The following is a 72089-nucleotide window of genomic DNA, read 5'->3' on the forward strand; positions in this document are numbered from 1 at the left end:
GTACAAGTGATCTCTCATAAGATTATAAGCAGACTTCTCAGCAGAAACATTAAAGCCAAAAGGGATTGGATGATATATTCAAAGTGTTGAAAGAAAAAAAAAACTGACAACCAAGAACACTGTATCTGACAAAACTGTCTTACAAAAATAAAGGAGAAATAAGGATCTTCCCAGATAAACAAAACTAGGAAAAGTTTATTACTACTAGTCTATCTAAAGAACTGCTAAAGAGAGTCCTTCAAATTGAAATAAAAAGCAGCTAGAAAGCAACATGAAAACATATGAAAATATAAAGATATCTGGTAAAGGAAAATATATAACTTTAGACAAATACATATGCAGAACTCTGTAATACTGTAATGGTTGTGCATAAATCACCTTTAATTCTGGCATAGAATTTAAAGATAAAAGCACAAAATAACTAAAACAATAAAACTATGTTAGTGGATACAAATTATTAAAAAAATGTAGTTTGCGACATCAATAACATAAGGTGAGGGCAGAGAGATGTAAAGGAGTAGAGTTTATGTCTGTGATTGAAGTTAAGTTGCTATCAGTTTAAAACAATTTACAAAATAACAATAGTAAGTCCTTTCCTAACAGTAATTACTATAAGTGAGAATGGATTAAATTTCACAATCAAGAGACACAGAGTAACTGACTGGATGAAAAACAAGACCCAACTAAATGATATCTACAAGACACTCACTTTAGATATAGGGAAATATATAGACTGAAAGTAAAAGGATTATAAAAGATATTCCATGCAAATGGTAACCAAAAGACAGCAGGGGTGGCCACACTTATATCAGACAAAATAGACTTGAAGTCAAAAACTGTTTTAAGAGAAAAAGAAGGAGATTATGTAACAAATAAAGAATCAATTCTCTGAGAAATATAGCAATTATAAATAAATATACACCTAACAAAAAAGAATCCATATATCTGAAGAAAATATTGAGAGCATTAAAGGGAGAAATAGACAGTAATATAATTATAGTAGGAGATTTAAATACCCCACTTTCAATAAAGGATATATCAACAGACAGAAGATCAATAAGAAAACAGAGGACTTGAACAACTCTATAGACCAATTGAGCTTAACAGATATATAGATATTATACATTCTTCTCTGGTGTGCATGGGACATTCTCCAGGATAGATCACATATTAGGCCGCAAAAAGTCTTTTTTTAAAATTTTTATTTATTTATTTTTTTAATTGAAATACAGTTGATTTACAATGCTGTGTTGGTTTCAGGTGTACAGCAAACTGATTATATTGATATATACATATTCTTTTTCAAATTATTTTCCCTTATAGGTTATTACAAAATATTGCACATAGTTCCCTCTACTATACAATAGGTCCTTGTTGGTTATCCATTTTATATATAATAGTGTGTATCTGTTAATTCCAAAGTCCTAACTTATCCTTCTCCACCTTTTCCCCTTGGTAACCATAAGTTTGTTTCCTATGTCTGTGGGTCTATTTCTGTTTTGTAAATAAGTTTATTTATATCATTTTTTTTCAGATTCCACATATAAGCAATATCATATGATATTCGTCTTTCTCTGTCTGGCTTACTTTACCTAGTATGATAATATCTAGGTCCATCCATGTTGCTGCAAATGACATTATTTCATTCTTTTTTATGACTGAGAAATATTCCATTGCATATATATACCACATCTTCTTTATCCATTGATCTGTTGATGGATATTTATGTTGCTTCCATGTCTTGGCTATATAAATAGTGCTGTTATGAACATTGGGGTGCATGTATCTTTTTGTATTATAGTTTTCCCCAGATATATGCCCACAAATAGGATTGAAAGATCATCTGGTAACTCCATTTGTATTTTTTTAAAAATTTTATTTATTTATTTATTTATTTAGTTTTGGCTGTGTTGGGTCTTTGTTTCTCTGCAAGGGCTTTCTCTAGTTGCGGAGAGTGGGGGCCACTCTTCATCGCAGTGCACGGGCCTCTCACTGTCACGGCCTCTCTTGTTGCGGAGCACAGTCTCCAGAGGCGCAGGCTCAGTAGCTGTGGCTCACGGACCTAGTTGCTCCGCGGCATGTGGGATCTTCCCAGACCAGGGCTCGAACCCGTGTCCCCTGCATTGGCAGGCAGACTCCCAATCACTGTGCCACCAGGGAAGCCTTATTTGTATTTTTTTAAGGAACATCCATACTGTTCTCCATAGCAGCTATACCGATTTACATTCCCACCAACAGTGTAGGAGGGTTCCTTTTTCTACACACCCTCTCCAGCATTTATAATTTGTAGACATTTTGATGATGGCCATTCTGACCAGCGTGAAATTTAGAAGACTAAAATCACATCAAGTATCTTTTCCAATCACAATGGAATTAAACTAGCAAAAGAAAAACTGGAAAATTCACAAGTGTGAGGAAATTGAGCAACACACTCTTGAAAAACTAATGAGTTAAAGCAATTACAGGGTAAATAGAAAATGTATTTAGACAAATGAAAATACAACATACTAAAACATATGAGGTGTAGTAAAAGCAGTAGCAGTACAGAGAGGAAGTTTATAGTGATAAATTTCTACATTTAAGTAGAAGAAAGATCTCAAATCAACAACCTGAATTTACACCACCAGAACCAGAAAAAGAATAACAAACTAAACCTAAAGTTAGCATAAGGAAGGAAGTAATAAAGATTAGGAAAAAAATAAACAAAATAGAGAATAGAAAAACAAAAGAAAAAAAATGAAATGAAAAGATCAACAAAATTAATAAACTCTTAACTACACCAAGAAAAACAGAGAAGTTTAAAATAAAAAAAGTCAGAAATGAAAGAGGAGACATTACAGTTGATGGTACACAACTAAAAAGATCAAAAGAGACTACCACGAACAGGTATATTCCAACAAAATAGATAACCTAGGAGAAATGGATAAATTTCTAGAAACATACAATTTACCAAGACAACATCATGAAGAGACAAAAAATTTGAATAGATCTATAACCAATAACGAGATTGAATCAGTAATCAAAAACCTCCCTATAGAGAAAAGCCCAGGACCCAATGGCTTTTTGGTGAAGAGACAATACTTTCTCCATTATGTAGCTTTGGAAGCCTTTTTGAAGATGATGAACATGACCAAGTATACTGCACACTTAAAAATGGGTATGCTTGTACATTTTATGTTATGTGTTCACCACAATTTTAAAAAAGAGAAAAAAATGATTGAAGACATAATTTAAAGAATAAAAAAGAAAAGAATGAGAATCTAAAAGAATAATATATGTAGAATGATAAGTAAAAGGACCACATAGAACTTTTAAAACTAAAGAATATTGTTACTGAAATTGAAAACACAAGGATTGGTTGAGCTGAAGTGTCAATTAGTAAAGCAGAAAACAGATTGTAAAAATTACACAGAATGCAGCAGAGTGAGATGCAGAGATGGAAAATATGAAGAGTTCAGAGACATGGGGGAGATAATGAAATGTCTAGCAAATGCCAAAAATAAGTTCCTGAAGAAGCAAGAGGGAATGAGAGAGGCGCAAGGTTTAAGAGAGAACTTTGAAGAGAATTGCTGAAAGAACTGATTACTCAGATTTAGGAAATACAAAGAATTCCTAGTGGATTAAATACAAGGAAATTCACACCCTGACACCAGTTATTTAAACTATTTGACTCTAGACTCAAAATAAAGATCTTCTGAGCAAAGAAAAAAAGAGATTGTAAAAGCAAACAGAGATCCGCAAAGAAATAATAAAGAAACTTACAGCAGATATATCAAAAGCAAAATTAGAAACCATAAGAGATACAGTAAGATCTTCAAAGGGCTAAAATAAAAACAAATGAACCTAAAACAAGTTATAAAATCCAAGAATATAATTAAACAAGGAATATTTTAATGTAATTCCTTCTATTCATTTAAAGATGCCATTAAGTGAAAAGGCAAACCGCAGATGAATACTCATACGTGTACTGACATAGGACTTGGATTGAAAATACGTAAAAGAATTCCTACAAATACACAAGTAAAAAACAGTCAACCCACTACAATAAAAGGACAAATTTCTTCAATAGAACTTTAACCCCAAAAGATGGCTAATGGGCCAATTAAAATATGAAAATATTTTCATGGTTGTAAGATTATCAGTGAAAATCCAAATTAAAGCCACAGTGCACAGCCATCAAAATGGTTAAAATTTGTATAAAGTGACAAGTGTTGGAGAGTCTATGGGTCAATTAGAACGCTCTGTAGAAGAAAAGTAAATGTGTTTCACTGAAAAACGATGTGTTACCTAGAGCACACTCTTGTAAGTAATTTGATTCTAGCTTTTCTTTGTCTTCAAACTATTTTACAACAATGCATTGTCTGTATAGGACAAACTCTTCCCAGTAATCTGATTCTATCTCTGTTTATTATCTTTCAGCCATTTTCAACTCTATATAAATATGTTTTTTCTTTGGATTCTCTTTTAAACTGATGATAACCTTAGCCTGCTTCTCTCATTGAATGTGTTAAATAAAATGTTTAAGGTGTTCATTTTTATATCTGTATGATATATTATGAGAGCCATAATTCTACCCATTTACGAGAATTATTTTTACTCTCTTACACTGCTGGTGGAAGTATAAAATGGTAGCACTCCTTTAGAAAACTCTACTTAAGGTGTACATATTCATATACTATGTATGTATCTTTGCAAAATGTGTGTATATGTTCACTAAAGACAGGTGCAAGAGTGCTCATATTAAGACTTATTTGTAGTAGCCTATGACTGGAAGCAATCCAGATGTCCACAACAGCACACTGGTGAAATAAATTGTGTTATAATCAAACTATGAAATGTATCCATCAATGATATTTGAAACAAACAACAAAAAGAGAAACCCTCTATAAAATATGAATGGATATTACCATCATAATGTAGAATGAAAGAAGCCCAAACAAAACACTACATGTATAATTCCATTTATATAAAGTTAAAAAAAGGAAGATCTAATCTAGAAGTAGTTAACAACTGAGGACTATTGTTATGTTGAGGCAGGGGAATAAGAACTGAATGGGACATGAGGAAAGACTCTGGGGTGAGAGTAACATTCTATTTCTTGTCCTGGTTTGGGTTTATTGATATGTTCACTGAACAAAAATTTATCAGACTCTATGTCAGTTTCATGAGCATTTCTCAATGTATGTTACACTGTATGTTAACATACAATGTATGTTACCAACAAAAATATATACATATTTGTATGTATAATGCATATGTCTGTCAAAAAAGAGGATAAAATAAAAACATTTTCAGACAAAGAAAATTATCTGACCCACAGACTCCAGCTAAAAAAGTATAAAATATATCTCATTAAGAACATCATACTTAGAAGGAAGGCATGAGATGCAAGAAACAATAGTGAGCAATCTTTTTTAACACGATTGTTAAAGCTATAAAAGCATTGACCAATTATGTGCAGATTATGGAGTGTACAAACAAGGTAGGACCAAAATACAGAGTAATAATAGCATGTAGGACGGAAGGAAGTTAGGAGAATTAAATTTGTCCTTAGGTTAAGCCACAGGCTCCACCCTGCTGCATCTGTTCCTTGCTCCTGACCGTGTATGTAGAATCCCACTTGAGTTCTCTGCTCCATTGAACTTTTGCTTGCCAGGTTGCCCTCACAGAGGCCATCTCAGTTTACTCCCACCCACTGTCAACTCTCAGGGTGCGAGGCAGTGACAAGTCCCAGATTCCTATTCTTTGCTCAAAGAGGTGTGTCAGAAATAGGATCCTTATGGACACCAACTTCTGTGACAGCCCAGAAACCCCACCATGCTCTCAGCAGTTTTCCACTTGAGCACTGGCACTGGTTTCAAGTTCCTCTAAGCGTGCCGGGAAACACTGTAGGGTTCCATCTAAGCAGCTGCTTCTTCAGGATGTTTTACTTTGTTGTTTTCTTCGTTCCTGTTGTTACCCACATCTCGTAGCTTCTATCACTTAAGGTATTTATGACAATGATTTAGTCCAGGCCAGGGAAGATTTTCTTTTTTCTTAGAATGAGACTTACTCTGCTCAAGTTTGCTCTGCATAAACCCTAATTGGCATGAGAGAATCAATGAAATAATCTCTGTAGGAGTTGAGGACCCTCCATCCTGTACACCCTGCTTTTGAGTTACTGATATGGTTTCACAGAACAGGTGGTTGAGCTTTTTGTTGATATCATTCACTAAGGAGATCCTTGTACTTTCCAGGCAATATTTGAAAGCCATATGTGAATAATTTTTGGACTTTCAGTCAATTTGACTTACATGTGTTGGCTGCTCCCATCCATCCATGCAGATATCAAAAACTGTTTAGAAATTTATACTAAGAATTCTTAGCTGCACTCAAGTCAGGTTTAAAAAATTAGAAATGCATTTATTTTGTGGGGCAATATTGTCCCACAATATTGTCTTAAAACTATCTTGATAGTAAACACTAAGAGAAAACCTGTGTAATTACTATTACACATGCAAGTCTGGATGCAATATTGTCTTAAAACTATCTTGATAGTAAACACTAAGGGAAAACATTTATAATTACTATTTGACAATTTTGACCTATGAAAACAGAAATTACATATACATTTAGTTCAAGTGAATGAGTGATTATTTAGGTTTTACTCTTGACAAAATGATATCATAGTATCATGACAATTTCTATTTTGGTTACATATTCCTGAAATATTTTTCTAACTTTATTTCTCAGAGGGTAGTGGCCAATTTTCAGGTGGGGAGACTCTCTGTGATACGAACTTGAGAGAGACTCAGATTGAGAGAAAGCTTTTACAATTTTTTCTTACAGGGACTTTTGAAAGGTTTATTACTTGTCTCTATGCCTTGACAGATAAGAAAGACCAAGACTTGTCTATTTTATTCTATTTTGAACCCTCAGAATCGAGAAGCACTCAGAATGAGTAGGTAGACATTAAATATTAGCATAAATGCACAAATGAATACTTCTATTTTTATAGCTTGTGTATCAGGAAGACAAATAGAAACATATTAATTGAACACTTACTGTATTCTAGGTACTTTTAAATTTTTAATATTTATTAGAATTTCTTATAACAAAAGTTATATGTGCTTATTATTAACAACTACAAACATTCTAGAAATATGCTACAGAAAATGAAAATCCACCTAACCCAGTTCCCAAGGTTACAACCATTTATCTGTTGTGGATATTCCCCTAGATTTTTTTCTATCATACATATTTACATACTATACATTTAAAGCCATCTTGAAAGCTAAAATCCAAGCCATTGATTTGGGCTTAGTATTTCTTTACTCTTTCATCACTGGAGTTCTTTTCTCTTTGCTCGATAGTGAAGTACGACCCTTTCTTCTCAGAAATGATATGAAGGATTGAGGACATGCCTTATGAATAAGATCTAGAGAGTTGATTCTCTCATCCTATCCTCACAATATCCCTATGAGTAGACATCATTAACCCCATTCTTAGTAAGAAACTCAGAGGTATTAAGGAGCTTGTCAGAGGTTCACACAGCTAGTTGAACACTTAGTTTTGCTTCACTAAAGTATCTGTGCCCCATGTATCTTGGCTTGTCTTTTCTGTACAATAGCCAAACTCAACATGAAAAGACATCAGTTGCTCTAGACATCCAGAGTTAGTATTACATTGTTCAGTTACATGGAATGGTAAAGTAAAGCTTGTTTTCACACTTGTCATCAACTAAGAATAGTGTTTGAGTTTAAATTCAAATGTCAACACTTTAGTTTCATTTAAAATAATCAAACAAGGGGAAAACAAAAATGGACCAGTTTGATGGGATAAATGCAGCACCTGGCACCAGTAGAGTAGAGATGTGTGGAGTTGAAAATGTATGTCACACTAGCATAAGGTAAAATATTAAGAATTATCTTCAGAGGAGAAAAAACTTAAATTATATGCACTAAGAAAAGATACATTATAAAATCAGTAATAAACTGAATTAAAAGGTTAAAGGATGCAAAGAGATTTATCTAGAGACCCAGAGTTTTGCAATATCCCCTCTAACAGGTTAAGATTTTATTTCTGTCTTCTTAAAGGATCATGCAAATTCCCTATTAACAATCTGAGTGTAAAAAATGTGAAAACACTTATTTGTAAATAAAAATTACTTCATTTGCTCCCTTCGGTATAGCAATGCCGCTTATGCTTAAGTATTTGTATGTTAACGTGAGAGCTAGTTTGATAAAAGAAAGTATGCCCGAGGCCATTACAGAAGAAAAATGGTGACATGTTCTAAACCTTTAGAAACAGAAAGCTGTAAGAGGCTGTCTAATCATTTGTCTTACAAACAGAGCATACGTTCACATACTGGTGTCTGAGAAACCTGAAGGCATCAACTGCATTTGTCACTAACTCCAACCTAATATTTGTTTTCAATCATTTCTAACCTGAGAGGCCTGGACGATACAAACCCAATTTAAAGGCTAACAAAACTGTCTTACCCTCCATGTATTGCAACAAGTTATATACCTCATATAAAGGGGGACTTTACTGTCTCTCTGTTCTGGCAGTTCTTATTTTGTTCAGCTTTTCAATAATGGTCTAAAAACAGCTGTTCCAAAGATTTAGATGTGTTCACAACATCCAGGTGATGGAATAGGTTTACGTTTCCCCCTGTCTAACTTGGACTGTAGTCATTTTTATTTTCTTTGGTGCAAAAAAGAAACCACAAGTGTTTTGCCAGGCATAAAATTAATACATCTGAATTGGTAGTGGGATCCAAGCAGTAGCCCTTTCTGGAAGGTGGCATGGCAGGAGATCCTGGACATGGGTTTTGCAGATTGAAAGGCCTCCCAAAGGTCCAGACTTGGGCAGGTTATCCAGCCTCTCAGTATCTCATTTATTTTATTTTTTTTCCATGAGATGAGGATACAACTACCTCTTCCTTGGTGCTGTTGTGAGGATTAAATCGAGGAATATCACACATGTGAATGAAAAAATTGCCTGCCAAAGCAGTAAACAAAGGATGTTGTAGCCATCAAGCCATCACATTACAGCTGCCCAATGGTGAGCCCTGAAGGAACTCGGGATAGAAACAGGATGCCCACCATCAAGCCATCAGCCACTGCAGCCACCCCACAATAATGCACCATGAGGAGACTCAGGATGAGAAAGCACAAGATACTGGCCCCAGATAGCTGAAATGCATATCAAAGGAACGATTTCAGTGATCCCAGACTCTTGCATCTTCCCATAAATAGAAAAGTGCTAAATTCCTTAATTTGAGATATCTGGTTTTCTTTAATTAACAGTAATCTTTTGATGTGCTGCCTAGCCGGTCTTTGTTGCAAAAACTCCTATATATCCTGGCTCGCCTTCTTCCTCTTTGGAACAGTTTCTCAGTGTTATCTGAGATGTTGTGTCTCAGGCTTAGTCCTCAGTTTCATCCACCGAGTAAAACATAACTCTCAACATTTAGGCTGTGCAATTTTTTCAGTCGACACACACAAAATAATTTCATCATACATGTAAACTCCTTTCCCCTCCATGGATGTCGATTTGATTAGCTTCCGCTTGACAAAAATATAATGTTGACCTTTTCCTTACCAAGTAGGATATGGAGTAGAATCTCCTGGAGTTCAGCCTACCAGGTTTTTATGCTTGCCAAAATGACGTATAGAGATGGTTTGGCTCTATGTTGAAGATAGAGCACTAAGAAATTGGGTCCATTGCTGTCATTTTCCTCTCAGATTCCTCTCACCTGTCACAACACAGTAGTCATGAAAAATGAAACCATAAATTCAATTTAGAGGGCAATTTGCAGCTAATCTTTGTAGTAATTCCAGTGTGAATAATGCAACAATTTGGATGTATGGTCAGTCAATTCAGCCCTGATTTATTAGTATTTAAGAAAGCTTTCTTTCATTAGTGATAATTACTAAGCAAGAGAAAATAATTTCTCCAAAAGTATCTACCTTCATATCAGTGCTTTCAGTTTTGAAAAAAAAATGGCTACATTTTTTCTTAAAATTATGACAACTACAAGCTTGTGTATTGCTATTTAAAGACACAAGAAGATGTGTTTAGATTTTGAGCAATAATTCTTTCCAGTTCTTGTGTGAACTGCTCAGTCCTAGGTTATATCAGCCTTTTTTTTTTTTTTCTGATATGACTCAGGTATTTTGAATACCTCAACAGCAGGACCCTGGGATTTGCTCTTGATTTCCCACACTCCTTACACCTTGAAGGATGTATTAAAATCTAGCTGCAAAAAGAATGACATTTCTGTTCATATCTTAGAGTCAAGTTTATCTGAGATTTTTTCCCTAGTTATTAAAACTCTACATTCTGACATGTTCAATATACCCTGAGCCAGTGAACTTACAAGAGCATGTTTAAATAGAGGGTAACATCACATTAAAATCTGTAAAGAGTAACTCTCAGAAAAGGTTTACATTTATTTCCTTTTCTGTATTTTATTGCACGGGCTTTAACTGTTATGTGCTTAACTATGGAAACAGATATTTCAAAACAAAGCAAAACAAAACAGAAAGACAAAATGCCTTCTCTTAAAATTTGTTTTGCTTCATTCCAAGAAAAACAAACATTATTTTCTATTTATTCTCCCCTCTCCATTTAGTCTACCTAAAAGTCAGGGTCATGAACTGTCCAGATTTTGTATTATTCCATTAAACAAGGACAGTACTTGCAGTCCTAGGTGTATAAAATCCCCTTCAGTTTTGGCATTCATTAAAATGAAGTAAATAAACAAAAGGTGAGTGATAGCCCCAAGGTCGTAGTGGTGACACATGTCATTGCAGGTGTTCTATAACGCAAGGATGGGAAGGCATATACTTGAAAGATGCCATTGTGGTGTCGAACCAATTGCTTTGTGGATATGATGGTCTTCCATTCCATGCAATGTAATCTAAATTGCAAACTGATCAACATTACCATGGAGTTGCCCAGAGGTTTTATATTTGTAAACTTTAATGTATAGTAGGTATTCAGTCAGCACTGAACAGAATTGAAAGTGAATGGACACATCAACATGCTGTTTATGGTTTGACTTCAAGTGACAGGGGTTGACAGTGCTAAGTCTCAGTGATTCCTGTAAAAAAGTGAATTAGTTCTAGGGTGCTTGTGACACTTAAACTCATGGGCAGAGGGTGGGTGTACTTCTCTCTGTGTGGGAACCATGCTCTTGAATGTACATTCAAAATTCTCCATCTAAAGAGATAGAAGACCCTTAAACCTGAACTCTCCACACATTTTGCTATGTTGCTTCAATCCTTTTTAGGTTGTTGTCTCCTGACTTTCTAAAATGAGGTCTGGGGTTGAGGTTAAAGGCCCTGGCAGGGAGGAGACGAAGAGGCGAGGAGTGTGTGTTTGGAAGTGATTCAGCCTCTGCTCCAGCCATTTCTCACCTGCCAGGAGTTCAAGGTCAATTCTCTTATCAGATGACATTGTGAGGCTGGAACGACCCTATCTTCTTTTTCCTACTCCAAAGAACACTGCTTTAAAGAAATGCCCCATACACAATGGCATCTTTATTCTCTTCACTTTCATACTCTGAAAATGACATGCAATTCTATCAGAAACCATTTTTTAAAGTGCTGGTTCAATTATATTTAACTGTTTGCATGAATGTTTTAAGTTTTAACTTAAAACTTATAAGTTGTTTTTCGTTTAGAAAGAAAACAGTTTTGTGGTCATTGTTGTTTGTTTTGTTTTCATTTTCTATTGCCCACAAAAAGACTGGTGACTGAAAACTTGGGGAATTTCCACTTTCCATTATGTCAAAAGAAAATACTTCTTCAGAAGCCTTTCAGTTATACAGGAGTCAACTGTCTACAGCACCCTGAAGCTGAAGATCCCCTATTAGGACAGGGAATGTTTGGAGGTAGAGATCTCCTGGTCCATCAGAGCACTGGTAAGGTTTCAGATTTGGTCCAGGCACCTCAGAGGGGCCTTCTCATGGTCCAATAAGAAGCTGCTGTGTCTTTGTTTGGTTTGGCCTGTGTTATTTGCATTAACTTAAATCTGTGGGTATCTGAGTAATATTGTGAAGCATTATTTACCTTACCTAAAATAACTGTGAGCTTATTTTATTTGCTTATTTATTTTATTTTTAAAGTGGGCTTAACATGTCTGCTTGTTTGGTTAGCTAAGTTTGAATCCTTTTAAAGTGAAAATGGTTGTTTGCTTGGTCTAACTATTTAAAGTAGTGCTTTTTTGTCTTCTTGCCTATTCTAGTGTCTGTGTTAATTCAAACAAGTTTAAAATTCTCATATTGCCTCTGAGGTTTAGTTTTTCTGAGTCTTTTAGGTTACATAAATTATATTTGCATTTTCTTCAAGAAAAACCTGTCCCTCTGTGCTGTTCCCAGATGTTATCCCCTTTTAGTCAGAGCTAATTTTGTGTTTCTGTAGCACTTTTTACTATCCCTTTATCATGATACTTATGTGTTTGTTTAATTTTCTAATTTCCTGTCTAAACTTTATTGAGTTTACAGACAGGGCGTAATTCATTTCAGGACACTAGCAGCGTTTATAGCGTATGATACATAGGAGGCAATCAATATGTTTGTTCAATTGAGTTTCAATTTTGCTTGTCTAACAGCTTCGGAGTGATGCCTGTGCTGGTCCTTTCTACTCAAAGTGTTCAATCTGTGGATCAGAAATGCCAACATCACCTGGGAGCTGGTTACAAATGCAGCATGGCAAACTCCTCCCCAAGCCTCAGAATGTGCATTTTTCCAAGATCTCCAAGTGATTTCTTTTTTTATTGTATTGTACTGTATTGTATTGTATTTTTTTTATACGTATTTATTGGAGTATAATTGCTTCACAGTGCTGTGTTAGTTTCTGTTGTACAGCAAAGTGAATTAGCCATATGCATACACCTATCCCCATATCCCCTCCCTTTTGAGCCTCCCTCCCACCCATCCTATCCCACCCCAAGTGCTTTCTGTAAATTAAAGTTTTAGAAACACTGTAACTCACTGGTTCTGCAAGGGCAGTCCCTAGACCAGCAGCATTAACGTCACGCAGGGACTTTTTAAGAAGGCAAGTTCTTGGGCCTAATCCCAGATGTACTGAATTAGAGATGCTGGTGGGAGCACAGCAATAGCTACAAGATTTCCAGGTGATTCTAATGCATGCTAACGTTTGAGAGCTGCTGTTCAAAATGTCATCCTCTTTCCCAGCCTCTCTTGGGAAAGTAAAGAAAATCAATCAACACCTGGTCTGAACTATGATTAATGGAAAGTAGAGTCATGACATCAATTATGTGAGTGACTAAAATATTTATTTACCTCACTTAGCAATAAAGATCTGGCCAAAATTGATACAAATTTGAGAATGGTAATGAAATTACATATGAGTAAATTTTTAAGCATATGTAGCCATTATTTTGATTCAAAATTAATTTCATAGGGGTATTTGATTCATTTAGTCCAAGTTATTCATTTAACCAATAAGATCATGGAAGCTGACAGTTTAAATGATTTGCCCCCTATGAGAGAGGTATAACATCTAAGTCAGTTTGTCATTTTGCCTGTAGATGTCTTCAGTTAACTTTATTTTTTCTGACCATTTTATTTTTCCTGAGTGGAGTTATCACATCTACAAAAGAATCGTAAATGGATGGAATCTGGGGACTTTGTATAGCAACACTCTTATTTTACAGATGAGAATACTAAAGTGTGGGGAAGCATGATGAATACTTTCATGTTACTGTATGGTTGGGACATTCTGGGCAAAATAAAGTACATGCTATAAATAAAGAAAATAATATAACATTTTCCTAGATCATTCATTTCTCATATTCTAAGGGCATAGAGCCGCTCATCTATTGTGGAGTCATTGGCTCTCATTCAAAGGATAATAAAACAGATTGTCTCTGGAGCCAAATACTTGGCTTCCTCCTCCTCTTCCCAGTGAAAATTTCTTTACTTTATGAAGATAAGGTCTTTCTCTCTTCCTTTCTTCTCTGGAAGGTGGTAGTTGAGAGGACAACATGTAGCCTACATAAACTCCCAGATTCAAATTGTGAGGTTCCTCTCCTGTGGTGGTGTTGGGGGGAACCTGTAGTATGCATAGGGTTAGCAGGTTCTCTTTCTGTTGCTCTGAAGGGGAAAATGGGGCATAAGGAAGCAATGTGGTTATTGATGTAAGTAATAGTAGTCTGTCCCTGATTCAGAGAACCTGTGTTCGCTTTCAGGGTAGTATAAACACAGTTGATCCTTGAACAACAGTGGGGTTAGGAGCATGTGCTGTCAAAAATCCACATAGAACTTTAGCGTCAGCCCTCCCTATCTGCTGTTCAGCATCTTTGCATTCAACCAACCATGGATTGTGTGGTACAATAGTAAGTATTTAGTGAAAAATCTATGGATAAGTGGCCCTGAAAGTTTAAAGGTCAACTGAAAACATATATAAAGACGTATCTCAGAGATACGCAAGTTTGGCTCCAGACCACCCGACTGCAATAAAGCAAATCTCACAAAAATAGCAAGTCACAAATTTTTTGGTTTCCCAGTGCATATAAAATTTATGTTTACACTATACTGTACTCTAGTAAGTGTGCAATAGCCCTATGCCTAAAAAAAATGTACATATCTTAATTAAAAACTACTTTATTGCTTAAAAAAAAGCTAACCATTATCTGAGCCTTCAGGGAGTCATCATCTTTTTGCAATAATAACATCAGAGATCACTGATCACAGATCACCATAACAAATACAATAATAATGAAAAAGTTTGAAATATTGTAAGAATTACCAAAATGTGACAGAGAGATAAAAAGTGAGCAAATGTGGTTGAAAAAACTGGTGTCAATAGACTAGTTCAGTGCAGGGTTGTCACAAACCGTCAATTTGTAAAAATCACAATATCTGTGAAGAGCAATAATGCAAGACCTAATAAAGTATGCCTATATTAAAAATGTATCAGAAGTCTCACAGAGGTGAAGAGACCCAACTGAAACTCATTTTATAATTGGTGCAAATGGTAAAACTTTCTGTCTTGTTCTAGATTTATTCTGTTGTCATTTTGCTTGGACTTTCTCTGTAGCCCAGCCTACTTTGTCTACTTGACAAAGGAGGTAAATAGTTAAAATAGACGATTTGAATCATGCAGTTAGCAAGCCTGGTTAATTTAGAAAAATAGCTTTATATTTTCTTTGAACAGTTAATGGGTTTCAAATTATCCTGTTAAATGTAAAGTTCAGGCAGACCTAAGTTTTTCCTCTAGTGTCTGCCACCCTTTGACTCATAAGCCTCAGTTTGTTTATATGAAAAATAGGGATAATATTATTTACCTTATATAAGCGTTGTGAAAATTAAATGAGACAACAAATTAGTGTAGTATCTAGTACATTTTAAACTACCATAATTCTAATTTAATTCCTAATGTTGCAGATAATGTAACTGAGGTCCCAAAGTGGTTTCCCAGGGGGCATATAGATCATAACAGGGAGAGGAAAGAATAGAACCTACTCTTAGGCTCATGGTTCGTTGTTATATTTCCAGTGAGATTCTTTCTCAATATTACATGAGCTTAACTAACCAAGCCCTCCTTTGGGTTTGCAGGGGAGGAAACAGCTTTCCTTAACCCTCTTACGGTCGCTGGCTGGGTCTGAAAATTAAACTGACAAAGACAGATCAACAGGAGAAAAGCATACAAATTTACTTAATGTCAGTTTTATGTGACATGGGAGACTTCAAAAGGAAATGAAGACCTGAAGAAACAGTTAAACCTGAGTATTTTTATGACAGATTTAATAAAGAATGGAGCAATATGATGGGGCAAAGAGTATGGGGTAAGTGTAGCAGTCAGGGTCGCATCCCTCTGTGTTGGAGGTAAGTGCGTGTCTTTCCTCTGGGTATAGGGAGGGTACCTCTTACATGAGGATTTTTTGCCCTGCTTCAGGGGAGAAGGGGAGATACTCAGAATGACCTTCCTGTTTCTGTGGTTTTCCCAAAATCCTTCAGCTTAAAATATTTAATTTACCAAGGGGCCATATTTTGGGTTCTAATATGGTAGAGTAATGGAGAGAGATGTTTAGAAGTACGGTCCAGGATTAAAAATGTAAAGGAGATATTCATATGAGGAAGAGAAAAATGGTTCTTGGCATTTTAGTTAGGGCTAGGGAGGTACTCAAAAGAGAAGTGGAAGCAACAGTGGAAATAAAAGCATCTTTGATTGTTAAACTAAGACTTCCTTTTGCCTGTATTGAGATTTGACTATTGACCTTGTAGGCTCCATTTTAATTATCTGAAAGAAAAGTCTGAATTGCATCATTAAATTGTCATTTAAGGAGGTACACCCGTATTTTCTGAATCCTAAATATTGGAGGAAAATTAATTCCTCATATGGTTGATTTTCTTGGGTTAAGGTATTAGAGTTAAGATATTTCTATCCCATTCCATCTTGATGCATGTGGCTGGTTACACAGGCCACAAGGTGGTGTCTGTCCACTGGAGGGCAGGTAAGCCTCCAGCACTAATGGGTTAGAGAAAGGATTTAAAAATCATGCTTATCAGCACCAGTGTCAATGTGGTAGAATTAACTCCCCAAAATGGCTGTCACCAGCATCTCCATTCCTAGGGGAGTTCCGGTTGCCTTCTGCCTCTCCAGGAGGCTCTCCAAGATCAGCAAGTGGGTCTGACCCAGGCTCCTTTCAAACTACTGCCTCGATGCTGCTACTTGGAGAATGTGAGATTTTGTATACACTTTAAAAGTGGATTCTCTGTGTCCTCATTCCTTCTTCATGTCTTTAGTTATGGAAAATCTTTTCTGCTACTCTTCAGGTCATTCTCATTGAAGGCTACTCTGTAAGTAGTTGTGATTTTGGTGTGCCTGTGAAAGGAGGTGAGCTCAGGGTCTTCTTTCTCCACCATCTTGGCCTCACCTCAGCATTTTTTTTTAATAGCTCATCTTTTGGGGAATTTTCCAAGGCATTCATTAGAGTTAGAAAAAAGCAAAATAGTTCTATTTTTTCTCATATATCATCAGCTTATATTTATTAAATTACATAATTAAAACTTCCATGAATAGGTCTGAAAACAAAGATAACTGATTTTTGGTAAATATAAAACTCAAGCAGAAAGGACAATCTGTGTACTGGTGCACTAGAGAGACTAGAGAAAGATAATTATGCTTAACTACTTATTTTATTCATTATATTTTCTTGAGATTTAATGAAACGTCATGGATTTTTCTCACATAAAATTTTTGATGCCAAAATCTAAATATGCTAAATTTTAAAAGAGTTCTCACAGTTGATATTTTAGATTGGCAGCCTTATCAACACATGGATTGCAAACTTCAGCAATCAACCTCATGAGCTCTTTTAAAAGATAATATTGTTGACCTTTGGCATTGAAAAATTTTTCCCTTAGTATTGGTTCTAAAACGTGTATGATTTTCATTATGTCCTAGGGTAATTTAAGGAATAATCAAAATTAACCATCATTTAAACCATCAAATTCACATATTAAAACATATTCCCTGATTTGAATCCTCCTCAAACTAGGTTAGTTTCAGGATTATTTTTTTTTAAGTTTCTTTAGTTTTAAATCATGTAACTATAGAGATAATATCCATTTCATAAAAGCATTGAGATGATTAATCAATGATTTCTAAGTGTATCGCAGATAGAAATTGTAGACCTCAGTGATGAAAATTATAAATTATAATTGTTCTCACCCTTCACCTTTTGGAGACAAATTTGAAATACCAGATGGATGAAGTTTGAGGACTGATTAATAGAAATAGAAAATACATTTTCATGAAGCATCTATGAGCTCATTTTAAAGTGCTTAAAGAAAAAAATATAGCTTTATTCATTTATAAGAAAAATTTTATAGAGAGAGTATATTGTGATTTGCAGCCGAAAGAGTGAGATTCAGGGAGAAACTCTTATTGTAAGACTTTTATTATTTAGTTGTATAACCTCTAAAGTCTAGAGGAGGAAAGAGTATTTCAAGTAAGTTTGGCATTGTCTAGAAAATACTCTCACTCTATACAATTTTTCTTATAAATGAATAAAGCTATATTTTTTCTTTAAGTAAAAACAGAAGTTCAAAACTGTTCTATTGACCCCATTGTAATAATAAGGAAGGCTAATATGTCACCTAAAGGAAACTGGTGGAGGTAAAATCCTTAGAAAAGAAGTCCAATCTGAACTGGATACAAAATAGATACCAGGAGGAGAGCATTCTAGAAGGAGGTCCTAAGTTTTATTCAGAGGGCAAAATTGTTGGAGGAATGGGAGATTTAAAATCCGTTATCAGGATTACTGAATATCCAAGGCCTATATACACTATTTACATCTCTTAAGACAGATTAGGGGAAGGATTTTGAAACTGTTTTCAGACAATGTGGGTTCCTTCTGTTATGTATACTGTTGACACTTAAAACGAGCCTCAGTAAATCCTTCAAGGGTTCTGCTAATAAATTGTGAGGTTGAGTGCTATGTAAAGCTAAAATTTGTAGATGAAAGGGTATTATATATTTATGATATTTGCATATATGATGTTTTATGTGCATTTGTCTCCTCTTACTTCTAAGGTTTTTGTATGCCTAGACCTAATTACCTCTCACCATGATAATCACCCTGTTCTATGTAAAGTAAGCAGTCAATAAATAATTAGGATGCTTTTTCAGGTCCAGGAAATTGCAAATTTTTGGATTTTTTAAAAATTATCATGGTAACCACATTCTATTGCTTTACTGCTGTTATAGGTAGACAAATCAGAAAGAAACGTTCGTAAAGATGATTGAATTTTGAGACTTTGGAAAAACTTTCAGTTATTCAATCAAGATATTCTCTCCCATCAAATACTTTTAACACAATTTCTCCAGTTTTAAAATTTGAATTTTGTGAATGTGCGAGACCTAGATACAGAAAGGTTTGAGGAGTTGTTTTTCTTTGTATTGTTTTGTTGGTACTTCTGTTGATCACCAGCATGACAGTGAGACCACAGTTGAGAAGAAAGCTGTTGTACAGTTGAAGGAGGCACATTAGATGTAGAGGAGGTGAGCTGGGGGAAGGCATAGCCCAAGGGAACTAGAATCTAAAGAGATGACTGATGTTGGTGCTGTAGTCACAAACATATGAATGGAAGTAACAGCGACAGGCAACAGTGGCTTAAGAATTTGTACCTTACAGGCAGAGTCTGAAGCGTGTTGGCAGCACATGGCAGAAGTGCTAGGGGAAGAGGTCAAGGGGGTTGAAAGATTGGTGGTTTAGAGAGGCAAAGTGGCATAAAGAAAAGACAAGGAACGCTGTTTGGGGATGATATTAGCTCACACACATGTTGCTTCTACCCTAGGTTGTGTCATAAAGACTCCAGCATTATTTTCATCGTTGGAAATGACTCTTGCCAACAAAGTGTGATTGGCGTGCATAAATTGAATAAACAAGTTTTAATGTATGACCTCTTCAATTGCTTCTGGTGACTTCCTTATGTAAGAACAAGGCTATTACACAAGTCAAACTATTTACATTGTTTCTAACCATCCTTTCTCCTTGACTCCTCCTCATGTCCCACTACCCTTCCCAGTTACTCAAGTTGTTTGTCTCTTTGACAAGAAGGATTGAAAACCAGTCTTCTATTTCGTGTCTGAATCTGAAAACTATTGGGCAGAAAGCTGACTTCTGCTTGGAAGCTGAATTTTTTCTTCTTTGGCCACAGTCTGATGCATAGTCAACTACACATTAGGAGATAAAAGGCTTTCCGCCAATTCCAATTAAAGAATTGGAGAAAGGAAGTCTTAGTGAATACAGATCATTCATTCAGCTACCTTTTGTGAGCACCTAGATAAGCCATGGCCAATGAATGTAAGAATTTGCAAGATTTCTCTAAATCCGATTTCTTGTTTTTGGATATCCTCTATTTCTTTCTAATAATTAGTAACAAATCCCTTGAAAATGAGAGAGGGCTTCACAGAAAGAGCAGGTAATTGAGAGGACTCTATGTGGAGTCATGTTCTATAACTGTTCTGGAGTCATACTTCCTTCTCTCTTTGCTTGGAAAATGCTCTGACTCAGTGCCCTGGAAAAGTGGTCTATTGGTATCCCAGCAATACAGTGTTTTATTAAGATAGAGAAAGATGAAAAATGTGCTATCCTGAGACACTTTATAACTAATCTATCACTGTTGGACTTGAGGACATGGGGAGAGGGAAGGGTAAGCTGGGACGAAGTGAGAGAGTAGCATTGACATATATACACTACCAAATGTAAAATAGCTAGCTAGTGGGAAGCAGCTGCATAGCACAGGGAGATCAGCTCAGTGCTTTGTGATCACCTAGAGTGGTGGGATAGAGAGGGTGGGAGGGAGACGCAAGAGGGAGGGGATATGGGGATATATGTATACGTATAGGTGATTCACTTTGTTATACAGCAGAAACTAACACAACGTTGTAAAGCAATTATACTCCAATAAAGATGTTAAAAAAAGATATACTCAGTAAAGTTATTAATGACTTCAATTTATTTTTTATTTCTCTAAAGAAACTTTTTGTCAAATAGGAAATGAGAGAAATAGATCTGGTTGCAAAGATTACTCATGCTTTCCTTTCCTATGTGAAGAGTACAAGAACTTCTGGAAAAACAATGTTAATCTATCAGGGACAAAACAATGTTGATGTCTCTGCTACGTGGTCTATCAAAAACTGCATCAAGAAAATAACACATTAGTGCAATTTTTAAGGAGTGTTTCAGATCCAAAAGTCCAAAGAAATTCACACAATAATTACTTTTGTTATTTCATCTTTGTTGGTTTCCCTCCAAGTTATTTACCTCCAAGAATGTTTTTCTTTTCTGTCCTGTTTTCTTTCACCAACAGATAATTTTTATTTAGGGAATCCTGCTTTTTATCACTATTATGAGGCTTGTACCTTTAGAAATTTATTGTTCTGTTTTCCAAAGCCAGTTAGATATTCCTCTGGCATAATTTAATTATAGACTTTAAGATTTCACATTGTTTAATCCCCCTCTTCACCAATCGACTGTAAATTTGATTTGCTTTCACACTAAGCATAGTGCCTGGCACAAAGGCAATGGTTATGAAATCTTTGGTAAATGGATGACAGTATTATTTGCCAGAATTCTGGACACATTCATGGGATATGAACTATTTTAAACTCTTCAATTAATGAATCCATGTGTAACAATATGATTTTTGCCCTTAAAGTACAATAAATATTTATTGATGATGTTGACGCTGACACAGTTACCAGAATAAAGATTGAAGACCCACAGACCTCCCTGCAAGAGAAGGATGGATAATAAGCTTCTGTTTCCTATTGAATTGTACAAACACATAACAAATATTGATATTGATATTGATATTGATATTGATATGACTAGGAAAACAATTTTTCTTGTTTAGACTAGTTAAAATAAGATTTCCTTCATGGTGGAGACATAGTCATTGCTTTAGGTAGGATGCATAATGCCCTTGTGTTACTGCCTTAGTTGAATGATGTGTTTTTGTTTTTTGTTTGTTTGTTTGTTTTGGTCATGCTTTCTTTTTATTTCGTTTGCATTTCCAAATGAGCTTCTCTTCAGGACTTCAAATTGATTCATTTGTGTATCCTCCCAGATCTTCCATTGTGCTTATATTGTTCTGTGATATTTTTGCTGTTGTTTGTTTGTTAGCTTGGTCTTTTTTTTTTTTTTTTTTTTTTAATCTCAGCACTGGAAGAATGCTTTATCACCAAACCATGGTGGTTATTAATAGGCTGATGGGCTAACTGGGCATTTCATATGTTTATTTTTATACAAAAGAAGGATAACTTTTGTTGTTATTGCTCTGCTTATGTAATTGCTGTGCTTAAAGTAAGAATTTTTTTTAACAGTTTTCAAGTTTTGTGAGTTTATCCATTAAACAGATTTGGAACAGGTAATGGGTATTGAACTGTGATTTGTGCATCCTTCATACCCTGTTGATTTTGAGATATGTCAAGATTTTATTTCCTCATTTTGTGAGCAAGATAAAAATCTGATTCACACAAATAAGCAAAAAAAAACTTTACACACGGCATTCTTTCTGTTACACCAGTGAGCTCTTTACATACTAATATTGTAGCTCTCCAAACAGTTCTTATATAAGGTTTTAGAACAACTAGCCTACAAAATCATGCTCAGAATTGCATGCTGCTATGGTTGAAAAAAATGCAAGGCCCATGATGTCAAGTTCTGCACTTGGCTTTTTTATTCCTTGTGCCAAAAGGTAGTGTGGTGCATGGTACATATTCAAGAAATGTTTGGTGAAAAAAATTGTGCAGCCTGAAATGAATGGTTCTGTAGGGAAATGCATTCTAGTTTGCAGTCTTGAAAATTCTTTTCATTTGTATTTGTACATATACATGAGGCTTCTTTAAGAATGAGAAAATAATAATTATTTATTTTGAACAGCTATTATTCGTTAGGCAGTGTGCTAAGTGACATGTATAATTTCCTTAATTTTTCAATTTTATGATATTGACTTTATCCCATTTACAGGATGAGGAAAATGAGGGAGGAAAGTATATCTGGAGTCTTTAAAAGCAGAAGGGTTTTCTCCATTTGAGTTGATGTAAGAGTGGTTCTGTTTGAAGTCAGGTAAGAGATAAGATACATTTTTATACTTTCTGGACCTGTGAAACCACTATTTCAATTAATCTACACCTAACTGTGCCATGTTGACTTAGAAAAATGACTTACCAACTTATATTTCCAACTTATATTTTTCAAATAAGTAGATTATAGAATGAAATAAAAATGCATATTTTAGCAATTAAGCAAAAACACAATAATTTATAATAATATGTTTTTCTCTTAATAGAAACGTTTAGGTTTATCACTTTAAAACACCAACGCAAATAGAAATGTAAGATATGAAAGACTAAAGGCCAAAACAACCACTGTATTATCTATTAATGCAATTTCAAGGCAACTGGCACCATGGTATCTGTTTTCCCTGATAGCAATATTACTATTTAATCTCTTATTATAAATTTAAGAGTAAACATTAATAGTTTGTGCCATTTGATTAAAATGTAAATCACCCCAAATCTTTGGGGATTGTCACCCATTCCTTGTTTACAGATGCATGAAACTAGAACATTTTCCTTTTAATATAAGAACAGTGACTTTTCTTAGAAATCACATCACTGACCCATAGAGTGTTTGTGCATACTTGTCAGAATGGGATAGGTTGAAAAGAGGCAGCAGGAAAAAATACCTTCCTATCAATTATTTGTGTCAATAATTACCTGCTTGTCATGCAGAGGTGAGGATAATGAGGGTGGAAGAAGGAAGGAGGATGGGAAGGGAATAGCCTGGTGGGTTTTAAATCCAGGCATCACTATTTTCTTGACCACAATAGAAGTATATTTTTACATAATTCATGCATTACAGAAACAAGAATGAAAAAAGTAATCAGGAAGCAAAAATGCATTGATTATTAACTATTTTTGCAATAGAATAAACTTTTCTGAGGATCACAATATCACTCAATCTCCATCTATTCCCTAGCCTTGAGAGGCATATTTCTCCATGAGCAGGTCTTTGGTAGAAACACTAAGTCCTGTGGCATCACCTCAAAGGGCTTTACTGGGTGTGTGTGTTTATCAGGGATTCTTTTTCCAGCCAGCCTTAGACATAGCTCGTCTTCATATTCATCAGCTGATAAATGAATTTGGTAGCTTAGTGATAGAAACCTAGAGTCCATTAACAAGAAAACACAAAAATAAGTCTAAGACAATAAAAGAATATCCCAAATATTTGGGAAATTCTATATTTAATGGCTTGTATAAATGTACTTCTATGTTATGTTCTGTATATGAAGAAAGGAAGAAAGGATCCTTCTCAGCAGAGAGCTTTATTTTTAGTGGAATTTATATTTATTATCCTTTTATTAACTGTGTAGGTTATGTCTTTTCTGCTATAAAGAGTAGTTCTTCCCATATTAAGAAAGAAACAAGAAGGAAGGAAGGATGGTAGAGAGGTCAAGGTAGGGAGGGAGATTGACATGGAGGTCAGTCACTGGACCCCACTTCCCTCTGCAGCTACTTTCCTTGGAAATCTTTCGGTAAGAATTGGTTTCATTTTTCATTATTCATTCCCTTTCTAACACCCTTCATTTTGATTTCTACCACGTTGTATTGCCATCTAATTGTCTGCCAGTGGGTACCACAATAAGCTTGCAGAATGGCATTTTGATTTTATAGGCTAGGTGGGAAACAGGATCAGGGAAGTTCAAGGTCACCCCGTTTGTCAATGGTAAGCTGAGATTAAAACTGAGGTTTTCAAGACTAAAATGTGTATTTCAAAATCTCCTCATTTCAGTGTCTTCCTTTGTCTTCATTCATTGGTCTGATATTAAAGCCTTCCATGCTTTCTCCTAAACCTCTATTTTTATCTTTCTCTCTCAGGGATGCTTTACAAAGACACCTTGCATAGCCAATTTAGTTGGATAACAATTTTGAAATTGTTGGGAAACACTTATTGGATGGGGTGATCACTAAGCCCCAAGACTTCATATACAGTTGTCACTTGTTATCTCTGTGGGATATGCAGATACCAAAACCCTAGGATGCTCAAGTCCCTTATATAAAATGGTGTAGTATTTGCATATAAGTGACACACATTCTCCCGTATATTTTAAATCATCTCTAAATTACTTATAATACCTAATACAATGTAAATGCTATTTACATAGTTGTAAATACAACACAAATGCTATGTAAATAGTTGCTGGTGCGTAGCAAATTCAAATTTTGTTCTTTGGAACTTTCTGGAATTTAAAAAGAATAATTGAATATTTTCTATCCACAGTTGGTTGAATCCTCAGATGTGGAACCCATGGATACAGAGGGCCAATGGTACATTTAATCTGGACAAAAATGAGACAGGTCAGGGCCAGGCTGAAACCTGTGGGTGTTTCAGGAAGTCTAATTTGCTCCCCCCTCAAACAATATTCTTCAAATATTTGTTTAGCATTTAATTAGACAGGACAATGAGCCTTGGATAAGGAATAAGCACAGAAGTGATACCCCCTAAGGTTACCACAGAAACACAGTCCACTTTGAGAATAAAAGCTCTACAATTTCTCCTCTGCAAACAGTCAAGTTATGTTAGTGGCCTTTGACAAGGATGGGGTAGGGAGTTGCTGAGCGCTCACAGTGCCCCTTCCCAGTCCAAATGGCTAATTTAAGTGTTCCTTCTCACCACACACAATAATCTTTCTTCAAGAAGTTTCTAGAAATGTAACTGCCTTTATCTCATATATAGGGGATGTTCTCAGACCCTTCTGATTGGTGCTCTGAATGTCTGATCCAGATAACCTGACTTTACTTTTTTTCCCCATTTATTTATTTATTTATTGTTGGCTGCGTTGGGTCTTCATTGCTGCGGGTGGGCTTTCTCTAGTTGCTGTGAGCAGGGGCTACTCTTCATTGCAGTGTGCAGGCTTCTCATTGCGGTGGCTTCTCTTGTTGCAGAGCACGAGCTCTAGGTGCACAGGCTTCAGTACTTGTGGCACACGGGCTCAGTAGTTGAGGCATGGGGTCCCTTGAGCGCAGGCTCAGTAGTTGTGGCGCATGGGCTTAGTGGCTCCGCCAGCATGTGGGATCTTCCCAGACCAGGGCTCGAACCCGTGTCCCCACATTGGCAGGTGGATTCTTAACCACTGTGCCACTAGGGAAGTCCCAGATAACCAAAATTTAATTTTTGTTTGCTTGTTTGGTGGGTTTTTTTTTTTTAATTTTAGAAATTTATTTATTTTTTTATACAGCAGGTTCTTATTAGTTATCCATTGTATACATATTAGTGTATGTATGTCAATCCCAATCTCCCAATTCAACATACCACCCTCCCTGTCACTTTCCCCCCTTGGTGTCCATATGTTTGTTCTCTATACCAGATAACTTGACTTTAAATTCTCACTGATAACAGCATTATTATTTCCATTTAATGGAAGCATATCAGCATTTAAACCCTGGTGGGAGTTCAAACTCCATGCTCTTTTTGAAGTAATATACCAACTTTTCTACCCTCTTTGCTACCTCAGAGTCCTTACTTGCTCCATTTGACCTGCCTGGAATGCCTTTTTACTTGTTACTTGGCCCACTGCATTGACTCTGGCTACTCTTGTCTACTTGATTATCTTCCCAACTTTGACTGCTGTGATATAATTCCAAGCTAGTTTTATTCATCTCTCTAAGACTACTCTTCTTCAGTCTTACAATTCCTGGTCCCATAGTTTAAGTGTTTCTTCTTCATCCATCTACGTTCATGGCAGAAGTTACCTTAGAGATTCAATGGGAATTGATTGTACCCCTTCCACCTCTTGTCTTCAATATGTTCTCACTGCCTCAGTTTTCCCTCCCTGCCATGGTCTCTAAGATTTTTACTTGCATCACTAAGATTTCCTCAAAGATGAAATTCTGCATTTCCAGATGCTAGTGGATATTTCCACTTCAACACCTACCAAGACAGCATTGATTTTTTAAATCAAATTGGCCCCTGCCCTCTCCCCTTTTAAGCCAGATTACTCTCCATCCATCTTACCACTGCCAGTATAAACAACCTTTTTGTGACTCTTGTTTCCCATGGCTTAATTTCCATCATGGCTGCTTTGTTTCTGTTATCTCTGCTTCCATAAAGCTCATCTCTCACCTCTTAATGCCAAAACCCTTAGGAGAGGTTCTAACTGATCTCTCTGCATCCATATCCTTTTCCACCAGCACATGTTCTATGTTCCTGTAGGGTTAGCCTTCTGAAAATCTAATTGGTATCAATATCTGTCACCTGTCTGTTTACAAAACCCCAGTATCTTCCTCTTGTAGGAGATTGAAATCCATACTCCTTGGTACCTCCAAGCAGGCCCAAAGTTACTTCACCTTTGTTTTCATTTTGTTCTCTCAAGAGCATATTTCTTCACTTTATTCATCGATTCCCAACAGACCTGCTCTTGGCATCTCCCACTGGCCCAGGATGCCTCTTTTCCTGTCTTTATCTACCAAACCCTAGTCATTTTCAAGGCCAAGATTCACTAGTACTTCTTTCATGGATTCTTCTCAGACAACCCCACTGGGAAAGGATCTCACTGTTTCTGGACAGCCCTAACTTCAACCAGATCTGTATGTAGCCAGTGAATTCAACCATCACTCAGTAATTTCTAGCTGCCTGTAGGTCAATACCTTTCACAGTGGCAGGTAGAATTGATCAGGGAAACATATCCATCTATCATGAAGACAGCCAAAATGACTCGATCATTCATGACCAGTCATGATGCCATCCCTTTGATAGGGAAGACAGCCCCTGTCACACTGGTCCCCTTTCAGTGTCTGCATCCGGCTACAATCTTTAAGTAAAGGGGAAAAAAAGGCAAATTGTGACTACTGTTCCGCTTCATACTTTATGTTTTAAACTGTGTCACATACATTTTTGGGCATAATTATAAGTCACTAAATTTTATTGGCATAAAGAGAGAACTTTACAGTTTTAAAAAGACAAATTTATTTTTGGTTGCTGAATCAAATGCGATTTAAAGTTTCAGGATGTTTACATTTTATTAGTAACAAGTTGATAGCACATGGGTTTCTTTCTGTTTCTTACAAAGTCAGCAGCCCTACTTTCACACTCTATTTTGTTCTATTATCAGAGGAGTTTTTTGATACATGTATAAGCAAATATTTTCTTATAGTGCAGCAGAACTGGGATGCTCAAATGTTTTAACAAATCAGGTTTTCCAGTTAATTTGGGTTTATTCAAACCCAAGATACTGAATGTCTTTGATTACTCAGGAGTATTTCTAGATATGAGACATCCTAAGATTGTATTTCAGCATATTCATCTGCATATCATGAAGTTTTTGTAAGTATAAACTTCTTTCGAGTTTTACAGAACTGCTAATCTCTATTTAAAATTGGCAAATTTTCTTGTCACCAGTTTGCTTTATCAATTTCTCAAGTAAAAATACAATACAAAATAAGTGAGTAGCTAATATTTATTGAACACCTAGTACATGATAGGTAGAGTTGCCATATTCCATGAATAAAAGTACAACACACTCATTTGAATTTCAGATAACAATAAATAATTTTTTTAGTAGATGTATGTCTCATAATACTTGCGGCATATATATGTACTAAAGAATTCTTATTGCTTATCTGAAATGTAATTGGAGGTTCCATATTTTATCTGGCAACCATAAATATATGGATTATATCTTTGTTTTTATCAGTTTATGAGTTAGTTGTCAGAATTAACCCATTTCACAGACGGAAAGACTGAAGCTTAGAGAGTTTAAAGAAATTACCCAAAAGTCATAAGCTAGTAAGTGAAAGGAGTATTTGTTCCCAGGTCTGCTTAATTTCAGAACTGAAGTTCTTCATCTTATTTCCTCACACTAAATTCCTAGAATTGGAATTTCTGGCTGAGAAGTTACAGATAATTTAAAGGCTTTTGATTATTATTAACTTGCCATCCAGAATGTGTACAAATTTACAGTCCCAATAAGGTCTATTTCCCTGACCCCTCACCAACATTGGTAAGATTTTCAGAAATCCTTGCTACTTTAATTAATAAACCATAAAATAACATATTTGCTTATTTAATTTTAGTGAAGTTGTACCCTTTTACATGACTATTTGTATTCTTTTGTGAGGTAAGTTTCTTTAAGTTTGAAAATTTGAAAGCCATCGGGGTGATGTTTCTGCAGGTTGATTCTTAAACTCGAGAGTGCACGAGATCACCTGGAGGGCTTGTTAAGATACATATTTCTGGTCCCCACCTTCAGAACTTCTGATTCAGTAAGTTTTGGGTGAGACCAGATAATTTCCATTTCTAGCAAGCCCCCAGGTGTTGTCAATGCTGCTGTTCTAGGAGCCATACTTTGAGCATTACTGGTCTATAGGAAGGTTCAAGTTCATAGTATAAAAAAATTTGCCATCCACTGTTTAGCATAATTGTTACTGATCTCCAAGTTATAACTCATTGCCATGCAAGAGGATCACTTTAATAAAAGTCTGAGTACCAAGTTTGACAGAGGACACATTACTTTGATTGGTTTTAAATAATGCAATAAAGTATTTTTTCAACGAATTTGCCAATGAGAAAAAATAAAAGCATCAGCTCTTTAGGCTGCAAATGGAACTTTAATGCTTCTCTTTGTGTTACATATAAAAAGAAATTCTGAGTCTATTAAGAATATGACACAACTTTCCCTGAGTTGTTCAGAGCAGCTTTCACCAAGAAAGAAAAACAATTTGATATGTACTTAATTGAGCATAGCAGTCGGTTAAGTATTGGTAAATAAGTGGTTAGTGCTGTGGAGTCCTTGACCTTCAAGGAACTCCAGACTGTGAAAATGTACCTTTTTAAGCTCTGTGGGCAGGGGCCATGCTTGTCTTGTTCATTATTGTATCCTCAGCACCTAGAACAGTACTGATGTGGTGTCAGTGGTCAGTGCATGGACACTGGGTGAATGTAGGAGAGAGTTCCAAGTTCCCTAACACTGTTGCTCAGGATGACTCCAGATTTTACTTATTTCCTAAGAGGTGTTGGGAAGGAAAAAATATGATAAAGAGGTAAGTTCCCAAGAATAAGGGATGTAACCAGGCTTGGGAACACAGTTCTGGGATGATTTCCTTTAACAGAGTGAAGGGAAGACTTGATATCCTTGTAGAATAACATAAAGTAAGTGAAAAACATCATAATGCCTGACTTGAGGCTGGGAGACTAAGAAGAAATTACTTCTTAGTTAGGAATATGAGTCTTAGAGAGAAGGGGTAGGAATAGGTTAAGAGATTTTGCTCTGCATTTTAAGTTATAATAGCAGGGATTTTGCTCATTGGTAGTTATAACATAAAGACCCATATAAATATGACTCTGTGTTCATTTCTAAGGCACTGAGCCCTACATTGGAGGACAAACTACTGAGGGATCACTTCAGCAGAGAAACCTGGTCAGTATTATCTGAAGTGAGGAGAACTCCACTACTTTCTTCTGCTCAGCACCATATATATATACATATATATATATATATATATATATGTGTGTGTATATATATATATATATATATATGTGTGTGTATATATATATATATATATATGACCCCTGGCTGATTAAAATAAAAAAAGAAGCTTAAATCAGGACCCTACAGAGAGGCACTAATATGCCCCTAATTGTTTGGCACTTTGTAGAAAAAGTGATAAGCTCTTTTAATCAGTCAGACAAGAATAAACAAATAACCCTTTAAAAAAAGTCATCATAGCATGATCATTCTCTTCATCCTAGTTCGCTTGAGGTCTGTGTCCCAGCCTTAAAGGCTTCAGTTCTCCAATGATTTCCCATTTCTGATACATTCCTCAGTATGGGTCATTGTTTCTGGTTTACCTGTTAGCTTCACTTCACATGCCATTTTACTGTAGCTCAAGTCCTACTGTATGCCTTGTATTTCCTCAGGAATGCAATGCTTTTTCTTGGAATTAAGACTTTGCATATGCTGTCAATCATGTATCTCCACATTTATCTACCCCTACTCATTCTTTATTTTTTAACTTGTAGTTTTCTTTGTTTGGTCTTTCTTGAATTTCCCACCTCCTAGCCCTGTGTTAAATGTATTACCCTCCTCTGTGTTCTCCCAGTGACCTGTGCTCACTTTCATCATAACGTTAATTGTATGATATCATTGTTTTATACATACTTGTTTCCTAGTTTACTTTTAGTCCTGGAAATTTCTTGAAATCAAGGACAGTTTCAACCATCATTATTCATTGGATACTAGACACTCAATAAGCTGTATAGATGTTCACTACATCACAGTTGAATGGATACACAAATGAATGAAGCCAGCAGAGCTAAGAAACCAGGTGCATTTCAAGAAGTGGTTTGAAAGGAAAAATAGTCATGGGAAAAATTGGCACAGTAGACAAGACCAGAATATAGGCTTTCTTATAATTATCCTGATATATCTTTCAAAAATCAATTGTTTGAAATTTCCATTTAAAGGTAAACATTCTTAGTTGCAAAAATTAAAGCCTAGTCTATCTCATTTAAAGTGAAAGGAACTTTACAAAGGACATTAAGAGGTATCCACATTTTTCAAGAGGACAAAAGTTAAGTTCTGGCTGGGTAGCCAGCAACTATCTAATACTCATATTATAGTTCAGGTGCCTCTAGAGGAAACTTTACACCCATAGCTGCCAGACACACATGGCTTACACCAGAGCTCTGAGCCTGAGAGTATCTGCTTAGACCTCTGTTGTTGCTGCTTCTGAGAATTGAACATCCTTCTGCCCTTTGCCACCTTCACATAATTCTGCCCTCTTCACATCACTCTCTTCCTAAAATAAATCTCAGGATCATGTTTCTGACTAGTCCATCTACAGAACCTGAATACATGTGTCCCAGCTGCGAGAGGCTGGCAAAAGGCTTTTCTACTTGGGGAAACAGGACTCATTGAATAGAAAGCTACAAAATTTAGAAGGTAAGTTCAGAAAGTTCGAATAAAACAAATGTCCACACTACCACCTTAAGAACATGCATGGGAGCTGGAGGTTGAATTGAGTAGCTTTTGAAATCCCTTTTCCTATGGGACTCTGTTACATCCATTAGCTTCTCCTGCTGGCTTTGATATGTCCTAAAATGTCTTTGAGTTTTGGGTAGAGAGCTTAGTTACCCAGACATTTTTATGGCTCCTAACATTTCAGTGGCAATGTTATTTTCTCTGCTGTTCTTTAGAAGACACACCAGTAAGTATTTAGCTCTCATTCTGTGATCTTCTGGAATGCCCTGACAACCCAAAGTTTTTTTGTTTGATTCAGTTTGAATAAGTGTTACTGACATTTTAAAAGTGAACAAGTTGACACTGAAATTACATCAAATGATGGCAAATAGCAGAAGTTCAAATTTGGTCACCCCAAGCACTTGATGGTTATGCCTGAACCTGAGGTCTTAAGGGAATAAAAAGGCCCAAATTAAGGGCTGACATAGGAAAAGAAGCATTTGGTGGTAATTTTAGCCTTCAGAGCCCCTCAAGGAGTCATGAAGAGTCTTGAAAATGTCCACTTAAAAGGTGAAATTAGAAAATAACGAAGAAAATTCCACTAGATTTGATTTTTACTCAGCTTTCTTCGGGCAGTTTTGTGTGTCTCACTTAGAGTCAGTTGGGTCTCATGATAGATGTTGAAGTCAGCAGAGCTGGGTTACTCTGTGGCACCAATAAACATTTGCTTTAAACACACACGCCATCCTCCAAATACTTTCTCCCTATGCAGTCAATACTCTGATAAGGTCGTAAAACTGAATAGAAATTATTTAGCCAAACTCTTCTGTTTTATTAGCTGAAGAGAATAAAGGCAAATGAATAGGGTGGAGAAAAAAAGGCATTTCCAAATCTCTCAGCAGAACCAGATCTTCTAATGCATTGTCTATAACACCTCATCTTCCCTTATAGATTTATATTCACCATCTCCACTTTATTGTTGCCTACTTATTGATCTCAGGAGTGCTCTCAAACAAGTCACAAGAATATCAAGTATTGTGTTTTCTTAGCACTCAGGCCACTTAACTTTGCAGCATTTAATCTGTGGACCATGTTCCTGTTTTGCCTCTCTTTTACCCCAAATTCTATGGCAAGGCAGGCTTTTGTTTGCCTTGCCTATATTTCCAGTTCTGTCCCTGACTCTGCTTCCTTCCTTTGTTTCTAAAAGTGGATATTTCTATCCCTGGTTCTTTTCCCAGTATTCTGTACACATTGACAATTGACAGTCAAACATTGAACCCTCTACAAGTCTTCAACAATCACATCTATTTAGATGATTTCCCAAATTTATGCCATACCATAGCTGATCATGGCTGTTCAAGATTCAGGAGATGTGTCTTACCTGAGTGGCTATTTCCCAACTTTAACCCTTATTAACTGCAGGACCTTGGGCAAGGTATTCAACCTCCCTGGGCCTCAGTTCCTCACCTGTAATATGGGAATAAAAATAGTACACCTATCCTATTGAAATGTATATGCATTCAAATGGCTTAGTATTTGTTAATGCTTAGATAATTATCTGGCAGGGTAAAGTGCCGTATACATAGATGAAAGAAATAAAACATAGATGGGGAAACCATTAGCACATAGGTGGTAATGTGGCAGACATGGAAAGAGGATAAATGAGGAAACCCTCAAAAATACATGCATTTGTAAGTTCAGGGAGTAGGAGAGGAGACCACATAGAGTGAAACACCCTACCCTGGACCGAACGTTAATGGATTTTCTCATGCTTTCCACCCTCATGACTGCTTAGCTCACTCTGCTTCCTCTTGCTAGATTATCACCTTTCCTCTTGCCCACCTGTCTTACATAATACAAATCTTCCTGGTTCTTCAGAGTTTACTCCAGATGACTCCTCAGTAAAGTACTTTGTATTGAGATCACCATCCCTCTTCTTGAGATGATCTCATTGTTATTTGAGTATCTTCCAAAAGTATATGTAAAATTTCTTTGGGTATAAAATTTGTGTCATACACAAGTTTGTCTTCGTCAGGTCCCCTGATATCCTATCTTCCCTATAGCTGGTATTCACTTTTCAAAACATTGTCAGATAAAGGAGCCACATAGTGAATCACTGTAGGTTATGAAGGACGGTGTGTGTGTGTTTAGTGAAAGGGAGGAAGAGAGAGGAAAATTGGAAGGAAAATTAGCGAGTAAGTCCACCAACTTTCTCCACATAGTTCTGTAGGATATATAACACAGTTGTAATAGTTTAGCACAAATATAAATATGTCAGCCAACACTTCCATGTTTTTCTGACAACTATTTCTTATTTCTCATAGAGAGATCTTGGAGTCAAAGCCTTTTGAGTTTTTCTGACCCAATCCTCTGATGAGGACACTGAGTGTAGGGAAGTAGAGTACCTGTGTGACGTTCCCCCATAGTTCACTGAGAGGTAGCAGGAGTCATAGAGACTTGGTGTCTCCCATTGCCTCTGCTGATTGGTAACTATGTCATTTGAAGCAGCTCCAAGCCTGTTTGTTTTTACCTGTGAAATTAGCTGAATATCTGTCTAGCCTTGTACGTAACTTAATGGAGGTTCAACAAAGAGTGACCATTGCATGTTTTTTTGTTTGTTTTTGTTTTTAGTAGTGTGATTCAGCAAAGATGATGTTGCCCACATGAAGCTCATCTGAAGTGACACCACTGATGCAACTATGGCTGTTTGTGTGGGGAATGGCAGGTCAGGGGCTATAATCTGGGTCTCTTGTTTCTTAATCTGGGGATGTTACTGGTGGCTTGGTACATTTTGTGAAATAAAGATAGGCTACCTGATATAATAAACCCAATATTTCAGTGGCTTTATGTAATATATAATAGAATTGTATTTATCGCCCATGTCACAATCCAATGCAAGAAAAGGGAGAGGGACTCTGGTCTATTCAGTTCTCTGTGGACCCAGGCACCTCCCAACTTGTCCTCTCAATCCAGCTAGATGACTAGGAAGGATAGCTGAGGATTTGCAGGAATGAGGTGTCCAAGTGGAGGACCTTACTCTATCCTGCATTCCTCTGGCCAGATTTTAGCCCCATGACTGGATCTGTCTGGAAAGAAATGCAACACAACAGTGTGAATGGGAAGGAAAGGGGAGTTGGTGAATGAATAAGCTGTTTCTATCACCAATGCCTTTTTTTTTAAGGTTCCAAAGTACAGTGTCTGTAAATGATTCCATTTAACCCTATTCTTGAGGAAATTGCAGGTCATGGGAATTGTATTTGCTTACATAAGGCTTTATCTAATGCTCATATCATACAATTCTTTAAACAGAGTTCATAAAACTAGTTGTAACACTATGATATCTTAAGAATTTTGGGGTACATGGCTTTTATTTTTCAATTTTTAATCATGGATACCACATGGCTTTCATGGGGTTCTATTAGGAGGAGGATGATTCTACTGTGTCCAACATTTTTTTTGTTTTGTTTTAATGCAAACATGGAAGTAAATTTAAAATGTGTATCATTTGCTCATGTTCCATTGAGTTAAATGGTTTTCGTTCCAACCAACTTGGTTTAATTTATTAATTTTAAAAATTTAAATATTAAACATTAAAAAAACAATAAGTTTTCATGCCATAGATAATCTTGAACAATTAGGTTGATTCTTGAAATCAGTATGCCTGACTATTAGATTAATATAAATGTTCTGTATGACTTGGAAAATACAGTGGGGAATATAGAAACTTTGACTAAATATCCTGAGCTTCACAGGAGTATCAGAACCACTGTTTAAAAAAAAAACAACAACAAAAAAGACATCCATATCCTGTGTCTGTGTCTGGAAAGGAATTCAAAGTATTTTGTGGTATCATTGGATACATAGACAAGAAACTCACAATTCCTACCTTACTGTTTATGGAGTAAAAGTTTAAAAAAATCAATTAGTAACTCAGGAAATCATAAGAGTTGCTTTCCAGGAAATGAGTTTATTTATTTATTTTTCTTTTTAATTAATTTTTAAACTTGTTATACAATTTAAAGGTTACTTTCCATTTACAGTTATTACAAAATATTGGCTCTATTCCCTGTGTCATACAATACGTCCTTGAGCCTATCTTACACCCAATAGTTTATACCTCCCACTCTCGCAGCCCTGTATTGCCCCTTCCCTCTCCCCACTGGTAACCCCTAACTTGTTCTCTATATCTGTGAGTCTGCTTCATTTTTGTTATATTCACCAGTTTGTTGTATTTTTTATATTCCATTTATAAGTGGTATCATACAGTATTAGTCTTTCTCTAAATTGACAAAGTATTTAACTTTGTAAGAAGATGGAACAATTTAGGGCTCATTAAAGGATAATAGATTATTTAAGGAAAAGGTAAGGAATACTACATAAAGATATAAGAAATATACATACAATTACATAAAAATATCTTAAATAGTTTTACTAGTAGTCCTGTAAGAGTGACTTTCATTAAAATACACTGTTATAATTTTTCTTTTTAAAATATCAAAGAAAATTAGAAAATAGGACATTAGTATTTAGTTATTGGTATCAAGGTAATGCTAAGATACTCCTAAAATTTTAAAAAGAAGTAAAAATGATGCTTATAAAATATTCTAAGATGAATTTAGCCTTATAGAAAGATATTTGCCTCAGAAAATGAAATGCCTTAGTGGGCTTGGTTATTTCAATAACAACATTCTATTTGGATTTTAAAAGGATGTTAATTCCTTAATGAACAGAAGTTCTTTTGAATGTTATATGGCCTTCATTTTTAGGCTGCTAGGAGCCAAAATATTTTGTTAATACTTTATTAAAACCACTATTCAGAAAGTTATAAAAAGAATGAGATAACTGTTTGCCTTTCTTTTAACGAACGCAGCACACTCATTACCCACCTCTGAGGTATTTCTTTTTTCTCACTGAAACCAGCTGCCAACCAGGGAGAGCCCATCAATCTACTACACAGCCCTCACAATTGTATTCTTTTTGAATCAGTGAGGCAGAGCTGCATGACATGTGTCAGCAGCTATGGATGGACTTCGACTAAGTAGCCCATTTATCTGTATTCTCCATCAGATATTTTGTGTTTTGGCTTTAAAAAAATTAAATCAAAGTAAAACAAACACACAAATCCAAATACATTGTAAAAATACAAATTGTTTTAAAGAACCTGTGAAACAAAACAGCAGCCTATTAAACCACCTTCCATAGCTGAAACAATCATTTCTTAATAATTGCAGCTCTGGTAATTGCTTCCATATCTATGAATAAGCAACACTTAATCATATATTTATTCTCCTTTAAGGAAGGTAAAGATTTACCTTACAAATAGTAACCCCATGCACCTTTCCATCTCCTTTACAAATATAAATTTTTAGATTATTATCATTATTCTTTTGGTTTACTAATTCTACTTAAAATAATATGCATAAACTTGAATTTCTTGTCCCAGCAAGTCTAGGTCATTTCTCTTGACTTCCGATGGTGTAGATGTGGATATTAGTACTCCCATCCTTTCTACCACTTTTCATCAATGATCAATATCTATCAGCCATAACTTTATCTGTACACTGTCAAATTAATACCTTTTAGATTCTCTTCTGTTCTTTTTATATTACAAAGTTCAAAACCTTTATTTATTGTTTACCTGATGATTATGGAAACACTGCTCCCTATGATGCAAATTAGTATGCCATGATTAGATTTTCTCCTTTAACCCCTGTGAACTCTAAGGAGAGTATTTCAAACATGAAGTTCAAATGGATTCTCTTTTCTCACGTTTCATCATTTGATAAAACCTTGCCATATATTTAAGTTTGTTTAACACTGGGTAAAGTTCAATTCTCATTTTATTTTACTTTTTTGTTTTTTGTTAAGAAATTACACATTTTTATACTGGGTAACTTTTGAATGGAATGCATTATACCTTCTCTTGAGGATATTTTGCTTATAACTCACTGACTTCCTGTTCTAGTTTGGACCAATATCTTTCTAGACCAGCTGTGTGGGCATCTTTTGTAGATTCCTTTTTTTTTTTTTAACCATATTCTTTCTTATATCCTGTCTTTCTCCTTCCTCGAAAAAAGATAAGAGAAGTATATTCTTACATACTGAAATTTCTTTTTTTTTAAATTTTCTTTTAAAATTTATTTTATATTTTATTTTTGGCTGTGTGGGGTCTTCGTTTCTGCACGTGGGCTTTCTCTAGTTCTGGCGATTAGGGGTTACTTTTCGCCCTTGTGGTGCATGGGTTTTTCATGACGGTGGCTTCTCATTGCAGTGGCTTCTCTTGTTGTGGAATACGGGCTCTAGGTGCGTGGGCTTCAGTAGTTGTGACACATGGGCTTAGTTGCTCCGCAGCATGTGGGATCTTCCTGGACCTGTATCCGCTACACTGGCAAGCAGATTCTTAACCACTCTGCCACCAGGGAAGTCCTGAAATTTCTTTATTGTGATCTTACATTTGGTTGAGAGTTTGTATGGATAATAAAATTACAGTTTAAAATGATATTCTCAGAACTTTCATAGCATGTAATGCTGCTTATTTCAAATTTGATGCCAATTTTATTCACATGCATATGCTTTGGTTTTATCAGAGGAGAAATATTTGTATCATTTGTCTTTTGTTTTCTGAAAATGTACAAGATAGAGTATAGAACTGTCTTTTTGGGTTTTTGTTTTGTTTTGTTTTGTTTTACATTCTTTTGGTCCCTTTCAATGTGAGGATCTGTGTCTTTACTGCTGGGAAGTATTTTTCTAGTTTTTAACTTTATAATTTTCTACCTTCTCTTTCCTCTCTTCTCTCTCGCTGGAATATCTATTACTTGAATATTGGGCCTCTTTGGTTGATTCTCGGCCTCTTATTTTTTTTTCTGCTTCTTTCTTTTAATTCACAACAGGTTCTTCTTATTCCTCAATGGTTCCATTTCTTGAATCTTATTTTATTTTCTTGAGGATTTACAATGAGATAATTTTTTGTTTTCTTTTATTCCATGAAGTTATGTTTGTTTTTTTAGGATTCAGGTGTTTGTCTTTTTTTTTTTTTTTGGTTGGTTGGTTGGTTTTTGTTGTTGTTTTAGTCTTGATTATTCACTTTCTGGTTGCTATTTTCTTCATGTGTCTGGTGATCAGAAGTTTTCTGTTGATATTTTATGATGATAGAATTGGATTAGTTATTCTGTGCCACTATCCTGAGAGTCCTCTTTTGCTGTGCATGTGAGTTTGCTTACATAATTAGCCTCCTCTGAACAAAGAGCCTGACTAGTGTTCTGTGAGGGGATGAGGCGGTCAATTTTGAGGCTTTGCCTGGTGATAAGTGGGCAGTAGGCAGCCAACAGCTTGAAAATTTTGTACATTGTTTTCTCGAACTGAAAATTTATACAGGGGATTATCTCTTATTGTTTGCTTCCAATCTGGCCACTTCTAAACTTAGATTTACAATAGAAAGTGCTTGAAACATCCAGCAATCTGCACACTCTTTATTCCTGAGGAAGATTCCTATATTGTATGAATTCTTGTTTCCCTGATATGAGTTGGTTTGAGCAATGTAGAAGAAAACCTCAAAAACAAAACAAAACAAACCATTTGCTGGTCTCTTTTAATAGTTTAATCAAACAACTTCTAATGAGGAGACGAAGGATCCAACTTCTCTCCATTCTCACTTCATGTGCTCTGGGTAGAGATCTATTTCTCTTTAGCTCCTGGAGTAAAGCATGTGACCCAGATTTGAGGGAATTAATTCATCCCATTTACTTGACCACATGATTCTTTCTAGAATAAGCAAGTATTTATCCACATGGAAAAAATTTTAATTAATTTATATTATACACAAAAATAGATTTCAGATGGATTAAACCACTAAATATGAAAAAGAAATATCTAAAAACTATTGATCTAAAGGAACATCATTTCATGATCTTGAGCTAGTAAAGAATTTTTTAAAGTATATTCCAAAATCACAAACCATCAAAGAGAATATTGAAATACTTGATGACAGTAAAATATAAATCTTTTGTGTTTTTGACAAGCTATGAACTACAAGAAGAAATTGGCAAGACAATTTCTGTTATTAAACTACAGATTATAATAGATATTGTCTGAATAACTCCTGTCAAATAGTAAGAAAAAGACAAGAAATCCTGAATAAAAACTCTAGAATATTTACCAAAGTAGATATGTATAAGAATGTTTATTTCAGCTGTGTTCTGTAAAAATTTGGAAGCGACATGAATGTCCAACAGTCAAATTAGAATATTCTACAGACATCACATATACTAATGTTAATATAATGAACTAGTTCTACATGCATTTACATGGATAAATCTCACAAATCTCACATATGTTGAGCACAAAATACAAGTTACAGAAGCATATATATTCTGAGACTTTTATAAAACATTTGAGGCATGCAATTAAATCATGTGTGTGTATTTATTTATTTATGGATTAAGTGTTCAAATAGTAAAAGTGAACAAGTTAGTGACTATTATCTGGAAGGTGGGAAGAGGCAGGTAAGGGGATAGGATATACATCAAGAATATGTATATAGAGTGATCTTCAATTATAATTGAAATGTTTTATTTCTTAAGCTAGGCTTTTATTTTAATGTCTAAATATGTTTTCATTAATTAAAAATTAAAAACAGAGAATCTGACCTGTATGACATCATTTGAACTTCTGCATCCAAAAGCCAGCCCTAACCATGAGGTCAATGATGCATTTTTGGTTTGTCAGTTGTAACCTAAAGAATGCCAACTTATACAGGCAGGTACTGCTATTATTGTCACTTTCCAGTTGAAAATCAGAGATTTAAATTTGTGATTGGGAAATACAGAATATCTGAGACTGAATATTGAGATCTTGGAGGCACTTAATATCAGATGGAGTAGCTTCTTTGAGGATAGGTCCCAAATGGAGATCTCTAAACTTTTCTTAAATGGAAATGGAAGAGTGAGCCAAGTTTTGCAATTCTGAGAAAACTCATTAAAATCTTATCTCATCGATCAGACGAGAAAAGTGGAAATTAATACATTAACCTCTTTTCCTTGTATGTTTGAAATTTGACACTTGCTTGTTTTGTGAATTGAAGGATTAACCCTTGTAGTCTAATGACTTGTTAATGTCCAAAAAGATTCCTCCTAACTAGGTTATATGTTATGTCCCACATGTGCAAAGCTCTGATATTTCTGACTTCTTCAAACTTGTATCACTACATTGTCCAAGTAAAATCATTATAGTAATAATTTTTTTAAAGTATTTGACATGCATTCCAGATCATACATAATTTCTCTTTATATTAATCTCATTTTATTTTAAATGGTCAATGACAACTTTGACTAAGTGTTAAAACAGCACTGCATCATAACTACTAATTTTCCAAATGTTCATATGAATAGTTTATAATGTTCTCAAATCTACCCCAAATCTCTGAATTATAATCTCAAGGGGGTATAGCCTGGAAATATGTATCTTAAAAAATCTCCCTAGATGGTTCTACTCATTAGCCATATTTGAAAATAAAAAGAGGTTAAATGATTTGTATCACTACTCATATTTAGATATTTAGTGACAACTTTATATTTCATTTTTACTTGCATATTGATTTTATGTTGATTATCTGATGTATTTGCATTGCTTGATTACAAGGTATGTCATTCCAGACATTGATTTGCTTTACTGTGACACATGATGAGATTGATTTAGTTTTGTAAGCAATCATAAACTCCAAAAATATATATCTATAGTTACAAGCAATGTCTTCTTTCACAACCCATAACCAGTGATCAGCATTTGCTATTTTTATTCCCCTAGTAAAATACTTTTATTATTAAAAAAACTGAAGCAGGGTCTAGATTAAGTGCAGCTGAACCAGATGGAGCTGAGACATTTAAACTTAAGAACATAAAAATATTACAGTTTGTCAGACCAAAGGTGCACCTTAATTTCCTATATCTGACAGGGGCATCAGGAAGGTTAAATTGGATTAGTTGCTAGTTATACTTCATGACATGAACCTCTAAAGTTACAGGATAGATCTTGAACCCTATTCTTTGTAAGGTGCTAGTTATGGATTAATTTTACTCACATATTTTTCAAATCCCTCTTAATTTGTTCTATTTCTTAGATCATCTGTTCTGTGTTCTTAGTGAATTCTGTATTTTTATTAGCTGCTCTATAAAATAATAGGACTTGATTTTTATCCTATTTTGTTTTCTTTAGCTTCAAAGTATATTCTTTCTTGTAAACATCCTGGATAATTGGGCAGGTTTGTGTCCACTTTTATCTCACTCTAATGATGTCATAGATACCGACACAGCCTTTTCAGACAATTTCCGGATTGAAGAAAATTTTTTAGAAATGGAAGCTACTGCATCTCTTTGGCTATTTTAATGTTCTATTCTGTAGATTTTTCTAAATCATGTGCTTCCTTGTTAAAACACTTATGCAATAGGTACATTAGGTCTTTTTTGTAAGGACTATACTTTTGGTTTTATTTTCTAAACCTCTCATGATTAATGCTATTAACATATTATAAACAGTTTATATTTTCAATCTATTTAATCAGGAAACTAACTGGCTATGGTTTTTGCCTTCTAGAAGCTCTCAATAGAAGACTATGGTAGAGAATCTAAAATTGTCTTTTTTGACTCAGAAGAGAGCCATTCATTCATTCATTTGTCATTCAACACGTGTCTTTTTTGAGTGTCTACCCTGTGTCAGGCACACTTCTAGGTGCTGAAGATATAACAATGGGGGGGCAGAATCTCTGTCCTCATGGATGTAGCTTACATTCCATGTGTGTAGGAGATGCAAAATAAAATAATTAGACAAGTAAATAATAGTGTGGTAGGTAATGAGATGCACTAAGGAGAAAAAAGTAAAGTAGGCCATGGGGAGTCAGATAACATTGGGCCTTCTATGTAACACACAAAAAATTTTTGTCTTTTACTCTGAGTGAGAAGGGAGATCATTGGAGGATTTGAAAAAAACATAATCTAGCCTATTTTTAATGGTATCAACCAAGCAGTCACATTCAGATAAGATTCCAGGAAGGCAAGGTGAGTAGCAGGAACAGCGATGTGAAACCTATTGCTTTAATCCAGGAGAGAGATGTTGATGGTTTGGGCAAGTGTAGGGTCAGTGACACATGGTTAGAATGTGGGTGTACTTGGAAAGCCAAACCACGTAAACTTGTTGAGAAAAAGAGAAGTTTCAAAGGAATTATCATGTCTTTTGGCCAAAGCAAATAGAAATAAATTATGTCAACTGAGATAGGGAAGACTAAGAATTTACTGGTTTGAGGGAAAATTTCAAGAGCTACTGTATTCAAACCATAGCCCAACTGCAATTTAGTGGGTAGTTTGAAATCCAGATGAGAATCATATTCTATAGATTTTTGTTGGTTCCAGTTAGAATGTGGGTCTAAGCAGAGTCATCAAAAAGTGAACTATAAGACTCACCACAACATCAGATCAGTTCCTGGAAATGATGTGGAGATATTTAGGGAGATCTCTTTTCATATCCATTTATCTCCAACTGCTCTGATGTGAGAAGACTTTCTTTAGAGTCAGTCCATAGCGTCCCAGGAAAGTGAGCCTCAGTGAGTCCTTAATATGCTCTAAGACCCTTTCATGAATGGCTGCTGAACTGCCTTCTCCAGGGAGGCCTTGTGCTGGCTGCAGAGACAGGCTTCGAAAGAAGGTCTGCTCTCTGGCCACAGATTCTTATACTATGTAAGTGTTTCTCCTGAAAGTTCTGTTGCTGACCCTAGCCACAGCAACCACCAACCTGAAGGCCATATGGGCAGCCACAACCTTAGTTCCTGACAATACCCAGCATGACAATACATTGGGTGGCATTCTGGCCCTTCCTGCATTTAGACAATAATAAAACTCCATACACCATATTTTACTTTCTCATAAGGATCTATTTTATATTTCCTTTAGGACTTCCTCTATTAATATGCAAATATTAATCCTTAGGTGTTTGCTTCACAAATATAAACTGGCTCTGGGTAAGTGCAGGAAAGAAGAAATTTTTTAAGAATTTGGGGATCCCAGAAGGAAACTGTATGGTGAAGAGTGAGTTCACTAAGGAAAGGAAGCTGATTGCTCCATCAGTGCAGGAAGTGGCACAAAGTTGAGCCTCTCATGGGGTCACAGCTGAAATAAATGAACTCCAATGATTTTCAGTTTGTTGTCTGCCTCCTCAAGAGTCTAAATCTCAGAGAAAGAATACCCAATTCATTGGATCTGTTGGCTGGGCCAGACCTATGCCCAACCATTGGGTGCATGACTGACATTTGCCCACCAAAATGTACTTAATGTAATGGTGTGACCAGAAAAAGGAGGAATAAAAGCAAATATCACGTGTCTACAACGAGGGATATTTTAAATCAGAGAAGAAAGAATGGTTATTTAACATATTATTGAGGGCTCTTTGAAAAAAAAAATCATGTAATAAATCAGAACAGTTAGAATTCTACTTTCCACCAATAGGCATTCCAGAGGAAATAAAGAGTGAAGCATTCAAACTAAATTTTTTAAAAAATCAGGGTAAGGAAATGCACCCAAATAAAGTGAAAATCAAGGAAAAATAGGAAAGAAAGAAAATTGGAAGAATTTATTGCTATATAAATGAGGAGTATTCCATTTGCCAAAAAAAGGACCAGAATAATTAGAAGTCATATTATAAAGTTGGGAAATTCATACTATACTTAGCACACACAGAGTTAATATTTTTAATAACTTCTACAAATCAATATGAAAAAATGAACATCCCAATAGAAATATGAGCAGAGAACTTTAACTGACATTTTACAGAGAAGAAATGTAAATGGCCAAAGAATATGTGAAAATACATTCAATCTCCCTAGCATTCAAAGAAATAAAACGAAAATAACAATGAGATGTCATTTTCACCTACTAAATTGTCAATGATATTAAAAATCATTATACAAAGTATTTAGGTGACTACAGTGAAAGGGAAGCTCCCTTGATAATGGTTAGAGGTTTTCTGAGCTGATTGTAAGTACATGCCTTTTTCAGTTGAGGTTTGATAGTAAAGATTTTATTGGCAGTTTGTTGTTTTTGCTGAAAGTAAAAGAAGCCAACTCTGGTAAGCTTAAGCAAAAGAAAGCATTGTTGTTAGGGGATTATGGTATCTCAAGGAATCTAAAATGGTGCCGAGAAGCCAGGACTTGGTGATAGCATGAATCTGGTAGCTCTAGGAAACTGATCAGTAGAGGTCTTGACAATGGGAAGAATCAAGGCAGCTCTTGGAATTTCCTCTCTCTAGAGCACTGCCAATGTCACACTGCCCAGCCATGGCAAGGTGCTTATTATGTCTATAGCTCAGCTGTTTTCAGACTATACTATAGGAGCCTATATTGAAGCCTTGTCATGTGTGATGAAGTATAGTTCTAGAGAGCTGAACTGACTCACATGTCATTTTTATGTAAACTAAAATAGAGATAGGGAAAAGAAAGGAATCCAGTGAGAATGATCCATGGTCCTGCCACTGATATTAACTCACATCATAGAGCCAACCAATCTGTATTCATTTGGTTCTTACTATATGTTGAGAATTATGCTAGGTACTACAAGTTAATGCACCCCATCTTTCATTATGGATAGTTTACTCTTTAAGAAAATTACACCTTGAGATCTTGCTAGCTCTGTTCTTTAGACGCCTTCATGCATGCTTTTCAGTGTCATGTTTTTGTGGTGGTTCTGCATGATTTTGCTTGCAGTTTATAAATAATATCTGGCTAAGCTTTATACTCCACAAATTCTATGTTTGTAATGTTTTTAAAGAAAAATAGTGTTTGGAGTTTTATATTTGCTTGTATATGTTAGAAAAGTTTCAAGTGCCTTCAGTAAACTTTGAAATTCCTATTTATATAAAAATGTAAATTACAAATCATTCTCTAATAAAGGAAGCCACTTGGTAGGGTTCAGTCTATAGGCAACACATATTATTGGTCAAGTCTAAGTTACTTAGACTTAGTTACTTAGTCTGTATGGGGTAAGCCTATTTTAAAAAAATATATATATTTTAATTTTTTTTATTAATGAAAACTGCTCTTTAACTCAATTTTTAATGAGACATACCAGAACGATATTAGAAAAGAAGAATGATGTAATAAATTATATATGAAAATTTATATATGGAAGTAAGCACAATAATTAAAATCATGGACTCTGACATTTAATGACTGGATGAGCAATAGTAAATTATAAAATTTCTCTGGGTATAATTTTTGTTATAATGGAAACATTAATAGTTTATACCTCACAGTTTTATGTGAGGATGAATGAGCTAATACATGTGAAGTACTTAGCAAAGTAGCTGGCAAATAACGTTAGTCAATGTTCATATTATTAACAATGTAAATATCAGATATATTGGAGCAGTGATGATACACACAAACAGATGATAAGTAGGAAGTATGGAGCATACGTTATTACTGTAGGTTAATCTATGATCAAGTCATGATTTAAAGAGCTGGATTAATATGGTAATTCAAAAAACTTGAACTTGAAACATGATCTACAGATAGTTTGATTATTGAACCCAAATAAAGTGAACAGAACATTAATTTTTAAAATTTTAAGACTTTATTATATTTTTAGAGAGGTTTTACCTTCACAGAAAAATTGAGAGGAAGTTACAGGGATTTCCCATATACCCCTTGTCCCCACATATGCCCCATAGCCTTCCCAATTATAAACACCCCCCCCCCCCACCAGAGTGGTACATTTGTTACAGTTGATGGAACTACATTGACACATCATAATCACCCAAAATTCGTAGTTTATCTTAGGGTTCACTCTTGCTGTTGTACATTCTATGGGTGTGGACAAATATATAATGACATGCATCCATAACATTGATTTTTAAGAAGTGTTGGTTGGCATTACAAATAGTTAAAATATTGTCTAGAATTGATTGTCGATCATATTATCCAAATGCACTTTCTGGCCTTTGAACATATTAGTTTCCAGCATGAATAGCATTTGCAGTGACAGTTATAGAGTCTTAAGGATAAACTATTGAAAAGATAAAAATGTATTTATTCAGGCTTTATTTATTTAAGAGCAGCTGTTGACTGTGTTTTACAGCGTTGCCTTGAAGAAAAGCATAGCAGTCAAACTTGGAAAGGGAAGAGGAAAATATTCTGAACAGAACAGCGAGGTTATGAATTTAAAAGTAAAGAATAGGAACGACTAAAGATTGAATAGATGAATTTTCAAAGGACCAACTTGAGGGAAAAATATAAAACTATATGAGATGGCGTATTCTGATTTAAATGTATATGCTGAAGTTCTTTTGACAGGAAAAAAATATAATGGGAAAGTAAAAGCACGAATGCCATCACACATCAACAAATTTGATACTCAAGGTATTCATTTGAATTCCCACTTAGATGTTGAGCTTAAAAAATATCAGCAACAGCAAAACAAACAGATGGGCGGTAGTGGAAATTAAATAAAAATATTAAATATCCTAAATTGAGTGAACTCATATAGTTATAAGGTAGACTTCAGCCCACTTATCAATTATACAGTTACACTGGAGGTAAGGGATTGCAGCAGCTCACACACATTTGTATCCCCCAAATCACTGAGAACAGTGACTTGCATATAGCAGATATTAATCAAATATTTGTTGAAAGAAGAATTCTTCATGGAATGCAAAATTGGTGTAAGACACAGTCCTTGCATTTATAGAACTTCCACTTTTCAGGGACAGACTCAAATAACAAACATCCATTTACTGACTAATATTTATAAAATGCACAACACATGAAATGTTAGGTGACAGTCACATAATAAAATAGTACATTTTGGAATTTTGTAGAGTCAACAAAAAGAATTTTAAAAAATCCATGTGATTCTTAGTGTGTATAGAAGACCATACAGGATGAAACTATGGAGGATAGAGACATTGATTCAGCCTTTGAAGAATGGAGAAATTTCAGAAAGGTGGAATGACAAAACATAGGAAAAATGCTGTTTTAAAACTATCAGCTTCAGGGGGGACCTTCAAGATGGTGGAGGACTAAGACATGGAGATCACCTTACTCCCCACAAACACATAAAAAATACATCTACATGTGGAACAACTCCTACAGAATACCTAATGAATGCTGGCAGAAGATATCAGATTTCCCAAAGGATGCCTGAGGGCGACCTACATGCAGAGGTGCAGCCAAAACCAAAGCTGAACCCCAGGAGCTGTGTCAACAAAGCAGAAAAGAGTAATTACTCTGTGCAGCCTCAGGAGCAGTGGATGAAATCCCCACAATCAACCTGATGTACCCTGCATCTGTGGAATACCTGAATAGACAATGAATCATCCTAAAACTGAGGCAGTGGACTTTGGGAGCAATTGTAGACTTGGGGTTTGCTGTCTGCGACTGACTTGCTTCTGAATTTTATGTTTATATTAGTATAGTTTTTAGCACTTGTTATCATTGGTGGATTTGTATATTGGTTTGGTTACTCTCTTTTTTTAATTAATATTAGTTTTTAAATATTTTTTATTTTAATGATTTTTTTAATTTTTCCATTATAATAATTTTATTAATTTATTTATTATTTCTTTCTTTCTTTTTTTCTCCCTTTTCTTCTGAGCCATGTAGCTGACAGGGACTTGGTGTTCTGGCCTGGTGTCGGGCTTGAGCCTCTGAGGTGGGAGAGTCGAATTCAGGGCTCTCCAGCCCCACATAATATCAAACGTAAAGAGCTCTCCCAGAGAACTCCGTCTCAGTGCTAAGACACAGGTCCACCCAATAGCCAGCAAGACCAAGTGCTGGATGCCCCATGCAAAACAATTGGCAAGACAGGAAGATAATACCAACCATTAGCAGAGAAGCTGCCTAAAATCATACTAAGTTCACAGACACCCCAAAACACACCACCAGACGTGGTCCTGCCCACGAGAAAGACAAGATACAACCCCACACACAAGAACACAGGCACCAGTCCCCTCCAACAGGAAGCCTACACAACCCACTGAAACAAACTCACCAACTTGGGGCAGATATCAAAAACAACAGGAACTACGAACCTGCTGCCTGCGAAAAGGAGACCCCAAACTCAGTAAGTTGAGCAAAAGGAGAAGACAGAGAAAAATACAACAAATGAAGGAGCAAGGTAAAACCCATCAGACCAAACAAATGAAGAAGAAATAGGCAGTCTACCTGAAAAAGAATTCATAGTAATAATAGTAAAGATGATCCAAAATCTTGGAAATAGAATGGAGAAAATACAAGAAACATTTAACAAGGACCTAGAATAACTAAAGGGCAAACAAACAACGATGAACAACACAATAAATGAAATTAAAAATTCTCTAAGAGGAATCGATAGCAGAATAACTGAGGCAGAGAATGAATAAGTGATCTGGAAGATAAAATAGTAGAAATAACTATCACAGAGCAGAGTAAAGAAAAAAGAATGAAAAGAATTGAGGACACTCTCAGAGACCTCTGGGACAATATTAATTGCACCAATATTCAAATAATAAGGGTCCCAGAAGAAAAAAAAAAAAAGAAAGTGTCTGAGAAAACATTTGAAGAGATTATAGCTGAAAACTTCCCAAACATGGGAATGGAAATAGTCAGTCAAGTCCAGGAAGCACACAGAGTCCCATAAAGGATAAATCCAAGGAGAAAAAAGCCAAGACACATATTAGTCAAACTATCAAAAATTAAATACAAAAAAATATATTAAAAGTAGCAAGGGAAAAGCAACAAATAACATACAAGGGAATCCCCATAAGGTTAACAACTGATCTTTCAGCAGAAACTCTGCAAACCAGAAGGGAGTGGCAGGACATATTTAAAGTGATGAAAGGAGAAAACCTACAATCAAGATTACTCTACCCAGGAAGGATCTCATTCAGATTCGATGGAGAAATTAAAAACCTTACAGACAAGCAAAAGCTAAGAGAATTCAGCACCACCAAACCAGCTTTACAACATATGCTAAAGGAACTTCTCTAGGCAGGAAACACAGGAGAAGGAAAAGACCTACATAAACAAACCCAAACTAATTAAGAAAAACGTAATAGGAACATACATATCAATAATTACACTAAATGTAAATGGATTAAATCCTTCAACCAATGGCATAGACTGGCTGAATGGATACAAAAACAAGACCCATATATACGCAGTCTACAAGAGACCCACTTAGGACCTAGGGACACATACAGACTGAAAGTGAGGGGATGGAAAAAGATATTCCATGCAAATGGAAATCAAAAGAAAGTAGGCATAGCAATTCTTATATTAGATAAAATAGACTTTAAAATAAAGAGTATTACAAGAGATAAAGAAGGACAGTGCATAATGATCAAGGGATTGATCCAAGAAGAAGACATAACAATTGTAAATATTTATGCACTCAACATAGGAGCACCCCAATACATAAGGTAAATACTAACAGCCATAAAAGGGGAAATTGACAGTAACACAATCATATTAGGGGACTTTAACACCTCACTTACACCAATGGACAGATCATCCAAAATGAAAATAAATAAGGAAAGAGAAGCTTTAAATGACACATTAAACAACATGGACTTAATTGATATTTATAGGACATTCCATCCAAAAACAACAGAATAAAGTTTCTTCTCAAGTGCTCATGGAATATTCTCCAGGAGAGATCATATCTTGGGTCACAAACCAAGCCTTGGTAAATTTAAGAAAACTGAATTTGCATCAGGTATCTTTTCTGCCCACAACACTATGAGACTAGATATCAATTACAGGAAAAAAAAATGTAAAAAATACAAACACAAGGATGCTAAACAATACACTACTAAAAAACCAAGAGATTACTGAAGAAATCAAAGAGGAAATCAAAAACTACCTAGAAACAAATGACAATGAAAACACAATGCTCCAAAACCTATGGGATGCAGCAAAAGCAGTTCTAAGAGAGAAGTTTATAGCAATACAATCCTACTTCAAGAAACTAGAAAAATCTTAAATAAACAACCTAATCTTACACCTAAAGCAAGTAGAGAAAGAAGAATAAAAACCCCCAGAGTTAGCAGAAGAAAAAAAATCATAAAAATCAGATCAGAAATAAATGAAAAATAATGAAGGAAACAATAGCAAAGATCAATAAAACTAAAAGCTGGTTCATTGAGGAGATAAACAACATTGATAAACCATTAGCCAGACTCATCAAGAAAAAAAGGGAGAAGACTCAAATTAACAGAATTAGAGGTGAAAAAGGAGAAGTGGCAAGTGACACTGCAGAAATACAAAGGATCATGAGAGATTTCTACAAGCAGCTGTATGCCAATAAAATGGACAAACTGGAAGAAATCAACAAATTCTTAGAAAAGCACAACCTTCTGAGACTGAACCAGGAACAAATAGAAAATATAAACAGACCAATTGCAAGCACTGAAACTGAAACTGATTAAAAATCCTCCAACAAACAAAAGTCCCAGACCAGATGGTTTCACAGTGGAATTCCATCAAACATTTAGAGAAGAGCTAACACCTATGCTTCTCAAACTCTTCCAAAATATAGCAGAGGAAGGAACTCTCCGAAACTCATCCTATGAGGCCATCATCATCCTGATACAAAAACCAAAGATGTCACAAATAAAGAAAACTACAGGCCAATATCACTGATGAACATAGATGCAAAAATCCTCAACAAAATACTAGCAAACAGAATCCAACAGCACATTAAAAGGATCATACACCATGATCAGTGGGGTTTACCCCAGGAATGCAAGGAGTCTTCAATATATGCAAATAATCAATGTGATACACCATATTAACAAAGTGAAGGATAAAAATCATGTGATAATCTCAATAGATGCAGAAAAAGCTTTTGACAAAATTCAACAACCATTTATGATAAAAACCTCCAGAAAGTAGACATAGAAGGAACTTATCTTAATATAATAAAGGCCATATATAACATACCCACAGCCAACATCATTCTCAGTGGTGAAAAACTGAAAGCATTTCCTCTAAGATCAGGAACAAGACCAGGTTGCCCTCCCTACAACTATAAATCAACATGTTTGGAAGTATTAATCACAGCAATCAAAGAAGAAAAAGAAATAAAAGGAATCCAAACTGGAAAAGAAGAGGTAAAACCATCACTGTTTGCAGATGACATGATACTACACATAGAGAATCCTAAAGATGTTAACAAAAAACTACTAGACCTAATCAATGAAATTGCTAAAGTAGCAGGATACAAAATTAATGCACAGAAATCTCTTGCATTCCTACACACTAATGGTGAAAAATCTGAAAGAGAGATTAAGGAAACAATCACATTCACCATTGTAAAAAAATGAATAAAATACCTAGGAATAAATTTACCTAAGGAGACAAAAGAGCTGTATGCAGAAAACTATAAGACACTGATGAAAGAAATTAAATTTAATACAAACAGATGGAGAGATATACCATGTTCTTGGATTGGAAGAATCAACATTGTGAAAATGACTATATTACCCAAAGCAGTCTATAGATTCAATGCAATCCCTATCAAACTACCAATGACATTTTTCAAAGAACTAGAACAAAAAATTTACAATTTATAAGGAAACACAAAAGACTCTGAATAGCCCAAGCAATCTTGAGAAAGAAAAACGGAGCTGGAGGAATCAGGCTCCCTGACTTCAGACTATACTACAAAGCTTAAGTAATCAAGACAGTATGGTACTGGCACAAAACAGAAATATATATCAATGGAACAGGATTGAAAGCCCAGAGATAAACCCATGCACATATGGCCACCTTATTTTTGATAAAGGAGCCAATATATACAATGGAGAAAATACAGCCTCTTCAATAAGTGGTGCTGGGAAAACTGGACAGCTACATGTCAAAGAATGAAATTATAACACTCCCTTACACCATACACAAAAATAAACTGAAAATGGATTAAAGACCTAAATGTAAGGCCAGACAGTATAAAACTCTTAGAGGAAAACATAGGCAGAACACTCTATGACATAAATCACAGCAAGATCCTTTTTGACCCACCTCTTAGAGAAATGGAAATAAAAACAAAAATAAGCAAATGGGACCTAATGAAACTTAAAAGCTTTTGCACAGCAAAGCAAACCATAAACAAGATGAAAAGACAACCCTCAGAATGGGAGAAAATATTTGCAAATGAAACAACTGACAAAGGATTAATCTCCAAAATATAAATGCAGCTCGTGCAGCTCAATATCAAAAAAACAAACAATGAAAAATGGGTAGAAGACCTTAATCGACATTTCTCCAAAGAAGATATACAGATTGCCAACTAACACATGAAAGGGTGCTCAACATCATTAATCAATAGAGAAATGCAGGTCAAAACTACAATGAGGTATAACCTCACCCCAGTGAGAATGGGCATCATCAAAAAATCTACAAACAATAAATGCTGGAGAGGGTACAGAGAAAAGGGAACCCTCTTGCACTGTTGGTGGGAATGTAAATTGATACAGCCACTATGGAGAACAGTATGGAGGTTCCTTAAAAATCTAAAAATGGAATTACCGTATGACCCAGCAATCCCACTACTGAGAATGTACCCTGAGAAAACCATAATTCAAAAAGAGTCATGTACCACAATGTTCATTGCAGCACTATTTACAATAGCCAGGACATGGAAGTAACCTAAGTGTCCATCGACAGATGAATGGATAAAGAAGATGAGGCACATATATACAATGGAATGTTAGCCATAAAAAGAAAAGAAATTGAGTTATTTGTAGTGAGGTGTATGCACCTAGAGTCTGTCATATAGAGTGAAGTAAATCAGAAAGAGAAAAAAAAATACCAATGCTAAAACATATATATGGAATCTTAAAAAAAAAAAAAAATTGTTCTGAAAAACCTAGGGGCAGGACAGGAATAAAGATGCAGATGTAGAGAATGTACTTGAGAACACGGGGAGGGGGAAGGGTAAGCTGGGATGAAGTGAGAGAGTAGCACTGACTTATATACACTACCAAATATAAAATAGATAGCAAGTGGGAAGGAGTTGCATAGCACAGGAAGATCACTCGGTGCTTTGTGACCACCTAGAAGAGTGGGATAAGGAGGGTGGGAGGGAGATGCAAGAGGGAAGGGATATGGGGATATATGTATACATATAGTTGATTCACTTTGTTATACAGCAGAAATTAGCACAACATTGTAAACCAATAAAGATGTTAAATTTTTAAATAAATAAATAAATAAAACTATCAGCTTCAAGGTAATTTACAAGAAACATTATTAATACTTATGGTATTGGAGTGAACACAAAGGAAACAAACAGTAATGAATGGATATGGGAGAGTTTATTCTGAACCTATTTTATCAATTCCATATGAAGCTACTATTTAAAGGCATCATAATTTATTTCCACATGATGAAACTTGGAACTGTCACAGTGCTAGATCTATTAGAAGGAAATATGTCTTTTGGTTCAGTTAATTCAATTCCACAAGTATTTATTAAGCACTTATCTGAGCAAAACACTATAGAATCATCCATGTACAAGCAATTAAAATTTAACTGGTTCAGAGAATATTTGCTACATCATTTCACTTTAAAAAGTTAACTGTTACCATATCCCTTCTTGGTCTTCTTACAGAAGTGCCTTAATTTAGAGGCTTGAAATTAGAATAAATGTGATATCACCCAAGCTGAGTATCTTAATTTTCATATTCAAACTGGGTTTAGAGAAGTAGCATTATTAAAAAAATAATAGTGTGCCTCTTTTGAATGCTATTTATAATATACTTTCACATTTATTAACGTATTGGATCCTGGGGCAAACCGTCAAAGTTGATTGGACAGATATAATTTTTATTTTGCATATCAGGAAACTGAGGTTGAGATGTTTAAATGATTTTCCAAGAGCTTTCTACTGGTTGACTATTTGGAAACCACACCTTGGACACAAGATATTTAGGAGAAAAATCAAATGTTCTTTCTAACTGTACAATGATGCAACAGAAGTAGTCGTGCTGTCATGCAATCCAGTGAGGAATTTAGTTCACAAAGACTTTTCCACCCTCTCTGAAGAGATTGAAGGGTCATTTGTAAGAAAAGCTTGTTGAGGTGGTTCATCTGAATGGCCTGCTAGTGTTGTGTGTCTAACGACACAAAGATATATGTAGGTGAGTAAAATGGGGAAAATTATACAAAATTTTCAAAAAATGTGATCAGTGTAGGCTAGTAGTTCTTGCCCCGGAACTTTTTTCTTTCTTTCCCCACAGAATAATCAGCAAAATCTGTAACATTTTTTTTTTTTTAAGATTTATTGATTGATTGACTGATTGCTATGTTGGGTCTTTGTTTCTGTGCTAGGGCTTTCTCTAGTTGCGGCAAACAGGGGCCACTCTTCATCGCGGTGCGCGGGCCTCTCACTATCGTGGCCTCTCTTGTTGCGGAGCACAGTCTCCAGACGCGCAGGCTCAGTAGTTGTGGCTCACGGGCCCAGTTGCTCCGCGGCATGTGGGATCTTCCCAGACCAGGGCGCGAACCCGTGTCCCCTGCATTGACAGGCAGATTCTCAACCACTGCGCCACCAGGGAAGCCCTGTAACATTTTTGATTGTCACAACTGGGAGTGTAGGTGCAACTGGTAGGGAAAGACCAGGGATGCTGTTAAACATCCTACAATGCACAGGACAACACACCACCACCACCACCACCACACACACACACACACACACATGCACACAAAGCAAAGAACTATTTGGTATGAACCATAAATAGTGCTGAGGTTGAAATAAAACCTAATATGGACAGCCAAGAAAATTCAGGTAAAAATAAGATGACATTTAAAAAAAATATGTGAGTGTTGATGTGCTTCTAATGATTACATAATCTATACAACCATCTCAACATTCTGAGTTGAAATCATCTAGATTTGGGAGTTGCCATGTTTACTTATTTCCCTCTGTAAATATTTTCTTTCTCTATAATGGCAGTTTGAGAGATAAATGAAAGAAAAACATCCCCTTATGTGATTCATGCCCTCACATTATTATTATTATTATTATTATTAATCAGCAAATAATGCTACAGGCTGAAGATTCTGAGTGTACATTTCACTTGTGTTTGGTTGAAAGGGGCTTTCAGTGAGATGATTCCAGGTCAGGGGATGGTGAGTTGTGGGACTCATGAAACAAAACAAAACAAATGTAACATGTAGCTGTCCTTGTCAATTCATTACTCCTTGTTTGGGCTTCCTGTTGAAATAGCTCAGAGGCCAGTTTGGTTTGGTCAGGCTACTTCTGCTGTAGTGCATGGATACATCTATTAAAATTGGTTAATTTGAGAATCAGCTAACAGTTGATGTTTGTTCCTCTCCATTTAATATTTATAAGTGTAAATTTTGAGGACAAAAGGAAAACATGTGACTAAAAATGAAAGCAGAAACCATTTCATGGAGAATCCTGTAAAACATATCAAGGAGTGTGAACTTTATCCAGTAGATGATAGAAGACATGACTTGGGTATAATCAAGGGTGTGTCCCATGTGGTCAACTCTGCTTTTTAGATGAATCAATGTGATAGTTCTGTGGATGATGGATTTTACTCATCCAGATGGAAGAGAAAGAGAACAATTAGAGGATTCTGGGTCTATTATTGCACCACTAAATATTTGTTGAATGAAGGTATTCAATGATTAGATTGTGTACAGTAAACTTTCCTGACCAATACATATAGTACACATACCACTTCAGCTAACTTTCACTCAGTTTATTCATGTAGACAATATATATTATTGAGTTATACATCTTGTGATAGCCTCTATGCTATGGCTGGATACAACTCATTATGGAAATCTAAAAACTGAGAATAAAAAAGTTCTCTTCCCCTCTACATTTACAACGCACAGGATAGGCAAGGAACAAGACAACTGCAGTAATCACTCCTATTCAATGACTGGAACAAAGGGAATCACACAGTAACCCACTGGGTTGATACTGTGAGGCCCCTTATTTTGGATTTAGGGGATCTTCCTTGAGAGGCTCCACTTCTGGTCCTGCGAGTAGCTCTCAAGTTCATTGTTGTCCAAGGCTTTGACTCTGTCTTCTCTGTGTGCTCTCCTGTTCTATGGCATTTCATAACATCTGAGGGAGGCATTGAAGAAAGTCACTCTTTTCTGGCTGAGCTACATTCTCAGCCTGCCTCTTGTCCCTAGAAATTTTGGGGGCCTGTGATTGTTTAACTTCTTTAGCAGTCACAGTCTTTTTGGTCTAGTTTTACAACACTTTTGGCAATATGACTGTCTCAAAAAGATGTTTTTAATAGATGTGATTTCAGTCACTACCATGTGCCAGTATATCTATAGACTTACAGATATTTTGAGATTATTAGACTTCTGTAGATTGTGTCTTTAGCCTTTTTTCACTGAGCCATTTTATTGAAAAAAAAAATACTGGAGGGCATCTTAATTCAATCAGAGGTCTTAACAAAAGGTGTGACAGTGTTGCCTTAGGCTGGTCTTTCTCCCCAGCTCTCTCTTAATCTGACAATCATTTCCAGGCTGAAGAGGCTGGGAGGAGAGAATCAGTTACATCTTGAAACTTTGAAAGTCCAGGCATGTTTGGATTCTCTCTTCTGCTTTTATTCCTTCTTGTAAAAAGGCCAATTCTTTCCTGAGCTCATCTCTCACTCATGATATTTATCAACCACGGCTTCTAACAAACAACTCATGCTAGTAATATTCTGTCTCAATATCTCCTTGTCCAAACCTACAGATTCATTAGGTATGTCTTCTGCCTTCTAAGTTCCTTCAGGTGACAGTTTTGCCAACTATTTGGCCATAAATAATTCCCCATTTGTCTAGACAGAATTAACAGTTTCCATGCTGCCTTCCACTCAGGCTCCAAAGCCACGTGACACATATTTCAGATTTTGGCTTCGCCAGCACACATCTTCTAGGTATCAATGACTATGTTTATACGCTATTGCTATAATGATGCTATGAACCCATTACTCCCCAAATCTCAGTGGTTTACAAAAATATGTATTGATTCCTCATTCACAAATCTGTGGATTGGCTGCAGCAGCTCCACGCCAGGCTGACCCCATGGTCAGGTTCTGGTTTGCACCACATGACCTCTCCGTCAAAAGCCTCCTTTGATGGAGCAGCTCTAATATAAGTACGCTGTTGTCATGCCAGAGCAAAGAGGGCAGGAGGACTGCCAGACACTTTTACTGACTCTTAAAGATGTCACTGGAAATGGACATGCCTTTACTTTCACCCCTATTCCATTGGTCAGTGCACATCACGTGGACAAGTCCAACACCAATGGGATGGGGATATATCCTCCTCCCAGGGCAGATGAGCAAGGGAGAGTGAGTGTTACTGAACTCGAATCCTCTATAAGAGGTTAGTATGTCACACTACTATATATAAAATAGATAACCAACAAGGACCTACAGTATAGCACAGGGAACTATACTCAATATTTTGTAATAACCTATAAAGGAAGAGAATTTGGAAAAGAATATTGTTTCTAACATGACATTGTAAATCAACTATACTTCAGTAAAAAATAAATTAATTTAGAAAAAAGAAGTTAGTATGTGTCAGGCATGGTACGTATTGGGGTCTATGTGGATCCACAGGAATAAATGCTTCCATGGCTTTATAAATATTTATGCTTAACAAAGCAATGGCATTTGTAAAATCAACACTATGGTTTCCTTTCTTCTGAGAATTCATATAAACATATTCCCAAAGTAATAAAAATGAGAATAATTTGCCTAATTGTTTCATACACCCTAAACTATAATTCAGTAGGTGAGGATATATCTATTTTCTGTTAACTGTTTAAAAAATATGGCCCAGGGTTATGGTATGTTCTTTAAGGTCACTTAGATATTGTGAAACTCATAATTAAATTAAAAGTTTGGTTTGCTAGTTTAATGCTTATTCCTAATTTAATGAGATTAATTACCTTTCAAAGAGGAGTTTTTAAAAAGACTGTTTTGAGTTATACATGTCCATAAATGTAGCATGTTTGCTATGGAACAAAGATCATAATTTGCAACAGAGTTTCAGAATTAATACTTATACTAAAACTTCAAAAAAAATGTTCAGGTTAATTCTGGTACATTACCTAAGAGAAAAATAGAGTGCTCAAGAATCAGTTTAACATGGGAGAAAGATGACTTTGTCATTAAAAATCAATCAAAAGTAAACTTTCAAAGTTCAAAAAAGAAAACTATGTATTAAAATGAAAAATGGCTTTTATCAGTCATTTTACTTTAAAATTTTAATAACTGCACTAAAATAAATATGATTTAATGAATGAGAGAATAACATGGATAGGTTGCCATGGAAAAAGTCTCTGATCCTATAATGATAAAAATTTTTTGACTAAAAGAAAAAATTTAAGAGCAAGATGAAAATGATGCAGGGTTGAGGAAGAAAATACAGGAAGAAACTTATTATCAATAATAATTTATTAGTTGCTGTTCCCTAAACATCAGGGGAGGTTGCAGGACTGTGTAAGTAAAGCAAGAGAATATCCTAAAGCTGATTGTAGTGGAAAGGATATTTTTTCTCCAGTTCTCAGAAGTGTTGGAATATTGGTCAAGTCTCAAGCTTAGGACTGCAATACACAAACAGGTGCCTGTGCTTACTCCTCAGTTTTGTTTAGTAGAACATCCAAATGAAATAGGCTTGAGATTCCTCCTCTAGTTTACTATCTACATAAGTGTAGTGAGGTATTTCTTATATACTGTCCTTTTTACTTATTTTCTTGTACACGATCTCCTCCGTGTTCAGCCTGATGCATCTATCTGCCTCCAAAAGCGTGAAAAATGTTATGGCATGAATGCAAAGAGAAAAGGAGAAAAGCTGTATGTAGCTCTGACACCCAAAATACCATTTTAAAGTCCTCAGTAAGGCAATATGCTTGGGAGTTGGTTTTACCTAGAGGGAACTGTATTTTCTAAATTTCTTCATTTCCTTCTATAACATTATCAAGAGCCTGGTTTCTTAATGGTAGAATTTTCATCCTTTATTAAAGGAGGAGAAAGTAACAGTCCAGACCTGCTTGTCCCAGTTCAACTTGGTGTGGAGAGAGGATGAGGTGGAGTGAGGAAGGGGGGCTTGTTTAACCTCTGTGAAGGCTTCTGCTTTTTTGGAGTTAAGGGACTTTTATTATATTTGGCGAGGTAGAGGGAACAACGTAGACCAGAGGGGCTTTGATCTCATTTCCTTTGGGGACCCTAAGAGGAGAAGTCCCTGCACAGTCTGTGAAGTGGCTGCCTTGGGGTAGAAGAGACAGTTCATTCTGGGAAGGCAGTGGGAACAAGAGAGTAGGCTTTGCCCCGGAAAGTCCACCTCAGCTCCTGGGTTGATAAACACATCCAGCTGGAAGGAACAGAAGGAAGCTTAGTGTGCTGGCTGATGAGCATGATGGAGGGCTGAGGAGTTAGTGTAGCTGAATGGAAAGGACCTGAAGTCAAGAGCTGCCCTATGGCCCAACTGGGTGAGGGACCACATTGGAGTTATTGCTAGAGGTGAGGAGTCCATGGCACCAGGGGGAGCTAAGGACGAGCTATCTCCTGTTAGCACAGAGATGAAATAACTTCCCTTTGAGCACTGCTTGAGAAAAAAGACACATCACTATTTCACCAGGCAGAATGAATGCCTTCGGGGTGTCCAGTTAACCACACTGGTAAATGGCATCACGGCAGGTGACCAAAGTGCTATTAAAGAGTATCAGGAAGGAACCAACTGCTCCCCACATAAGCTTCTCCTAGTATATACTCAGATACCATCTTAGCAAAGAGATGGGGAAGAAGAGGTAATCTCTAGGACAGCACTCATCCCCCAAGGAGGAACTATCTGAAGTGTTTGCTTTGTTAGATTGGAAGACTCCATTTTAATCTATACTATCCAGCTGAATGTGTTTCTGTGGGGAAAGTTCACACCATAAATGTAGTAAATAAATTTAAAACACCATTACCTTTTTCTTACACATTGGAGTATGTGGGAGTAATTCATGACCCCACTACTTAAAAATATCCAAATTAGTTGATGTGAAATTTAAGAAGTCAGTCTTATCAAAGATGAAAAATCATAAAACTATTTCAATGGCTTTCCTGGGAGGCCACTACACATGTGCCTGATTCTTTGTTCATACTTTGCCTCATCATTACTTGGCCCAGATAACCAATGAGAGTTGAAAGCTGATGCTGGGACCTGAGTTTGGTCTTCAGATGTGTTCTGTTTGCACTTCACAGTGTTATAAAACTTTGAACCAATATTTATAAATATAGAGGTTTCACATAAAAACTCAAATGTCTGTACATTTCTTCAGAAAGTGTACAGAAATGATAACGAATGTCTGGAGCTGAGAAGGACCTGTCCCTTGAAAATAAGGAAAAAATCCTCCATTTTCTCCAGTCACTACTACACTTTCTTTGAATTAATTATGAATTAATTTTTTATTAATTTTTTTAACATCTAGCTCAGGACACTCATTTTCATTATTTGCCCTGGTTTCTTCTACTTTCTTGAAATTATAAACCTTGACTTAAAGCATGTGGAGAAAACAAGGGCTCTTGGACCTGCAGGTATGCCTGATTTTTATTTCAGATTTTCATTCTGATTTTTTAGATATATTTCATAACGATGGAACATTTTATTTCATATATTTGCTCTAAGGTTTGTTTAATTAACTCAGATTCATTTTCTAAGACATGGCCACTTGCACTTCCTTATACCTTATAGGACTAGCATTTGGAATTCCAAGTATCTTAGGTAATGATGGTGCCCTGTTGGGTTGTAATTCTATATTTAATAAATATAGAGTTTCCAAATAAAAAAGATACAGTTCTGACCATATAATATGAAAAAACAATCTGAGAGGAGAATTGATTGTTTTACAAATCCAAGAAAATGTTGACTAATCTCTGAGTAACAGGGTTGCAGTCCCACTTTGGGAGTATATGAAACTAGAATAGGTGGTACTCCAAGAACTAGGTGTCAGCACCCTCCCTGCCCCAATAATCTCCTCACCTTCCCCTCTCCATCTCTGTCTCCCTATCTCCCTCCTTCCCTCTCTCCCTCTTTTCTTTTGCCTCCATCTCCCTTCTTTGCATTTTTCTGTGTAAGGGATTCATTCTCTTTTTTCAGAATGATTCCCTCCATATAGTGGGAAACCAACTTCAGCATGAGTTCCTTCAGAGCTTGTGATGCTATGACTCCCTGCGATTTCCAAAGAAGGGGAATGATTGGATGAGTTGAGATAAGCTATGCACTTCCAGAGCTGATCGCAGCCCAATCATAAGGTCTTTGTAAAGATCCCAATTCCTTCCAAGTTACCAAGAGAAGGGAAAAGTGCTAGGCAGGAAATACCAGGCAGGTCCATGACAGGAACCAAGGCAGTAACCTGTCTTTTAACTAAACAGGTCAGTTAAACAGACCATTGTGTATATTGTGTATGTTTGTAGTTAGAGAAAGGTGTGCTAAAATTTCAGTTCTTCTGCTTATTGGATGACTTAAGTTTCCCACAGGTCCTTCACTTATAAAATGAAAAAAGAATACCTTACTTCATGGAATTTTTAGTCAGTGAGTTGATGGATTAAAATACTAGCACAATGTTAGTGCTTGATAAATGTCAATTCCTTTTCTTCTTTGTTATCAAAAATTGGTAGCTTCTAAGATTTTGAAATTATGAAATGTTGGCATCTAAAAGTGGCCTTTATGATTATATTTTTCCCTGAATGTTCAATTTACTGACATTCAAATCATTTGAATGAGAGGATTTGGAATTAAATGGGAATACTCAAAGACCTATTGCTTGTGTGTGACAAAGTAGGAGTTAGAACGCAAGGTTACTAGAGTACACTATTTATTCAAATGCATTTTGATGAGTGCCTACAATGTGCCAGGTAGTATCCTAAGAATTTGAGATCTCTCAGTGGAAAAAAATAGACAAAAATCTCTGCCTTGTGGAAATTATTCTAGTGGGGAGGGACAGAAATTAACCAGAGAACCGAAGAATTAAAGAAATTATATAGTATGCCAGAAAACAATAAAAGCCATGGAGAATATTTGCCTTAGCAAGGAAGGCAAACAGGGAGTGTGGTAGTTGGGACAGGGTAATTCTCAAATAGGGTGGTCAATGCAGACTTTAGAGAAGATGAAATTTCAGCAGAAATTTAAAGGATGTGAAGGAGTTATAACTGAAGTTATCTGGGGAATGGATATTCCAGTCTGAGGGAACAGCCAGTGTAAATGCTTTAACAGGATGGTGTCAGGTGTTTTGTAGAAACAGCAAAGGTGCCCATGTAGTGGTAGAGAAGTGGGTGGGGAAGCATAGAAGATAAGGTGAGAGATATAAATTGGTATACTCTATTCTGAGTTTTTTATTGAATAACTTCCCTTCTGAATGTAGTAGGGAAACCACTGGGAATATTTTATTTGAGAAATAATAAAATCTGAGTTATTCTTAAAAAGAAAATTCTAGCAACTTGCTGAGAATAGATCACAAGGTAAAAGGGATGAAAATAGGGAGACTGTTAGGAGATCATATAAGAGATAATGGTGGATTGGACCAGGTGTCTACAGTGAAGGTGGAAAGTAATTGTCTTACTCTCAATATATTCTGAAAATAGAAACAACAAGATTTCCTGATGATTGGAGTGTGGGATGTAAGAAATGTATAGATGTCTCTGATAGTGTGTCAAAAGTTTTTGCTTTGAGTAATTAATGGATAGAGTATGGAAAAATAATTTTTGAGGATGGAATTCAGAGGTTCTGTTTTGGATGTGTTAAGTTTAAGATGTCTACTTTCCAAGTGCAAATGAATGGGTAAATGAAGGAAAAAGGTGAATATAGAGGTATGGAGTTTGGAGAAGAGCCTTGACTGGGGACATAAATTTAGGATTAGTCTGCTAACAGATCGTATTTAAATTCATGAGACAGTGAGATCACAAAAAAAAATTCGAGTCTAAATAGTAAAGAGGACAAAGAACATCCCTGGGATACACCAACATTAAGCAGTAGGGAAAAAAGGAGAAACTAGTAAAGAAAACTAGAGAATGGTCAGTGAGGTAGGCATAAAAACAAGAGAGTATGGGGTTCTGAAACCCAAGTAAAGAGAGTATAACAAGGAGGAAGACATCATGACTGTACTGAGTATTACTGGCCAGTCAAGTAATGGGGGAAATAGAAATTGATCACTAAATTTAGCAACATCCAGGTAATGACTCACCTTGCTAAAAGTACTGTTGATGGAGTAGTACAGGCAAAAGCTTGATAGAGTGGGTTTAACCCAGAGGATAGGAATTGGAGGGAATCAGTTCAAACAACTTAGCGGAGTTTTGCTGCGTCAGCAAGTAAAGGAATATGACAGTAGATGGTGTAAAGAGGAACATTTTTGTACGCTGAAGATAATTCAGTAGAGAGAAAACTGATGTAGAAGAGATGAGAAAATCTTTGTTAGGCAAGAAGGAGTGGATCTGCTCATGGAGTGGGATTGTCTTTAGATGTTTAGAGAGAAGTATGAATACCTGATCTATATACCCAGGATAAATGGGTACCTACTGAATGGTAAGAGTCTATAAAACTTCTTTGATTTCTTCTATTTATTTTCAGGGAAAGATAAAGTGACAGTATCAACCAAGAGTGAGGATAAGAAATCATTCTTAAGGAGAGCAAGAAAGAGCACACATAGACCAGGAGAGTTTGTGGTTATGGATTTAGAATGGTACCAGTTGTGAGTTTTCTCCAGCTATGTTCAGTGCATGGGATGAGGTCCAGAGGAGGTAGAGGTTTACCCAGAGCACTCTAAGAAATTTCCTGTGGCTGCTGTAACAAATCACCACAGACTGGGTGGTTTAAAATAACACAAATTTATTTTCTCATAGTTCTAGAGGTCAGAGTCTGAAATCAAGGTTACAGCACATCTGAACTCTCTCCAAAGACTCTAGGGGAGAATCTGTTTTTTTGCTTCTTCCAATTTCTGGCTGCTGTTGGCATTTCTTGACTTGTGGCTGCATCACACCAATCTCTGCTCCCCTGGTCACATCTTCTTCTCTTCTCTCTGGCTTGTGGCCACATTATTCTAATTGCTATCTCTGTCTTCGTATCACCTTCTCTGTGTGTCTTCTGTGTGTCATTTCTAAGAACACTTGTCATTGGATTTAAGGTCCACCTGGACAATCCAGGACGATCTCCTCATCTCAAGATCTTTGACATAATTACATTTGCAAAGACCCTTTTTTCTAAGTAAGAAAACATTCACGGTTCTTGGAATGAGGACATGGACATATCATTTTGGGGACCACCATTCAGACATAATGAGGAGCAAGGAACTTAGATTGGACGTAATAACTCCCTTGATTGTGTATTTTAAACTTCCTGAAAAGGAAAAGAGGACTTCATGGGGGATGACATGTGAAAAAGATGTTGGGATCAAAGGAGTTGGCATTTAGGTGAAGTTGAAGGACTGTCGGAATCATAGTACTAGAAAAAAATGACACAGAATGAATGAAGTGGTAGAAAGACATATATGAAATTGTGACACATGTTTATTAAAAAAAGATAAATAAGAAAATACTATATAGCATAAATTAAAGGAACACTCTCTAATATAAAGTAGTGATTTCTCTTCCTGTACTATTTCATTCCAGCTGTCACAGAAGCTCCATTTTCCTTGATTGTTACTGCAGCTATACATCTTAGCAACTGTGGTCATAGGGAGCCAAGGGCTTTAGCCTTTAGGAGCTTGGAGGCATAAGTTAGATAGGATAGTTTAAAAATACAACTAGAGGCATTCCCACCTGTCTCTCAATAGTTTCTCTCAATAAACTTGTCCTTTAGGCAGTGATGGTTAGGCAGTTTGGGTGATGCCTCAAGAGAGTGTGTTTTCCCAGATCCTTTGGTTTTCTCCCTCTGCAGTCCCAACAGAAAGGTCCACTGCATTCTCTATGTGATCTTTAATAACTGCATGAAGAATTATTATTTAGAATCACAACTCTTTTCTCTCTTCCTCTCTTCTCCTCCCCTTCTCCCCCAACTTTGTTTTCCCCAAAAGGCTGAGGTCAGATGAAATTTATCAAGTGTTTGAGAAAGAGTTTCCACCTCTGGTTATTCGAATGTTATGTATGAAATGAGTTTGAAATTCATTTCCTCATTCTAATCCTCAATTTAATTGATCCAATTCTGCATCTATTCAGCAAACAAACATTGAGCACTCACTGTGTGCACTGGGGATACTAATACCCCAAAGACACAGATTCTGCATTCAACTTACTGTCTAGTGAAGGGACCAGTAAACTATGACCCATGAGTCAAATCCAGCCCACAGCTGGTTTCTGTACAGCCTTCAAGCTAAAGACGTTTTTCACATTTTTGAGGGGTTGTAAAAAAAAAAGTCGCATATGTGACAGAGACCATATACAACTCACAAAATCATAAAATATTGATTTTCTGGTCCTTCATAGAAGAAGTTTCTTGACCCTTAGTCTGGTGAGAAAATATAAGGCGATAATAACACCAACCTCACAAATTGTTGGAATTTGTTGCAGATTATGTGCTATATTTGCCTGGCCAGCCTAAATCTCTTTTCTTCTAATAAGAGATTATCTTTTGGCAACAAACCCTACCCTGATCTCAGATCTCAACAAACCTACTCAAGATGAGGTAGGGTGGGCCTGACTCCATTACTCTTAGTTTAGGGTTGGGTACTTAGGACTAGTTAGTCTTGCTTTTGAATGTCTCTGACCACAAAAACAATTTATTCACACAGCTGAAGTAGGTCCAGTAAGATCCAAACATGGGATTTTGCAGTAATTATTGGGAACGTAAAACTATATTTCTTCCGGAGTTATTAGATGAATGATAATTAAAAACTTGAGCTTTTTCAGGACCTCTGCTTCTAAGAGGGCTTATATGAGAAACAGACTAACTCTGAGGAATAAAGAGACAAAAACGAAGAAGAGACCAAGTGCTGAAGATACTGTTTGAGCCCTGGATTCAATTGTACCAGGAGCTAATTCTTGTTTTGGGATTTGTGTTTTGTTTTGTGAGGTATTAAAATTACTATTTTTATTTAAAGTAGTTTAAATTAAGTTTCTGTTACTGTAACATAAGGTATCCCACCAATAACAAATTAAATGAGAAAATGAATGTTAAATAATTTATACATAATAAGTGCTTATGAAATCCTCTTCATTAAAATCAGTACTTAATATGCTATAAGAAATATAACATATTTACATTTAGAAGGTATTTTAAGGTTTCTTTCAATCTAGCTCCCTTGTTTTGCTGAACTGGAGACTGTAGAACCCCAGAAAATTTAAAAGAAATTTAAAAACTTCAAAATGGAAAAATCACAATGCTGTGTGCTACTTACTAACTGAGATGTATTTAATTTTGTATGGTAATGGTTATGAGCAGCAACTAATACATCTGTGGCCATCAGAGAAGGCTTCCTGAAAGAGGCAATGGCTTAGTTGGTTTTGAAGGAAGATCATCTTTGCTTAGTAAAAAAAATTAGGGTCAATTGGTGTGTCCTAGAGGTTAATTATTCTCCACAGAGGGAATACACTCTATAAAGGCATGAATGTGAAAGAAAACACATAACTTTCTGAGAAGTGCAAAGTTAAATACAGAGGAACATTAAGTAGTGAAGCATAAGTAGAAAGAATGAGGTTATAGAGGTAACCTAGGGTTAGGTCATGACAATTCTCATATGCCAGTAGGACCATGAGAAGGAATGCAGGTTCTAAATTTAGGTTCTGAAGAGAAAACAACAATGTGGCAGTTCAGCTGCTGTTCTATTATTCCAGGAGAACAATGTGAGAGTCCAAGGTTTGATTGATCTGGGGACAAGAAGATGAAGAAAGGATGGGAGTCCAGGTAGAGCTTTTGAGGAGGTGGGAGGTATTTAAGAGGTATGTAACAGACAAGCTCTGATGAATAATTCCATATGGGAAGTGAAACAGATGGAAGAGTTGCTGAATGGGTGGAGTTTGGGGCTGCTAGATGGATGGATGCTGGTCATATTCTCTGATAACAGAGAATAAGGAAGAGAAACCTGGAATAATTTTTACGCATTCGGTTTTGTTGTGAAGTGTAGGCGTGGGAGAAACATGACGAGTTCTGTTTTTGACATTTCGAGTTTGATGTGCTCACGGTCATTAAGTAGTGTTGATCATTAAATAGTGAGGGCTGGGGTACAGAAGGGAGATTTGGGTTGGAGATTCAGTTTTCAATAATCACCATGTGGATGGGAGTGGAAAACATGTGACGGAATGAGATGTTATAAGGAGAGATAGTTGCTTCTCTTGATTTATTCCAGGTCTTTCTCTTTATTAAAATTGAATATAATGAGCAAAATATTTATTTTAAATATAGCAATGAATTTTAAACAAGTCATCAATGTATTTCATGTCTACATACCTCAGTACTCCTGGGAATTCTAGAATTTCTGTAAGGAATTCTAGATATTATAGCAATTTTTTCATAGAAATTTTGAATCCTGTAAACTCTACAACAAAATTATTCTCCTCTTATTGAAGAATGAGGAAATAGCGTGGTATTATGAATAGAATCTCAGACTGGAAATCAATACAAATTGTGTACTCGTCCTGCTTCTAACTGGCTGTGCTACTCTGAGAAAGTTGCCTAATGTCAGTGGAACCCTTCTCCCCATCTGTAAAATAAGGCGGTTAAAGCAAATGTTCTATAGGCATCCTCGCTGCTCAAACATTCTAAAAGTCTAAGTATCTATGGATCAATGAGTAATTTGCCTTTCCTTAATTTCATTCTCGTGACACTCTTGACATTAAGAGATGGAAGCAGATCTGATGAGCTCAGAGGTTGTGCTTTAAAAAGCAAACTAGAGATATGTAGAAATAACCAACAATTTTAGACCCCAAATTAATCAAGCTGCAATCTGTGGTTGTTTATCATTTCAGTATTTACCGTTGAATTACCCTTCCTGATCCTCTCAGCTAGCGGAGCCAGGGTTAGCATGGCCAGAGTAACCAGAGCCCCCATTTACTCCATGATCCCTTGTTGCCAATGGCTCAACACAAAGAATTTGGTTTTAGGACTATCCATTTAGTGAGTCTGCCTTGATATTTGGTGTTATGTAAGTTCATTGATGCCAACGTTATAACTTATTCAGAATATTGAAAGTGGCATGTATTTGTGTCTTTTGCAGGCAGGTTTTTCAATTTAGCCAAAACATTTCACATTTAACTATAAAATTTTTTCTAATAACTAGACGATTGGGTATACAGAACCAAAGTAATTCAATTAGAAAATGTATTTTAATCATGGAAAACTGACAACATAATGGATGGAACTTGTTTAAGTGAATGAACACATTATCAAATAAAGAATGATTGACTTTTCAGAAGTCACAGAACCTGAAAACTATAAAACATTATAGATAAAATGTGTCATTCACCTGTGATTTTGAAAGTAGGCAAGCAGATCCAGTTTGAATATTTTACTCAAATATGTTTAAAACTCTCCTTAGTAAAGTAAAATAACAAATTTTTAATAAAAACATATGTGTAAACTCTCAAAAGACAGACAAGCACGACTCATAGGTATCCTATATAGAGCACCTATTTGTTTCTAGGTCTTGATAGAACCACAGCCTAAATGAATAAAGGCCACATAACAGGTGTCATGAGTATTGATTTTAGTGAGGCATTTGATATAGTATTCAATGAAATCTTATTCCCCAAATAATGAGCAATCACGTGTGTTGAAAACTGGCTGAAGGAACATGAATAAAAGGTGGTATGAGATGCCTACCTGTTTGTAAACTACAATTTCAGGTTTACTGTGAGGCCCTGGAAGGAAACAAAGGAGAATGGAGAAACAAATTTTGGAAAACCTTCCAGAAATAAGTGAACATTTGGCTTATTAGTATACAGAATGAATTAAAAATAATACAATGTTCTGATCCAATATTTTTTCCTTTAACATTTATATTAATATCCTTTCACCTGGGTTGTAATTCAGACTGGAATGAGAGCTTGCATAACAAACATGGTTACCAAAGGGGAAGGAGGTGGGGGAAGAATAAATTAGGAGTTGAGCATTAGCAGATACACACTATTGTATATAAAATAAACAACAAGGTCCTACTGTATAGCACAGGGAACTATATTCAATATCCTGTGATAAATGATAATGGAAAATAATCTGATTTAACTGAATCACTTCACTGTACACCAGAAACGAACACAATATTATAAATCAACTATACTTCAACTTAAAAAAAAAAGCTAAAAGAAAAATAAAAGGATTTTTCATTCACATTTTTGAGGCATTTAGGACATAGTTTGTGTCTATCTTTTTGCATATGTCATAATCATAAGACAATGTTTTATCATTGTCTTATCTCTGTATTTTTCCCCTTATTCATGGCAGGTACTTATTAGTTATTCTTTAAATTTATCACAACTCTTTTCTTCCCTCATTTGTACCTTTTCTTGACTTGAACTTACAAGTAACCTCAAAAAAATAAAATAAAAAACAAACAAAAAACCCCCAGAAAAAACTTACCAAATTGTCTTATAATCTTGAACATGTTTTTTAGTGGAAAAATTGGTGGAGGGAGGAGTAAGGAATCTGTTTTAATTTATTACATGAACATGCTGTATAAAACTTAATTTTAAAATATGAAAAGGTAATTTTTTCATTAAAAAAAATCTTTCAACCTAAATATGTATTACTAATATTCTCTCCTCTTTTTGGATACATCATAAGAAAAAAATGCTTGAAACAATTGTTAAGAACACATGTTTTAGTAATAACATTCATAAGACTGAAATATAATTGTTAATATAATGAAGGTCTTATCATTTATGTAGAATAAAGTCTATGTGGAGTATTTTAGGAATCAGGGCTGAATTATTCATGGTGTTAATGTATGTTTTCCTAAAATAATTTTTACACAGAAGACTCATAGCTGTTTTCAATCTATAATGTTTTTAAATTTCATTTAAATGTATCAGTGTTATTCTTTCCATTTTATAGAGAAAATGGGGGCTTGGTCAGGATGAGTAAGTGCATAAGGTACTGAGAAGGATAGTAAAATAAGGTCTGAAATTCATGTATAATAGTCTGTAATTTTCTGATATTGTCAGGAAAGTAATCCTTCAGAATTAGTAGGTGTGTTTCTCCATCAATAGCCACTTGAATTGAAATGTAGTGTATTTTTAAATATTCGAATTCTACCTCTTTGTCATGGTAGCTCAGTATAAATTGCTATAAAGTTACTGTAATACTTGTTTTCAATCAATAAAATGAAATTATCTCTCTTTGTTTATTTTGATCCTTTGAAGGGGTATTTAACTGTTGGTTAATTTACACTGTTTTATTCCTGGCAAAATTCAAGATGATCCTCAAAGTCATAGGAACTATTATTACAGCATAAGACATAAAAGAAAATGCTGTTGTCTTAGAAACAGACTTTCCTTTATTACCTTCCTATAGTGGCACACGGGCTGCCGGTTACATATAGCATTTGCATCGGGCTGGGAGATCACTTTGTAAGCTACGAGAACATTCTATTCTTTTAACTTCTATCATCATGCTTTGTATCTCAGAGGATAAATAATTTTTTTAAAGCAGTGAGATAAAATGTGGAATCATTAATTTTCTTTTAGTTTTATCAACTGTGTATCCCCACCCATGAGATCCTGCATTGGAAATTGTAGATTCCAAAGGGCACACTTGAGAAGATTTCTGAATAATACCATTGATACTAGGATATCATGATATGTTAAAAAAAAAAAAAAAAGTGTCAAGAGAACAAAGCAGGTCACAGGTCACAGGATAAAAAGGTCCTTTTCTGAGAAACCTCCATACTGTTTTCCACAGTGGCTGTACCAATTTATATTTCCATCAACAGTGTAGGAGGGTTCCCATTTCTCCACAGCCTGGCCAACATTTGTTATTTGTGTTCTTTTTGATGATAGCCATTCTGACAGGTGTGAGGTGATATCTCATTGTGGTTAATAAATCAGACAGAGAAAGAAAAATACTCTATGTTGTCGCTTATATGTGGAATCTCAAAAATGAAACAAACAACTGTATATAACAAAACAGAAGCAGACACTGATATAGAGAACAAACTAGTGGCTATCAGTGGGGAGAGGGAAGGGGGAGGGGAAAGATAGGGGTAGTGGATTAAGAGGTACAAACTACTATGTATAAAATAAATAAGCTACATGGATATATTGTACTGCACAGCATAAACATAGTCATTATTTTGTAAAAACGTTAAATGGGGTATAATCTATAAAAATACTGAATCACTATGATGTACCCCTGAAACTGATATAATATTGTAAATCAATTATACTCCAATAAAAAAATTTTAAAAATAAAAATATTTTTGTGGGTAAAAGGTCTTTTTATGAGAGAATCTCCAAAGTGAAATGTTTTCTTCAGCATAAGATACTCATTATCCCAGTGCTTATTTATTGAGTACCTCCTACTTGCTAGACGCTGTTCTGGGCACTGGTAATGGGGCATGAAGAAACCTTCCTCTGCCCTCATGAGACTTACCTTCTGGTGGAAAGAGACAGGCATGAAGTCAAAAAACAAGTA

The 72089-nt window shown here is 35.6% G+C and overlaps 1 long non-coding RNA gene across 1 annotated transcript; it reads left to right on the forward strand.

Moving 5' to 3' along the window:
• Positions 1–5757: 5757 nt before the first annotated feature.
• Positions 5758–45442, forward strand: LOC309615775. The gene is made up of 2 exons (XR_014237071.1): positions 5758–11911; positions 12601–45442. It is a non-coding gene; the product is annotated as an uncharacterized lncRNA (long non-coding RNA).
• The last annotated feature ends 26647 nt before the right edge of the window (positions 45443–72089 follow it).

The sequence above is a fragment of the Balaenoptera borealis genome (assembly GCF_965194805.1).
Source record: "Balaenoptera borealis genome assembly, chromosome: 18".
Lineage (NCBI taxonomy): Eukaryota > Metazoa > Chordata > Mammalia > Artiodactyla > Balaenopteridae > Balaenoptera > Balaenoptera borealis.